Here is a 72,089-nt window from a genome sequence, read left to right as displayed (position 1 = left end):
CCAGGATGGGAGACCCTACCAATCCTGGAACAGAATTTACTTCGAGAGAAGACATATCGTCCCGCGAACCAGACAAGTTGAGGGAATGACAGGAACTTTATTTTTTGCATACAAAAACAGTACTGTGGCTAGAGTGAAACAAGAGGCGATTGGAAGTCTATAACAAAGCCAATAAAGTAGCGGTGTAGTCAATACCGTGACACAGCAAACACGATGAAAGGAACTAGGCCTGGCCCGGCCTCATTCGGCCCCGGACGGCCACAGACGGTCCCGCCCTTGTCCTGGGCTTCTCCCGGCGCTCTCCCACGCAGCGGGATCTGCGCCACCTTTAAATAACTACCTGGCTGATTGGACGGCTAGCGGGTGGGCGGGCCGGCAGGGAGAGCAGCCCAACTGATCTTAAGGGCGCGCAGGGACTCCTGGTCCTCGGAGTCCCTGCTAATGTTCGCAGCCCTGCCGGTTGTCCAATTAATGCCCCAGGTGGTCTATATGCTACTGCCGGTGTCAGGGGGCGATGCGGGACCCGCGTAGCGGGTCCGGCGAGGTCCTGTCGATATTATTAAAAAATCGATAATTTTAATAACCTATATTATATACTTTGCTATTTTAACTTTGTATATTTTTAACATTCGATATTACATTACTTACCTTAAAAACTGTATTTTTGATCTCTATATTCTGTCCATTCTATATTTTGTCCATTCTATATTTAAAACTCAATATTATGTCCATTCGATATTTTGGACTCGATATTTTGACTGTTTGCCTAAATTGATACTTTTATAGCACACTACTCACCTGCAAGGGTCTCAAGGCGCTTGTACGAATACCGCTGTGGAACCCATCCTGGCTTTCCCTGTGAGGCGTCCACTCCTGGGCACCCCCAAGGTGGAAACCAGGCATCCTTAGAGTTGTGGGGGCCGTTGTGGAGATTAAGCAAGCTATTGCCCAGAGTTGTAGAGTGGGACTCCATGATTGGAATAGGCACCGAGGCGAGAATTATCAGGTCCGTGGAATTTTTGAGCCCAAGACCGGCCGAGGCGGGGAATTGAACCCTGGTCCCAGGTTAGATCTCTGCATCAGGGTCTGCCGCTCTAACCATTGAGCCACACTTCTCTGTGTGTGTAATTGAACCTTCAAATTTGTTTTGTTCTGCCAGAAGGAGCTTAGGTCTATGGTTCTCTCTGAGGGAACCATTGTTTCATGTTATGAATTAATTGAGCATCAACATATAATAAGAAAACATGATTCAGCTTAAAGTTTAATCTCTATGCAGGAGTTTGAAATGTCAGCATTTATTATATATGAAAAAACATGTATCATCTATATAGAGGTCAACAGACCAATTCTCGGAGTCAACTCTTTTAACCATAGTTTGGCAACTGTCAAACTGTCCAATCACCAGGTGAGATAGGCTTCAACCTATTTAGGGAACAGGCAGACAATTACAAGAATGTATTTATGGCCATTGTGGACTGCCATTTCAATAAAATCTGCTTACAGTCCTGAAAATAGGCCCTCTGATTTGCCAATATGGTTCATAAGGACCATATTGCCTTGATTATTTTGCTGACAAATTCATTTTGTGGTGTCCAATATTCACACCATTGAATATCTCCCTGCATAAGACTGATTATGACAATGTCTGTCCATGCAATTCCACATTGCATCTGGCACTACATATTTATACACAGGAGTAATGTAGATGTCCTGGTAATTGTTTTTGTAACCCAGCATTTCCCATTTTCTTTTCTCATCCTCTTGGGCTTCCTCCTAGAGGTCTCTCAATTCACTTAAAGGAGTCTGAATTGGATTTAATAGGAAATAAACCATAACGTCTGTGTTTATCACAGGATTTTCTCTTGATCCATCTAGTTCTGTTCCTTGAATCACAGTTCTATTCTCAAGTGCACAGTATCCAGCCACCTGATCTGTATGTTTATTACCAAGCATGACCGTATTGTTTCCAGCCTTATGAGCCACACACTTGACCACAACAATCAGTTTTGCCTGTTTTATTGCTTTCAATTTATCAAGAATATAGAGACTGTTCCTGAATGGAGTTCCAGAGGATGTCATAAACCCCCTTTGAGACCACGGTTGACAGGGGCCCACTCCAAACCACACCAGCTGTCTGTATCAATTGTCACATTAAAAAACTATGAACACAATAGGCTTTTGTCACTGCAATAAACTCTGCCACTTGTGCTGAAGGTACATTCAGCAGGTGTGAAGCAGGACTTCAGAAATGGAACATACTGCATAAGCAACCCCCAGTGCTTCATATTGATCTCTTATACAGAAGCTATCAGTCAGATCAGCCTTGTCAAGAGGAATGTCCTTCATATCTGGTCTTGGTTTGGTACATAACTCAGTAACACTGATGCAGTCATGTTTGGTTTATTAGCATCATCATCATCACTCCTGTCTCTCTTTTCACAATTGCTGCTTGGAACAGGAAGTAATTTTGCAGGATTTATGAAATTACACTTTTTAATTGAAGTATTCTGAAATGTGGCTTGTTCATATCTGGTCAGTTGACTGGTTGTCACGTGCTGAGTAAAAGTCAGCAAAATCTCACTAGAATGTGGAACAAACACAATCAATGAATGTCCCATCATGATCCTTTCACTTTGCTCAACTGTAATCCAAACAGCTGCAACCACTTTCAAACAACCAGGGAGACTTACAGAAACTCGTTCCCGCTGATGGATATGCCACTGGTCTCATGATTTCTCCATTCTCTGTTCATGTACAGAAACGGCATACCGCCTATCTCACTGCAACAGAGAATAAATTCAAGATTATAATTAGGCATTCCAAGAGTGGATGCATTACACAAATGTTCCCTCAACACCCATAAGGCCTCTAAGCATTCATAATTGAATGGTACTGGATCTTTGATATCACTGTGGGTCAATCCTACAAAATACTTTACAATAAAGGAAAAGTTTGGAATCAGCTGACAACAGCAACCAACAATTCCCAGGAACTTGGTAGCAGCATTCATTTTTAGAGTTCCAGAACCACTTTCTTTTGAGTCTTTCCCTGCTCCTTTTTAAACGTGATCATCAAGATAAACAACTAACTTTTTACAAAACTGAACTTTGTAACCATTGTCAACTAAATGATTCAACAGTGCATCTGTGGCAAGTTTACAATCTTCTTTCACCTTTGACATGAGCAGTAGATCATCTATATTATTATACCAAGACTAAGTTACAGGGCTACTGTACATTTTCTAGATATTTCGTTAAGATTTGACTAAAAATCTAAATACTTTCACCATACCCTTGTGGGATTCGACACCAAATGATAACTTTATTTTGGAATTGAAATACAAATAAGTACTGACTATCTTCATGTAAAGGAATGGAGAAGAATTCTTGGCATCGGTAAATGAGTGTATACCATTCTGCATCTAATGGAATCTTGAATAAGATAACAGCAGGATTCGGTACCACCGGACAACATGGAATCACTATTTTATTTATTTTACTTAGGTCCTGCATTATTATTCTTTTAGCACTGTTGTCTTTAACTCTCATCAAGGTAGAGATGCAAGGACTGGCAAGCACTTCCGAAAGAACTCCGAGCTAAATAATTTTTTCAAAGACAAATTTAATTTCTTCTTCTCTTTCTCTTAATAGCTTTTATTTTTAGTTTTGTAGAAATGTTTAGATTCATGTTTAAACTAACAGGCTTTGCACTTTTTTTATTAATCACATATCTCGTCTTTGACAGTATAGCTTAAATCCAGAAGCAAATCATCTTTGGTCAGGACTGGGAACAGCTGAACTCTTGAGTCATGTTATTTAATTTTAAACACAGAATCTCTATCTTGGGTTTTTTCAATTGTGACAACGTCTGGTACACAGTAAATCACACAGTTCAAAATGCAAAGCAAGTCTCTGCCCAACAAATTTACAGGACTCAAATCACACAGAATGAACTGATGACTTTTTCCATTGATCCTATTTTAACAGGGATATCTGCTGTAACCTGATTAACTACCATTTTATTGCTGATGTCAACTGCTTGAAAATACTTTACAATAAAGGAAAAGTTTGGAATCAGCTGACAACAGCAACCAACAATTCCCAGGAACTTTGTAGCAGCATTCATTTTTAGAGTTCCAGAACCACTTTCTTTTGAGACTTTCCCTGCTCCTTTTTCAACGTGATCATCAAGATAAACAACTTCCTTTTTACAAAACTGAACTTTTGTTAGGAAAACTTTGTAACCATTGTCAACTAAATGATTCAACAGTGCATCTGTGGCAAGTTTACAATCTTCTTTCACCTTTGACATGAGCAGTAGATCATCTATATTATTATACCAAGACTAAGTTACAGGGCTACTGTACATTTTCTAGATATTTCTTTAAGATTTGACTAAAAATCTAAATACTTTCACCATACCCTTGTGGGATTCGACACCAAATGATAACTTTATTTTGGAATTGAAATACAAATAAGTACTGACTATCTTCATGTAAAGGAATGGAGAAGAATTCTTGGCATAGGTAAATGAGTGTATACCATTCTGCATCTAATGGAATCTTGAATAAGACAACAGCAGGATTCGGTACCACCGGACAACATGGAATCACTATTTTATTTATTTTACTTAGGCCCTGCATTATTATTCTTTTAGCACTGTTGTCTTTAACTCTCATCAAGGTAGAGATTCAAGGACTGGCAAGCACTTCCCAAAGAACTCCGAGCTAAATAATTTTTTCAAAGACAAATTTAATTTCTTCTTCTCTTTCTCTTAATAGCTTTTATTTTTAGTTTTGTAGAAATGTTTAGATTCATGTTTAAACTAACAGGCTTTGCACTTTTTTATTAATCACATATCTCGTCTTTGACAGTATAGCTTAAATCCAGAAGCAAATCATCTTTGGTCAGGACTGGGAACAGCTGAACTCTTGAGTCATGTTATTTAATTTTAAACACAGAATCTCTATCTTGGGTTTTTTCAATTGTGACAACGTCTGGTACACAGTAAATCACACAGCTCAAATTGCAAAGCAAGTCTCTGCCCAACAAATTTACAGGACTCAAATCACACAGAATGAACTGATGATTTTTTCCATTGATCCTATTTTAACAGGGATATCTGCTGTAACCTGATTAACAACCATTTTATTGCTGATGTCAACTGCTTGAACTTCTGGTCCAAGAGGGGTAGGTTCGGAACCTCCCCAGAATGAACAATAGAGTGAGTAGCCCCCATATCTATAAAGAAAGAAATGGGGTGGCAATGACTTCACCATCATGTATGGGATACTCTTGTCTACCTCCAGGACTGCTCCAGGACACACCCCAGGCACCGTCATTGAGAATTGTTTTCTGGAGAAAACTGGAGAAAATCCCTACACAGAATCAATTGATTCTGTTGATACCCTGGATTATATTGCATTTTGTTTTTCATATTCTGCCGCAACACTGGAGCTATGGGCATATTCATGTGAACGTGTCTCTGATCTTGCATACTCTGCACAGGAGCTGGTTGGGCTGTGACTAATGATTGGGTCTGTATCTGATTCACATTACTCTGAATCAAGGCAACAAAAACATTTATTTTTCGATCTGGAGTTTGTCAACAATCCCATTTGCAGTGTCCCATTTCACTGCAGAAATGTCAAGCAGTGCTCTTCATTAGCATATCACTATTTGCATTAATTCCAGAATTGTTTATTACCTGTCTTCCAGCTCCTTGCATCTGCATCATCCCATTTCTCATCTTCACACCTTGCATTGAAGATATCACATTCATTCCAACATTGTCAGATGGCACGAAACTCAGATTGGAACCCATCACCTGATTCCTACCATTCTCTCAAACTCCTTTGTCTGGGCAACCATCAGCTTCTCTTTGATCCTTTTCTGCTTTGCATCAAACCAATTACCCATAGTACTTGGAAAATGTCAAGATTTCGACTATACTATTTGTCTTCCAGCACATCACACTCTGCTAAATATGAGAACTGAGCTTAGGATGCAATGCCGTAACAAAAACAGAAACAACCCCACTAGCACCATCTCTCTCAGGATGTTTTACTCCACTGTGTTTCTTAAAAATCTGCATGAGTCACTCATAATAGGCAATCACTAACTCTTTCGGCTCTTCTGAAGATCTTAAAACCTTTGTCCAGTTAACGTCTTTCTTTGGCACCCTATTTTTTTTTAATGTTCTATCACTTCTTTGTATTTGTCAGCAACTACTTAAGAAGAAGCATTATTTGGCACAGCCCTTGCTGGTTCTTCAGATGTCCAAGCAACAGACACCTTACTCCCAGAACCCAAGTCACTAAGAAATACAATCTCAAATGGAGAATTCAAATCAGTCTAAAGCATTTTCGAAATCGCTGTCAGTCTCTAAACCTCTTTGTATAACTTCTTAGGTTCCTTTTGTAATTTTGGAAAATGTGTTATAAAAATCACCTCTCGTCCAAAGTACATGCACATAATTCCCTCAATGTATCTCTCTTAAGGGAAATTCTGAAACTGTCCCCATTTCCCAAACACTAATTGAACCCTTTGTTTCTTTCCTGTCTCTGAAGCTTTCTTTTTATTAATAACCATCTCTCTCTGCATTTCTTCAAATCTGATGGGAGATGCAGTTCAGCCTTCTTTTGGCTGATGTGCAGTAGTTGCCTTTAACGAGTGAGTCGCTCACCTCAGCCAGTCCAACTTACAGAAGCAGGCAGGTCCGGGCTCACTTCACCTCTGTGAGGAAACAACACTATCTCTGGAGCCCCCTCTGACGAAGCCCTGTCTCCCTCCCAGGGCAAAGAGCTGGCCATCCTCAGAACGGTGAGTACAGTATCATGCTCAGGTGCACGGAGCTCGCCTGTAGCTCAAACGTCTCTCTCCTTTCCCAGTGCTTTTAGGGATGGGGGTGCGTGTGTAGTGCCGTTCACAGTGAGAGCGCGCGGCTCAGTTGAAAATGCCTTCTTGAAGTTAAAAGTTTCTCAAGTCACTCACTTTGAAAGGTGAAGCACCTTTCTCAGCATTGCATATAACTTGCTTAGACTCATTACTGTATTTTGTGCTGGTAAAACACACACAAAGAGCTTGATTATTTAAATGTGGTAGCACTTTTTGCAAATGTCTCACGAGTTTTGGGTGTTTGCTCAGGAATTTGGTGTCTGCATTTATCTTCTCCGTGGTGTCCTTCCATTTGTTTGGGCCAGACCATAATTATTGCCACCATCTTCACTCCTTACAGATAAGCAATGTTTGCCCAGCGCATGCTGAATACTCAAGGAGGACAGGGTCAGCTAGGGTAAGTATGCTAGCAGGCCATTAAGTGATGCTGATCAGGTTTCTGTTTCAGTATCGCACGCCTCAGTATGTTTTAGCCTCTTTGCACACTTCATTTGTCACCAGGGTGAGAGAACCACCAAGCGACATTATCTCTTGTTGAACCAAAGTGCATATTTAACATTCTCCCTGGACAATGAGCACATACACGTGCCCGCCTGAGAAAACGGAGGAATGTACACAATGGACCTTTCAGATGTGTGTGCATCGACACAGCTCAAGAGGTCTCTTATCTAACAATATCATATGGAATATCTATAATATCGGCAATAAAATGAAGGGATTCTTTCTTACATGCGCTTTACCATTTTGGCTTGGAGTTAAACTTCACGTGCTCCGCCTACCCCTACTCCACACCCTTGTCCGTTCAAGCAGATCCTTGATGTGAGCTCTTAAGGTTATTACACCTAATTCTTTTATTTTGCCATTCATCATATCCATTTTGTAATTTCTCCTCACATTATTCATTTTGCTGATGTCTACCTCACACTCATCAGCCAGTTCCTAAAATGTGTACTGTGCTTCATTTGCACAAGTTGCTGCTTCTTTTACCTCATTTAATCAACATGATATGACAATAATCTGTTCAGGTTAATTGCTCCTTTAGGATATTCTTCAATATCAACAGTCAGCTCAATTGGACCTGGAACCACAAATGTAGTATCTCCACTAGAACTCTGCAAATATATCATTGCAATCTCAAGTGGGGCACTCACTGATGCACCCACAATTCTAGGTGAAATTGCAGTTGATTCCTGTGTTTGTACACCTGTGGAAACTCCAGCTGCACCTGTATTGAGTACTACAGGACAGGGCTTCTGTATCCCATCTGTAAATGGATGAGATCTGGAATTCCAAAGATCATGTAAAACATTATCCTCCTCATCTGCATCTCAAGTTTGTTTCTTTCTGTCTCGCTCATTGGTTTTCTTTTTATCTTTCATCTCTTTGACTCTTGCAGGGAAAACTCCTTCTCCCTCTATCATATCCTCTTTCAATGGAACCCCTGGATCTGCGGCGATGCCCAAATGTGGAGGAGAGAGGCAGCGGAGCTGGAACCTGCTTGGAGATCGCTGGTGGTTGTCGCGGCAGAGGGGGGATGCCCTCTCAGGCCTGTCATTTTGGTCACAGTGTGGCCCACACTTTGAGGTTCTCTGGCAGGAGCTGCCGCCTAGGGGAGTGAACACATGGGATCTGCAGGCTGCGGTGGCTTCATAAGGTGAGACATTGTGAGGTGAGGTTCAGGACTATGATGTGGAATGCAGAATAGACCCGTTGAGGTCGGGGAGGCCCTGCTGAATCAAGCTTCCTGATAATGGTCATATACTGAAGGGCTGAGTGGACCCTGACAGAACATTAGAAAGCAGAATGTATGACACTAGTTGGGACCTTCTCTAAGTGGTAATTTCTTGGAAGCCGGACGGCTGGGCTGTAGCCTGAAAAATGGGGATGGCCTAGGCTGGCTGTGGTCACATTTATGGTGAAAGGTGGGAACTGAACTATTGCAACAAACCCCCCATTCTTTAATGTTTCTCCTCCTCATTCATGTTCCAGCTTTTGTATGCACATGGTGCTAAAAGGGACAAGAACACAGGAAGAAGCAGTCGTTGTATGGCAAACTGACCACACATCTGGACAGAGGTGAGAACCACTACCCTGATCGCTGCCTCTGGAGCAACTGTGAGGGGGCAGAGGCACAGCTGAGATAGTCACGCTACTGTGGAGTAGATATCATGAAAGAAGATAGGATGGGACGCACGAGGGGGCGGGCCCCGGAGCCTCCTCATGAGCATCTTCTGTGACAGAGACAGATGTATGTGAGTCCCCGGTCTCACACAACATACCACAAGATGACAGGTTTGAGACTATTCTTCAAGTTATTGAATGCTCAAGGCTATCCATGGAGGCAAAAATGAACAATGTGGTGACACAGCTGATGTTTCTTCATGCAGATCATCGAAAACTGTCCGAACGCGTCACTACTGTTGATCATACTTTGGCTGAGTTTCAGCCGGCCACGAACACTGTGACTCAGCAGATGAAGGATTATGAACAAAGGATTTCTCACCTGGAGAGCAGGATGGAGGACGCAGAGGACCATTCTCTCCGCAGTAACGTCTCCCTGATAGGCCTACTGGAAGGGGCGGAGGGTCAGGATGCTTTGACATTTATAGAGACCTGGATGAAAGGTTTGGTGCCGGCGGCGTCTCTCCGCCCACTTTTCAATTGAGAGGGCCCAAGTGTCCCCTTTAGAAGGCCTGCACCGGGTGCAGGTCCCCGCCATTCCTCTTTAAGTTGTTGCACTACTGGGACAGAGATTCTGTTCTACAAGAAATGCAGATGTTAAAAGAGGTCAAAATAGGAAATGCAGAGATGATGATGTTTCCGGATTACACCATCGGGGTGCAACGTCAGCGGAGTTCCTACCTCGTGGTGAAGAGACAGCTTAGGCAACTGACTATCCAGTACTCCCTTCTCTTTCCCGTGAAATTAGGTGTCATAGTTGATGGTAAAACATGATTTTTTGAAACACCGGAGGAAACCTAGGACTGACTGGAATCAACTGGGAAATTTTCTGGCCCCAGATCAACTGGCCGAGGTAAAGCACGAGGAGACGCAACCCCCACCGCTGCCGAACGAAGACAACGGGAACGCACCAATAAACTGTTGGCAGTACCGAACCTGGAGCAAATAATTAGGGAGAGAGGATGTTGAACTTAGCCAAAGAGTCAGATAAAAAGAGACTGTCTATAAGGTCCTCGGATGATGAGGCCTTGCTGGGGTCTTGTATATCAGAAAGTGTTTCTTTGTCGCTGTCAGAGGTCACTCCATAGACGGTGGATGGAATTATCTGAGATGTAATGTATTGATTGTTCACGTTGTGTCTCCCTGGATATGGGTGGCACTGGTGTGGGAGCAGTGGCTGCGGGGTGTATGGGAGAGGGGGTATGCAGGCTATCTTGGCGGTAAAAACTGGAATGAGGACCACTTATTAGCCACACAACTGAGAGAACACGAGTGACTAGGACTCATCCTTGGTATTGGGCGGGCATGTTGTGCTACAGGTCACGCTCCCACACTCTTATGCACTCTAAGGGATTGCTTTGAGTTTAAGTGCTATGGCACTTGGTTTGGGAAGTTCCTCACGGTTGGCAGGGGTGATCTTTTGTCATTTTATATCAGAGTTGTTGCTGTTTTTAGTTGAAAGAAGTTCAATTGGATGGATTCGTGTTTGGCTACTGCTACCTCCGAATGACTCCATACACCATAATCCACTGCATGACATTTGTTCTGTATCATTTATGCACCCGATTCTGCCTATAACATGACAACACAACACATTATAACATGGAATGTGCAATGATTATGCACTCCCTCTGGTAGATATGTGTTATACACATATCTTAAATGGCATAACGTGCAACTAACTGGCACAAATCACAATGCAAGTGGAGGGGACACATTTACACCACAAACTACTCCACATTTACCCAAGGGGTGCTGGTCTGGGTCCGCCCGGGTACCCCCTTCTAGTGGGGTAGATGGTAGTGGACGCAGAAGGGAGATACCTCTTCCTCAAAGCAGATTGGATGGAAGGTATCTCTTACTGGGCAATATCTATGCACCCAACACAGATCAGGGGCGGTTTTGGAATAATGTATCCACAATACTATCTAAGTGGTGTGACATACACTGGATAAAAGGGGGTGACTCAGTGATGGGCTTGATATGTCACTGGATCAATCATTTCTACCACTCAGGGGAACTTAGGCATGTACAACGGCCTCACTACTAGGGTGCTGGGTTGATGGATGGGGGATGGTGGATATCTGGAGATAATGTCATCCTGACACAGGGGAATATTCTTTCTATTCCTCACCACACGGATTACATGTCCATCTTGACAGATTTTTAAGTACACCTCGGGCGCACACATTCAGACCACAATCCACACTGTGTATCAACATGGGACACACAGCCCTCCCCTGGTCCCAACACGGAGATTACAACCCACCCCACTATAAGATCCAACCTTCAGGGAATCCCTTCGCACAGCTACAACAGACTACTTTGGGCATAACACAGACATGGCATTGACTGGTTTGCAGGAATGACGCATTCAAGGTGTTGCTACGGGGTGAATGCTTGAGAAAGGGGACTGGAATGTGGAGGCAGATAGAAAAGGAGCTCCAGGAAGTGGAGCGTACCTTAATGTTACTGGGGACACTGATGGTTTCTGACCCTGCGTGCTCTACACAATATACGACTGCGAAGACAACACATGCAACATTAATGGAAAGGCTGCAGTGCCTCAATTATGAGACGTGCTTCGCTAAGACACATGCAATGGCAGATCGCTCTTGTACTTTACTGGCATGGTTGATGCGGCAAGAACAACTGTGCACTTCCATTACGGCATTGCAATCCCCTGAGCGTTCACAAAAGTATACACAGCATGAAATGCACAGGAAAATTGTCCGACATTTCTCCTCATGATATCAGTCATTTCTGATGGCATCGAAGTCGGACACACAGGAATTTCTTAACTGCCTTCCCCTTCACATACTTACATCTGACCAGCGCGCAGACTTAATTGAGCCAATTTGATTGACCGAAATACAGGGAGCAATTCACTCCTTAGCATCGGGCAAGGTACTGGGCCCAGATGCTTTCCCGGTGGAGATGTACAAGGCGTATTCCGATCTTTTAGCACCCTGGGAACTGAACTACACACAATCTCATTATACGCAGATGGTTTACTACTGTGCATTAAGAATGTTTGAGCGGTGCCGGATACCATACCTGATAGGCTCAATCGCTTTGCACATCTTTCGATACTGCGAGTTAATTTGGATAAGACTTGCTTGTTTCCATTTAATCCTACCCTGCCAAATCCGATGTTCACCATTAATGGGACACCAATTGTATGGACGGTATCCATGTTTAGATACCTGGGTATAAGAATATACCACGCAGAACAAGATCCACTTGATGGAAATCTCACAAAGGCGATTACCTCAATATCATCGCAGATGATATTCTGGAAAATGCTGGCTCTGTCAGTGGCTGGAAGGGTGTCCCTCATAAATATGCTAGTGCTTCCGCGGTTACTATATTATTTTACGAACTTACCGTTGTATTTACCACTCTCCTTTTTTGACCCATTGAACACATGTTCCGAGAACTAATATGGAGCAACACAAGATGTAGAGTGGCGCTCATAAAACTGTGTCTGCCGTTAGATCGGGGAGGACTTGCAGTCCACATCCCGGAGCAATGCTACCTAGCATCCCATCTTCAATGGGTGGCATGTTGGGTGGTGCGAAGCTACCTAGCAGATACAATGGGCGACGAAATGGCATATAATGAAAACAACACCTTTGCGTTGTTTCACCCACGCGGCAAGAGGACTATCCCTCGCCCCCTGCTGCTGCACGTAGCATACAGGTGTTATTACCGCTCATTATCTCTCACAAAACATATTTGACCTATGCACCAGCAATACCATTGCACGGGACCCCGAGGGGTAAGAGACTAACTGTGCGGGCCTACACACCTTGGGTGACCTTTATTTAGACGGAACACTCACCCCATACACTGATATTACACAGGAAGGTGAAATACCTGCAGGACACTTTCTCATGCATGACTCATGGATAAGCGTATTGAAACTTAGCAGGGGAGACATTATGCAAGAACTGCCAAATAATCTAGTACTCCAATATATACAAGTTATGGGAAATGGCAGGCACCACACCCGGTGGTTCGCAGATGCGCTCCGTTTACACATAACATTAGATCTTGCACCACTGCTGGCAAAGTGGGTACTGGACTTAGGTCATCCATGTACAGATACAGAATGGAAGGCGATTTTGGCAAGTCCCACCTTGGTCCCCGCAATGCCAAATTCAAATTAATACAATATTATATAATACATTGGGCATATATTAACCCCAGAGAAAATCAATTGCTACATTAATGGAAATGAGGCACAGTGTCCTCGATAGATATCGTGCATATGTAGTGATCCTGTGGCAAATTAATTCAATATTGGGAGGGAGTAGTACACCATTTAGCTGTTTGCACTGACAGAAGACTCTCGAAAACATGGAAAATGTGTCTTTTAGGATTGTTCACATGAGAAAAAAAAAGTATAGAGCCACCAACCGATTTCTAGATCTGGGGCAGGTCGTGGCGAAAAGACTAATAACGAAGAGATAGAAGTCTAAAGATCCCCCAATGCTAGTGGCCTGGACTCACTCTGTACTTAACTGGGCTAGAGCTGAGGCAGCATCCGTCCGGAGGGAGGACACCCTCGGGCTGCACAAATGTCTCATTGCAGATAGCTGGAACTCAATACTAGTGGCGTTGCAAATGAACATGCTTCCTGATCCGATAGAGGATCTTTCACAGAATGAGGAATTACTGGCGACTTGAGGAGCCCATATAAGGTCTATCCAGATAGGGTGGGTTGCTATGTACATGTAGGCATGATTCACGGGGAACTTAATGGATTTATTTTTGTCTGGAATCTGGAGCTATGGAGAGGGTGTCTTGGGGTGGTGCGTAGCGTGAAAATACTAGCGTGAAAATACCTAAAGTTTGGTAATGTTAGTTTCTGTTAATAGGTTAAAAGTTGTATGTTCATACATAATATGTTTGAGGCTGGTGATAATAGCTTCCGGCCTTTGCTTTTTTTTCCTCTTTACTCTCCTGTACGGGACCGCTACGGTTGGTGGGGTGAACCTGTAGTCCGATCAAGGTACTTCTGGGGTGAACATGATTACAACAGGTCTGCAATTGAGTTTTATGCTGCAATAACAAAATTGGCAATTCAAAAAGTGCAGGTGGGCTGTACGGGGGGGATTACTGCATGTACATGGCCACATGTGCATATAATTGATGATATGGAGGACAACTAGGGAAATCCCTTGGTGGTGACACTGGGATTGTGGGACATTTATGTAAGATACAAACAAAATGTATTTTTACAAAACTTAATAAACAGATCAAACAAAAAAATCATATCCTCTTTCCAATATATCACCTTTCGATCCCACTTGAAATCAAGCCACTTTCTCAATAAACCCTTCATCTGCTTATTCATTTTCTTTCTCTCTCGTTTGTATCCATCCAATCGCATTTGCTTAATAACTCAAAGTGTGTAGGTCTAGGCAACAGCTTTATTTCAATCATAGTTTGTCTCCCAAATTCTAGTTTCTAATATTGAAAGGACCTTATAAAGGAAACTGCAAGTCCTTGACAGAAGAGATTAATTTTATTACATCTAGAAATCCAGGTACACATATCAAACCTGGTGTCTGTCATCATCTCCTATGCAGGAGTGCCTTCAGCTGGTAATCTCTGGCCCTCAGTAGCACATATACTAGGGGTTTTTAGGCATTTTCAACACGGTACCCATAATTTTCACTTAATGCAATAAAAATCTACACAAAATAAGCTAGTGAACAACAACCAATCCCAGTGCAGCTATACCTAAGCTGAGCCAATGACATTAAGGCTCTGTCAACAAACAGCCAATGACACCAATACTCTTTGGTGACAGCTCACTATTACCAGTTTAACTCCTCAGCTGACTAACAGATCACAGTTTGCCTTCTCCATGAATGAGACAATTGCAGAGCTTTTCTCAATGAATTGACACTAATTAAATGAAAATACGGTCTTCTCAACCTAAATAGAATGATAAATTTAGCATGCTAGAATATGACGACCCTCACAAACAACAGACACAAGATTAGCACCTTCAAGGCACTGGTCAAAGTCTATTCACACTAAGCTGACCTTTGCATAGCCAAAAGCCATACATACATCATAGAAATCCTTTATTCAGACAAGACTCGACAACTTAATAATACACCAAAATCATTCCCAATCTCCAAAATCTTTGAGCCCTATTCATACTAAAGATCCAAATAGTTCAAGAACAGCACTGCAAGTCAGGTTCTCTGCAAAAGTAGACACTGGAAAATCCATTAAAACTAAGGGCTGGGCAAGGAGGGGATTCTAAAGCAGAAAGGAGGTGCTCTTTCACATGTAATCACCCTAGGCTACCAAAATCTGTGTGCTTGGGGTAACCTGACATGTTAGCCACACCAAAATTATACCTCAATCAGTATGCCACATTCAGTGGATGGAAGATGGTGTTAAACTTCAATTTTATGAGGTAATGTGTCATTATGTTCAGACTCCTCCCAATGCATCAAAAATCAGAAATACAATTTACTAAGTAATTGGACCCACTTGATAACTGAGTTTTAGTTCAATAGAAAGTTAAAGGGTGTTAATACACAATTCAACAGTAAGACGGTACAGAGTCAATGTTATGAAGGATTTCAATAAAATTGGTAATACAGCATTAAAATGGCAGTGGAAAAAAACAAGCACGTTTTAGCTTGACTGTGTGCTTCAGAAATTGCAAGGAGAGGCGTGGGCAGCTAGGGAAGACATTAGTGACAATTATGAGATTCCATCTTTGACAAGATGGCTTCCATACCTAAATTGTGGCCTAGTTAACAACCATCAGAAAAAAACACACTTCTACACATCATGGAGAATTTGTTTCACAAGCAGCAATACTATGTCAGTGTATACATGTATAATCAAGTGAGACAATGCATTGTGCATGTTGCTAATGATGCACACAAATATAAACACATAAACTTCTTTAACAGGTACAGGACTTGTACAAAGGAAATAAACTGTTGAATTGCTCATGATTGTGCTCTCAATCGCTATGTTTTAAGTTAAAAAAATTCAGGCCAAATGTGCAATCAGTTTTCGCATGCACAAAGGGGTTTGCGTCCCGTTTGCACAAGCAAAAACCTACATGGCCATGTAAAAACACTATTTTGCGAGTCGCAAAAAAATTGCGACTCATAAAATAGTGTTTTGCAGCTTGCTATTAGGAAGGGGAGTTCCCTTCCTAATAGCTACTCCCTAGCCATGTATGAATATTTTGCAACCACAATTGCGGTTGCATAACTCTTACAATTTACTGCCCTCTTCAAGAGGGTGGTAATGGATTCGTAAAGGGGAAGGGGCCCACGGGAGACCCCTTCCCCTTTGGGACTGGCTCTAAAAATATTTTTTAAGGGCTGGCGGTGGTTCAAGGGACCACTACCTGACCTTAAAAAATGAAATGAAAACGTTTCATTTTTTTTTATGCAACCCTTTTTTCTGCCTTAATAACTGCTTTATTGACAAGCAGTCTCAGACATGGAGGTCTCCAGAGCCCTGCATCCACCATCCATGCGAGGGCCAGCCATTCCCAATGGGGTCGCAAATTGCGAGTGGCTCATTAATATTCATTAACCTCGCATTTTGAGACCCCATTGGGAATCGCAATCAGTGTCTGACACTGTTGTACATTCCAAATTGCGAGTTGCAATTTGGAATGGTGGTACATCTGGCCCTTCATGTTTTCTGTCATTATTTAAACTAACAAAGTTGAAAAGGAAAGGAACATTTTCCAGTTTTCTCATGCATGTCTTCTAACCGCAGTTGCTAGGAAAGGTTATTTTGCTAACATTTATCTTGGGAGGAAGAAGGAAAACGTGATGTTAGATCCATAGATTACATAAACTTTAGCAATCGGCATTGTTTGCACATTTTATTGACGAAGAAGGAGCCAAGCACAAAGAATTCTCCTTGCGCCATATGACATCATCTGTGATAAAGGTTTATATGGGTCCGGTGCAGGAGTGGGGTTTAACACAATGACCGTTTGTTGAGAGCTGGAAATTCCATCTGCTGACCCAATGACATCATAAGGAATGTGAAATAACTATATGGCTAGGGATAATTGGGATTTGATAAATTAATTCAGCCCTCAAAGCTAGATGGCTAACACTATCTAGACACTTTGATTAGCAAATAGATTAAAAGACTGGAGATGTGAGACAAAATATGATTGAGGTTTATCTAATATTTGTCTTAATCTAGATATTATCTGCTGAGTACTGCAAAATAATCACATGGTTTTATAATACCAATCATTGTGTGTGTACTGCTTTTGGGTACAAGTCAGTTCTAGTTATCCTCACCTGCAGATAAAACATTCTCTGACAGGTTTGTAGAGCATAGCTTTCTAGAGAAGGATTGAGAGACACCAGTCTATTCTCATTTTTTCAAGTAAGTTTGAAATTCCTTTTGGTGATAGAGGGATATTCTAGGTGCGACTCCACTAATATTGAGGGAAACATGAAAGAATCATTACCAGACAGCAGTAGCGGCTAGCATTTGCGGCGACAGAGGGGGGCAGGGGTGTGCTCAAAAGAAAAAAAATATAAATAAAAAAAAACTTACCGGGCGAACGTGACATCCTCCGCTCCGGACCTCCACTGGAACTGTAAGCTGGTGCATGTGAGAGCAGCGCCCTGATTGGAGGGAGCAGCCTCACTGGGTGCTCCACAGCACCCTGGAGGCCTCCACTGCCCTCAACCCAGCTGTCTTTAGGTAGCTGGGTTAGAGATGTTTAAAGTGGGCATGTGTGGCTGGCCGGTTCAAGACGACTGGCCAAAAAGACATGCACACTTTCAACATAAGTGCATAGAAAGCCCACAATCTCCCTGCTGCTGTCACTCAGCAGTGACCCAGCCCCTGTACTGACGCTTGGCTCAGGCTGAAGATGAGAAATAAAATGGTAATAAATTACCATTATATTTTTTATGGGGTTTTATGGGGATTTTAAGTGGGGCAAGGCACCTCTGTCCCCAACAGTGGTGCTACCCATGCAGGCACCTTGTGGTAAGACTTTAACCTAACTCTGCATCTACTGTCCTGGAATGGCTACATGCTCTTTCCCATTCTGATGTTGCTAGTTCAGTGTCACTGATTAGCCTGACAGTGGCATTATTTGCCCTTTCTTAGCATGTCTATATTCTCCATTGCCCTGTTCTCCACCGTAGCCAAGTCTGATGTTGTCATGGTATATATTTTTTGCAAGTGTGTCTGGTGACCTCAAAAAGCTGTTAAGGAGAAAATGATGATGAATATTTTCTCTCTTGTCTCTTTTTAAACAGGTGGTGTAAACTCTCTTCTACCTCTGTTCTTAGAGCGAAAGAGCATTTGAGGAGCTGCTGACTTCTGTGATGCTTTTGTATAACATTCTTCCAATAGCAGGTTACTGTGGGGTAAAATAATGGCCTTTTCCACCAGACCAGAGAAGATACCATTACACCTTCAAAGGAAACATCAGTAAGAAACTGTAGCTCTCTTTCAAAATCTTCCAAAAGTGCAGATTACTCAGGGCTAGGTGTACAAAGCATTTTAATGGTTGCAAAAGGCCCATTGGGCTGTTTGTGACCAGTAAAATGATTTTTGAAATGTACGGAAGGCAAAATGCGGCTCAGTAAATTGTTACTGAATCGCATTCTGCTTTTGCGATTCAGTATTAAAAAGCTGCATGTTTAGGGAGTCCCTTCCTAACACAGAATAGCACTGGTATGTATGAATAATTTGGGTTCTGGAATGCAGTTGCAAAGCATACTCAGTTACCACCAACTTCAAGCTGGTGGTAACCCATTTGCAAGCGGGAAAGGGTCCCCAAGGGATCCCTTTCCTTTTGTGAATGTGGACGCCAACACTTTTTAGGAGCAGACAGTGGTGCCACGGACCACTGCCTATTCTTAAAAAATGAAAAGGTAGCTTTTCATTTTATTTTTTTAAAGGCATTCCATTTTCCTTTAAGGAAAACGGGCTGCATTACAAAAAAAAATATTGCTTTATTTAAAAAGCAATCACGAACATGGTGGTCTGCTGAATGACCCCAGCAGGCTATCATCCCTGTGAGTGTAGCCATTCACAATGGGTCGCAAATTGCAAACTGCCTCATGAATATTGATGAGGCAGGTCCATCTGTGACCCACTGCGAATCACTAACATGTTGTACATCACAGTTTGCTAATCGGAAATCGCAAACACGCAATTTTGGCCCTCAGCCTTCTCCTCAATTGCTTTGAAGTGAGTTTTAAAATCCATAAACAAAGACTGAGCAGCATAGGCTTCATACATTCCAACACTGTTCAACAAATGAGAACCTAAATATGCCTTTTTAATGATGAGTCCTCCTTCTTCTCTATCAAGTCATTGATAATAACATCATCTGCAATTGACTGGATTGGATTGGCCTATAGGGCAATCTATAGTGCCAGAAGGCTTGGTCTAGCACATCAGTACCTGGGCTGTTTTGTTGTTGTTTGTGGATCTATTTTATGGTCTGGTGTGCTTTTGTAGAGTGGATTTCTCTATTAGCACAAACATTTTCTGCAGCAAGCACAAATGCACAGAGTCTTCCTTACTTTGCCGAACATCAATACAGCGTGTTAAGTTCAAAACTGCCCTGGCAAAGGTGGACCGCTTTTTTACCTATCTGGTTCTCTAGAAGGGACCACTTTTATTTTGGCTTCAGGGGCTAATTCAAGTACGAGCCGGCCCTGGCTATGATGTTCTGCCCACCAGGCTTCCCAGTAGGAGATCAATGGCAGCTGAATCTTGCAACTTCTCTTCTATTCCCTCCAACAGTTAAAGTATTGTCATAAATCTTAGAAAATTAATCTTGTTTAGAGTACCATCCATGACACAAGGATGGATTGGGAGACTCGAGACAATTTCTAAAGCTGTCTCAACAAAGTCTTTGCAGAAATACCTGGAAGCTCTGGTTTTGAGAGACCCATATTTTGGGAGGCAAGTCATAATCTCTGGAAGCATATCTTTACCAATATATTTGCCTCTCTGTCCTACTAAAAAAACACCTCCAACTCTTCATCTGAACCGGACTATTTTTAGAAATAAATTCATCATTGGGCTCATCATAGGGTTCATCATAGTGTTCACAGAGGGGTGCATAAATAGTTAGGATGGGTTTTTTAGGGTTCTGGGAACGTAGCACCAAGGGTTAGTAAGGGGTTAGTAAAGTGCACCTGCATGAATAAGAGGAATGTACATAATGTATTTGGTGGCAGACAATGGCATTATAGATGGAATGGGCAAGAGGCTGATTGGCTGATAGATTGAGGTGAACAACAGTGTTTAAGGACATGAGAATGTGCTAGTATTTGTGTATGTGAGGCCCTGGCAAGTGAAGAAGTACCATCTAACTAGAATTGACATTTAGTTTCCAATAAAGATGTTCGGAAAACCCTGCAACTGATGAACTTGTGAACTAGTGAGGAACAGTTTGTCCCAGCGCTATATCAAGAGGATCAAGTATCTCTATGACTCTCTCTTTATGACTTGTACTGAGATGGCCTAACTATGATTCACATTGTCATTTGGTATCTTAGGACTGAAAGAACGATGGAGGTGGTAAGGTTTACAAGAGAGAAAGGGAGACTTTTCGTGATAGCTGAGATATGAAGATCTACCAGTTGGAAGGAAGGAACAGAGGAGAGATGGGAGGTGGGGTGAGGAATTCAGGAAAATAATGACTGCTTCATTGACACCACATTTGCCAACTCAGGCAGTACATCACATGGTATTCACACTCTTCATATCGCCACACTGTGAACATTCTTTATCACCAGTCCATTAAGCAAGGTTTTGGTCAAAAAAAGTGGACAAAGTGAAGCAGAAAGTTATTAATAGTCAACTGTTAGAATACTTGAAGCAACGTCAATTACACCATCCTTCTCAGCATTGAGTCAGTGCAGCTTGTGGACACAGAAGGTTTCTGTCAAATTGAGATAATGGAGACCCTGAAGCATTAATTCTGCTGGACTTGAGTGCATCATTCGATACGGTCTCCCAAATAGTACTAATAAAAGGATTGAATGACTATGGGATCTGTGATAACCCACTAGTTTATAGCTCGGTTCACGATTTTTTTGGAAGGGAGTTGCTTCCAAGTGGTATCATCTCCAATTTCTTCTATGAACCTTCAGCTAGCATTTGGGATTCTTCAGGGATCTTCCTTGAGCCCCACTGTTTTCAACATTTATGTCCCCCCTTTAGCAGATATTGTTGAGTCCTATACGTTGACTCTTGTATCATAGGCAGATTACATGCAACTGAACTGTTTTGCTTACTGCTAGTAAAACTGAATTCTTAATAGTGGACATGCAGCCACAAGCCTGGGGCCCTCACTGGTGGCCTGATGTGTTGGAAAAGGCTCCTACTCCGAAACAGGCAGTGAAGAGTATGGGTGTCTGGTTAGATAATAAGCTATCCTTTGATATTCAATTTAAGACTGTGACATCCTGCTGCTTTGAAAAAGATTGAAGCTTGAAAAAAAATGTTTGGAACTTTTTTCCATCTATTCAGAGGAGGATTATTCAGGCTCTCGGTATTTCGCACATAGGTTGTGGATACATCTTGTTCCTTGGTACCGCGAGGAGATTTCAAATCATCTAAAATGCTGCTGCAAGATTGCTGGGACATCTACCCAAATATATGAGTAGCTACAGAGTCTGCATTAGCACCCTATAGAGAGACACATACAATAAGGGCACTATGCATTGCTCATTGTGTCATGAACAATACTGGCCCTCCTGTCCTTAATTCTTTTCTGCAGGTTTACCCCATCACAGGATCTCTTAAATCGTCATTATTATTAGTGGTCCGCGCCTCCCGCTGCGCGGGAGATGCTTCATCCACCCGGCGTTTGCTTTTGGCAGCAGCAGGACAGCGGGGACAAGTCCAGGGACTACACGCCCCACAACACCACGAGAGCAGCAGCCCCTCCCCCCCGACATCGGCGGGGTCGTTAAACAGGAGGACCTATCACGCATCGCGGGACGCGTGCGGGACACGCCGGGCTAAGCCCGGGCAAAGGGAGGGTCGTCTGTGGCCGTCAGGGGCTGCAGGAGGCTGGGCTGGGCTGGGCCACCCCTCTAAGCCCTCCTGGAATAGACTTCCTGAGGCATGTTACTTTTATTGATGTGGTAACTTCTTTACCTTTAACAGTCTAAGCTCGCGCCAACACAATTTTGCTTCTATGAGAAGCTTCGGTAGAGGGGCTGACTTGTATATTATCTTTTACCTTTTTTTTTTAAATGCATAGTTTAAATTGTTTTAAAAATATGTGTATAGTGGGGATACGTTTATCTAGCTTTCAAGATGAGCAGTATGGGGAAAAATAATAAGCTAACTACCTCCCGTCCCATGACCAGGCATCTAGCAGCCACAACCCAACCACTCCCGAGCCTTACAGCCATCGATAAACTGCTCCAAAAAACAATAGGAGCAGTGGCAACGGCTATTGAAAACACTGAAAGGCGATTCTCACTTACCCCTGCTATGCCCCCCTCTCAGTCTGCAGGGGATTCCTCTGCAGCTACAGTTAACCCCTCCGAATTCACTTCATTTTTTACGTCCTCCTTCGCTGAGCTACCCTGTGCTCAGATGGTGCCGGAAGTGATTGTCTCTCCAGAAGTCCCCTTGCCCTCTCCACAACCAGTATGTACAAAGGCTCCTAAACCCCATCCAAGACGTAAAAAGTTGAAACCTGCAAAAAAACAAGCTAAAAGAATAGCTCCTATACCTGATTGCCCACAGACCGAGCCAGGTCCCCCCATTCCCCCATTGGTCCACCCGTGTGGGCTACTCATTTATTAATCGATCTCTAGGCTCATATGGAACAGCTCATCACCACTCACTTTAAATACTTGCCCTCCAGGATTGATAGATTAGCCTCACTGATTAATAATAAAGGCCCAGCCAACTATCCCACTGGGGAACTCTGTCATTAAAGCGGGTTCTGGTTCCACCTCGACTGCCCCTATAGGCATACACCTAGGAGAAAGTACTTGCCCCGCTAAACCTACACATGCCCTGGCCCCTGCAATTATGCAGAAACCTACTATAGCCTCAACTAGGTCTGGTCTATTTAATTGCCCTAATGTGCTATCAGCTGTACCTGGCCGGACATCGGGCAGTTCCCTTCCCACCCCAATAATATCTGGAAATCAGCATCCAGACTTGAGTAGATCTCAACTTATTTCTCCTCCGAAACCCCACGAAAATGGTCCTAAAAAATCTCCTCCCTGGCCTCAGCTACCCCCAGAAGCATCGCCGTATGTGGTGGTGCTTACGGAAGTACCATCTCTGGTCAGTGCTCGTGGTGAAACCTTTCCTGAGCTAAAGAATAAAATCATCTTCTGGCCAAACAGGTACAGACCCCTAATGGGATACGGCCATGGGGAGATTTTATTCGTGCAAAGAGTCAGCTGTTTAGGGACCAGACCCAAAGATACCGGTGGCGATTGTGTAATTATCAATTTTAGGAATCCTGGAGTGGTTAAACATATACTAGGTAGTGGAGGGCCTGCGTCTGAGGGTGCAATCAACACTTGCCACCTGGGGTACCTCTATCCATGAATTTTAGCACCATCCAGGCCGGAACAAATGTACTCCTTTTATGGTGGTCATGAACTTGAGTATAACATCCCAGTGGGTAATAGATATAGGGTCCTGAGCAATGTGGATTGACTACCATCGCCCCTGGACGCAGTTAGAATGGTCCCGAACTTACCTAGGACCCATGTTGTGGGGGGTTTAAGGGATAAGGCAGGGCTCCCGGAAAGGGTTCTCAGTTCGAAGGCGCCCAACACACTGACCCTACAATGATCCCACAATTCTGGCTTCATAGGAGGTGTACTGGAGGCGGATATACACACACGTTTAGCACCTACATCCCACAGCACGTTGCAACCCATTGAGGACCCCCAGCCCGAGTGGCGCCTCGTAGTTCCTTGATTGGGTCCTGGAATGTAGCCGGGCTGGGGACGAAGCTGCATAACCCGGAGTGGGGAGAGCTGATGGACGGATACGATCTATGTCTGTTTTAAGAGACTTGGCTCCTGTCTGCTCCTGTTAGGGTTGGATTTGCGTCCTATCACATACCGGCTGTGCAGGGACCTAGGGGTAGACCTTCGGGGGGGTTGAGTACCTGAGTTTCAGTGCACCTGGGGTGCTCGGTCAAGGTAATGGACTCCCTCTGCCCGGACATCCTTTGTATTGTGCAACAAACCAACAAACTGTGAGAACTGTGTGTGAAGCGAGTAACACTGAACCACATCGACCATGATGCATGAGGTAATTCAGCTGTGACGTGTCAGCAGGGTGCTCCAAATCCCTTTGAATCCTTTGTATTATACTCACATTTGAGGATGGTATGGTACTGGCAGTGATTAACATCTATCTACTCCCCGTCCTCACCAACTGGGATTATCTATCCTAGAGGCTCTGGAGGCATTCCTCCTTTCTTTCCCCTCGTCTTATCACAACATTATTGGAGCGGACCTCACACTCTTCTCCCTCTTCCTTAATGGGTTGATTGCACACTTACTGGGAGCACGAGATCTGGACTCCCCTAGTCTAGCTGGGCATGAAATACCGCCCCCAATGTTCGCTGACGATACCCTCTTATTGTTGGTGAAGTAGTGTGGCTCACTGGTTAGAGGCAGCAGACCCGAGAGCAGAGGACGGCCCGGGACCAGGGTTCGATTCCCGGCGCGGCAGGTTTCTGGACCAGGGTCAGCGGACTCGATAATTCTCTCGCCTCGGTGCCCACTCTGATCAGCGATCACACTCGGCAACTCTGGGCATTAGCTTGCCTCATCTTCACTAACGGCCCCACCAGACCGCCGGGGATGCCTGGTCTCACCCTGGAGATACCCATTAAGGGACCATCTCTCAGGGAAGCCAGGAAGGGTTTCGCAGCGGTCGAAGCGCCTTGGGACCCTCCGGGTAAGTAGTGCGCTATATAAATGCCTATACATACATACATACGTCAAAGTCATCTGGGGGTATTCAGCGCACATTAGTGGCTTTCTGCCACTTTTGCAATCTGAGGAGTCTAGAGATCAACCTCTCTAAAACCAAGTACATGGTTCATAACACCAAACAACCTAACTGTCCTCATCCCCATCTGGAAGGAATGGCGCTGGATCGAGTGTCTACTTCCGATAATTTGGGGTTACCCTAAATGATAGAATGGACTGGGGATCTCACTTGGCTAAGGCCAACTTGAAGTTGGCCCAGTCCTCTGGCGGTATCCTAAAGGTTTTTAACAAGACCTCTCTTAAACTGTTGAGTCCGCATGTGGAAATCTATAAAGTCCAGGCGAGGGGGGGGGGGGGGGTTGTATGGTGTGGACTTATGGGGTCATGTCAGTCCTGCCCCGCTATCCCTCACTGAGAATAGGTTCAACAGGCTTCTTTTGAAACTTCCCCGGAGTTCCCCCCTAACTCCACTAAGGTTGGATCTAGGTCTGGTGCCGATCCAGGAGATTGCTTCGAATCGTCCGTTATTGTACTGGAGACGACTCTGGTCTACTCCTGAGCTTGCAAGCTATAGGGAGGACCTGGGGGATCTTCTGTCCAGAGGGGGCGTGGGGAAGATCCCATGGTCCAAGCACATAAAGCACCTCTCCCAGGCTCTCGGCATGGGGGACTTGTGGTCGTCCCCCGAGGAGGCTTGTGTTTTGCTCTCCAAGAAATCTTTGAGTTTGGCACTAAAGCGCCACCGTATGGATCTTATATTATCACATTCTTCCATGGGTAGGCTGACTAACACTTTCCTTGACATTAAGGCTCATCCTAACTTTGAGAAATTTTTGGGTGATATTCAGCCCCCCCCTAGCCAAGAAACCATACATCCAGTTTAGACATGGCTAATTGCCCCTGGGGGGAGTTACACATAAGTGGTCAAATGCCCCACACCCAGCAAGTTCTTGCCCAGGGTGTGCAGGAAGCAGAGAGACAGATCTGCACGTTCTGCTCTTCTGCCCCTTGTACACAAGGGCAAGGGCCAAATGGATCATTCAATTCTGCAAGTCCAGGTGGATAAGGGACTACAGGGAGGTTTTTAGAATTCTTAAATATGATACTACCCCCCGACAGTGTTTGCTATCACAAGCTTTCTCCTGTCCATGTGGTTCTCAAGGTGTGCAATATTAAAATCTTCAAGACTATTATCCACCGTTTCTGTAGTATTATGAACATTGGAGCTCATGAGGTGCCTCTTCTTTAGCAAACTATGTGGGATCTTTCATTGCGAGTATGTACTGTTTGTAGAGCTTATTATCTCTGTATCTCCCTAATCTTTTTAACTTTTCTATAAATGTAGTATTTTTTTTAAGACTATTGTATTTTTTTAATATTTTCACTTTCACTCGCAAATGTGTAAATATGTCTTTTTATGGTTCTTAACCGATAATAAAAGCTTTTGACTGACTGACTGACTGACTGTTAAGTAGACAGAGAGGCAGCTCCTTCATTTGTCTTGGGCCTAAACTTTGGAGCAAATAGGCTCCTGGCGGCCTACAGCGAAACAGTAATCTTTTGACCTTCTGAGCACTCCTTAACCCCTTCCATGCTGGTGACGAACCCCAGCCGTCATGCACTACGGTGCTCGTGTGCTGATGACGGCTGGGGTTCGTCATGGCCCGCCCGTGTTCGGCCGGCGGCCGCACACGGGAAAAAAAAAAGGCCGCATCGAAGGGGTTAAAACCTCTTTTTTCCCTATCTTTTATTACCTTCTGTTTAGGCTCACTGGGAGGCCCTCTCTAGAGAACCCTGCTCATTATAAATCCCTTTAAGATAACATAACACGTTGAATTCTTGGGACTGCTGGAAACACTTGCAGGTGTATACAAGTTTTTTGTCGTGCAGACTCTGAGCTCCTATGTTCCTCTCCATGTTTTCCAACCCTTCCAAAAGGTGGGAGTTTTTATCAGAAAGCTTTGTCTGTGATTTTCCATTTCTAACATTAAGGGCCCGATTCTGATCCGGTTAGGAAATCTTCCTGATTGAATCGGTTTGGAAATGGTTTCCGACTCACTCGGATCAGGAGAGTCCGGCTGACCAAGTACGGTGCATCCGGATGCTTCCAGATACAATATGGTTGGACTCCCATGGACTTCAATGGGAGCCTATGTTCCTAACTGCATTGTAATCGGGCTCTCGTTCGGGAGGACACGTTCCCGATCCAATTCGGAAGGAGCAAATGCTATTAGGAAGCCTTCCTAACCGCATCATAATCAGGCCCTAGGTGGGAATGCTTTCCTAATCGCATCGGAATCGGTCCATTAGTGTTGCTCAATGACCCAGGCAATGCCAGTGTTCTAAAGGTGCACCCTCTTTTCCAGGACTCCACCTCCTCCAAGGCCCCTTCTCCTGCTCCCACAATGGTAGGTGTCAAACTATGGACATTTTCCCTAGGTTCACATGTCTGTGACTCACTGCGTGAACATTTCAAACTGAACATATCTAATGCACTCAAAAGTCTCCTAGGGATTCCAGGAATCAAAAAAACTCTTTGTCATGCGATTTTGTTTCTTATAATGCCACAAAACGTCAAGAACATTTGCCAGACTGAATAAATTCAGTAGGGCGTACTCGGTGGGAACTTTATACTGTTCAAGAAAATATCGTGTACAAAAGAGCTTTCACAATAATTTTATTGCAGTCTTTGGAATAAAGTAATACTGTACTGAACGCTCTTATTTTAACATCTAATGCACCAGGTTAGCAGCACCTTTTTATAGTTAGAAAATAGCTATTTCATGTTCTGTGGTATGAACAATCCCAAGACTTATTTCGCCATGTTTGTAAACAAAACAAAAAAATGTACACGTCAGATATATATTTCTTAGACTGCTGGTGCTACGCATGTATTTTCAATAATAAATGAAAATCTACCTATGCCGAATTGTTGCAGAGGTGTCAGCGGTGTATTGCGGGCTGGAGTGTCTGTCTGTTTCCCGTCCTGGCTTTCATCATATTTCTCTGTTGATTGGTGTCACCTCGCGCGCTTAGGCTGGCGGCCTGTCTGCACGGGGTGCGAACGCATTCCTCGGAATGCTGATTTGCTCGTTTCACACCAGTGTCAAAATGACTTATTAAATTTGGCACCTCCTGGTGCTCAATGGGTGATGTGTTGCTGTCCCAACACTAAATGACAATAAGCATATGCAGCTGGTGGGCCGGGCACACTCATTTGGTTTGACGAAAATGTCGCGGCAGCGCGCATTAAATGGCTGTCCTTTTCATCATCTTTAATTGCCAGCCATAGACCTTAGCGCCCGCTCGGTGTAAGTGTTAGAATAGCGCTCCTTCTAGCCTGATTAATGGTGATAATAATAAACCTGTGTTCGTTCCTCCCAGTGGCAGCCTTATTCCATCAAGGGATGGATTCTCCTCTTAATTAGCCACAGGGCCACTAGGGAGGCTTCAAAGTCGCCAGTGTGAAACAGCCTGAAGCGGAAACAGATCAATGCGAGGGGTGAATTTGTAACTTGGGAGTAATTGGGAGCTGGAGCTACCAAGGGCTGTCTCCCAGTACAATCACAGAACCGGATTAATCCTCTCCACTCCTATCTACCCGCCCTGGCATTGTTTGTCTGCACCTTCGCTTTTGAGTGATGGTGTTTTCTACGCATGTTGTGCGGGTTTTATTCTGTATTAACTACAGAAAACAAGCTTTTAGCGTTAATAGGGATGATTCACAGACCAGTCAGTAGTCTCGCCAGGCGCATGCTTCGTTTGTCTAGCATTTCCTTCCTTTTCTTTTCTTTGTTTAGAAAGGCAACTGTCTGAAGCCTTGGAGTCTGACTGTCCTATGCATCTGCCACCAAGGGATCTACTGGCTTGTTTGGGGTTCTTGCAGTTTTCTGACCGATTGCCCTGATATGCAAAAGCCCCACCCGTAAAAAATGGATATTAGAGCCCCGAGTCTCAAAAACTAGCACAGATCAACACTCTTGGATTTACGCCTGTGTTTGTAGTATGTTTATACATTTTTGGGAATTCATAAAAAAAATCAAGGACTATTCCACAAAAGCTAATATGGTTGCAGTTTTTCAGCCATACTGGAATTCATGATCATTAACACAAGCTCAGTTGTACATGTGTGCATATGTATATGTAAATCATTTGTAAATGTTAATTTGCACTTGCTAACTTTTTCATTGCTTCCAAAACCTACTATTTTTTGGGATATTTTGTATCTATTCCTATCAGCGAACGTGCCCCCCCCCCAAATGCCCCCCCCGCAAACCCCCACAACATACATAACTCTCAGATCATATTAAAGGAGAGGTGGGCTGTAAAAATGAATACCAACAAGTTTCAGTGTGCTCACCCACTTTGGCGCTGTCCACCCCTTTGGGTAGAACTACTCTTGCATAATATTACGCTCCTCTTACATTACAGTGATAATTTGTAACTTATTTTGTGTAAATTCTCAGTGTTTAATTTGTTAAAAGTATAAGGTCCAGGGCCAAAGTTTTGCTCAGAAGCCACTGGTCGGTGCTTACGAAGTTTGAGGTGCTGAGTACCCAGACTATGAAGTCTTGATTCCATATCATGCTTCTTTAAATCACCACTGGACACTCCCTGCAACTTTATCTAACTCTTGCAGGTTCTTTTTAAGTCGAGCCTAAAAGACAGTGCATGCACTATCATTTGCAAGGTATATTGTTGTTTACCATTAGCAAGAGGGGCTTGGAGTCTGCCCTCTGCTTACCACTGGTCTTGTCACTCTCATTTGCCTGCTCCTTTTTCATGCCCCAGCGTGTCAATCTTGTTTTTGTACCTCCCAGGAAGCATTGACTCTTTACCATCACTTTGATTGGCTGGCACCTTTACTTCCATTGCTTGCTTTTCAAGCACTAATTTTTTCTTTTGTATTGAGCACTCCATGAGAGTGTATGTGTTTTTCATCTGTCTCCCCCATGTTGCTCTCTGTCTCTCACGCCCTCCCAGTTGTGCTCACCTGTGTGTTTCTTTCCATTACCTTCCCCACTCATGCCCTCCTTGTTATTTTCCCATCTCTCCCGCCCCTATATTGCTATTGCAGACGTCCGTGTTGCTTTATGCGTCCATCCCACCACTTTCCACTGTGTTGCTTCCAAGTCCGTTAACCGTGTTGCTTTTGCATCTGTTCCCCCCACCATCCCTGTGTTGCTTTTACATCTGTTTCCCCTATAGCCTCCCTCCTTTTGCTTTGTCCTCATTTTTGCTTTTATTCTCCCCCTCCTTACTTGAAGAAAATCCCCCAAAAATGCTTTTACAACTTATTCTCTTTAGTTACTGATCCAACTAGGTAACCAAAAAGAAAAAAGTGCCAGTGTAATTTTTTGGCGCCCCCATACATTTTCTTTAGCCATGCTGCACGGCATTGGGGATGCTGTGCATCATTCGAAAACCCATTTGCAAAGCTGATAGGGCACAATGGAGAGATCTATTGGCTATGCCAATTCTCGCTTGTCCCTGCTTTCTCCCTCTGTTACTGTTTTCCCATCTTTATCTTCCTTCTTTAATCCCCCTTTGTAATTTTGTCTCTCTTGCTCTGGATCAAAGTCTGTTGTGGAAAAACGAGTGTCAGTTCCCAAAAATGAGAGCGGGTGGGCCTGTAACCAGCAATCTGTTGTAATAGTACATTAATTACACATTGAAAAATTAGATGCAGATATTACCAAGGCTAATTGTGTTTCCCAATGTTTAGAAGAACTAAAAAGGATATTAGTAAATATTGTTTTAACAATTTGTTCTATAAATTAATGACTGAAGGGGATCAACGTTTTCCAGGTAGAGGTAAATACATATGTTAATGATTGTCGAAAACGTGAGTTGCAGCGGGTTATAATTTGTTTGTTTATTATGTACAATACTGGCTGTTTAGACATATCCGCATGTGAGGACCCTAGACCCATACTAAGGACCATGCACCCTATATCTTTTATGGAATGTTGAATACATTTGTGCCAATGTGTCAAAGTTAGTATCCAAGTCACACCACAGCATGTACGTCAGTTTGCATTTGTTGTCATTCCCACCTATCAGTAGTCCATGGACTTATATTAGTCTTCCTCTCATTCTCAGCACCTTTTGACAATGTGCAGGAGAATAACTTCCCACTCATGGTTAGGAACCCCCATGGTTGGCTGTGATTTGTTGCCTCTCTTGCTCAACTGGTAGTCCTGCCCAGAGTTTGTCCCTACTCTTCCTGATCACAAGCCTCTAGGCTTCCAGGCCTGTGACGCAGTAGGTTTTTATGCCAATGAGACTGTCATACCCTAGTGGCTATCCTCAGGGACCCTTCCCAGCCTGCTAGCCCCAGAACAGCAATTCACACTCAGGAAGTAAATGTACAGCTAAACTGGCTGGGTGTCTCTGTGCACAAGAGTAAGTTCTTGAAAGATCACTTCCAAAGCAGGAACTCACAATAAGTGGACTCCAGTGGCCACCCTGGATGTGGTTTCTATAATCCTCACCATTCACTGAGATATTTGATGTACCACTATCTGTATAACTTTTCCTGACACCTTCAACTCCAGACTGGATTTGCACAACAACCTGCACCAAAAAAGAAGAACACAAAGGTTAGTGACAACAATCTCAGAAGCACACCCCAGGGATCCACCTAGACTTCTAGCATGCTAGGTTATCCAAAGTTGCGAACCCTGAAATTAGAGTTTGAGACTTGTGAGAACTATTGATGGTTGAAAGTGAGACCTGGAACCAGAGAATTACAGAACACTACACAATCTAGAACTCCGTAACTCTTAGCGCTAATCACATTTGACTCAATTCAGACCCTAGATTGGACTTGGGATACAAGCTTGGGGAAGCTCATCGCAACATCTCTGAGTAGTATCAGAACATATGTTTATGTGGACAAGTCAATACCAAAAGCAGCATCTAGGTGGCACTTTGTTTAGTTGAACTGGAAGGGGCACAAACATCAATAGTGTTAAGTAGGAATCCCTGTAACTTACTGTGTTTCTGCTGATCACCTATTGCTTTTACCTCTTAGTCATTCTTACCAAATCCTCTAGCTAGTAGCGAAGGCTGTGTAAACTTTCCGCAAAAACCGGCCATGAAGGGGAGATAACAAGAGTGGCCCTGAATAAGTATAATATCTGGGGCCAGGGGTTCGAAGACAGTTGTGGGAAAAGGTGATTTAGACAAAGGCAACTTGGAGTGTTTGATATATTTTGCAGAATAATCACTCGTAAAGTGTATTAAGCGCAACACCATTAAAATACAGAGTACTCTAGAGACGCAGTGAGGCCTCAAATGGACCGTTACCTGATTTCCCGCCCTTCTCCATCATACCTCACCATGCTCTTTGCACTACCCAAGTAGAGGTAAGAGAGGATAGGAAGGTGGAGTAGAGATCCATGTCTCTCTTGCAAGATGTCAGTGCAGGCAAAAGTAAGTAGTTGTTCCAGAACTAGATTGACACCCATGAGTAGAGGCCACACTGTAGTTCTGGGAGGGACCCCTGTTCCTGCAGGCCACCATCTCGGTGGCCCACAATATCTCAGAAGCTGAGGAGACTGTTGGCTGTAGTCAGGTTGACTTAGCTACCACCATGCCACTGCTATTCACCAAAATGGGCTAAGGACAAAAGCTATGAAAGTCTGTCCTTGCTATACAGAACTTACCTGAACCCACCAACCCAGGCACCCAAGATGACTCACTGCCAGACCACTTTAGTGGACCACAGCACAGAAGGGGCCCGCTTAGCCCCAAACGTGGCAGTTGAGGCCATTTGGGCTGGTATCTTGGAGTCTATCCTGTATGGCTCTGCAAACTGGCCCATGTACACCGTTTTCACACTTTATGCTTATGATAGTTATTACTTCTCATGGAGGTAGTATGGCAGGGCAAGAAATCAGAGCTGAACAGTCAACCAACAGACACAATAATGTATTTTCCAGCCTAGTGCTCATCTTTTGAATTACAAGAAGGCACTTTAAACATGTAGCACAATACACAGAGCAAATGCGGAAATCAAACACAGTTGTAATACTGATGATGTTTTTTCTTAGTAAGGTACACCCTTCAGTAATCTTTCGCCTGCTAATAGAGTTTCCCAGAGTCTACAAGCCCTGGCATGTAACTGGAGAAAAAGCATTGATATGGCACAGGTGCAGTTCACTCAGTCATCCCCAAGATGTAGATGTAGTTCAGCTCACTTTCACCTCATAGAGGTTACTCGGGAAAAAAGTATTTTCATTCCGCAAACCCCAGTTTGGTACTCAGTCTCTTGTTACACTCACAGTCATTAAGTCCCTTGTTTACCTTTGTTCACTTGTTGCAATTCAGAGTGGTGCAGGACAGACAAGTACAGCACTCTGGTGGTAGCAGCTCCTGTGCTGTAGAGCCCTTGGCTCTAGCCTCACTCAGAAACTGGCAATTTGGAGAGTTCAGCGAAGCAGCTTCCCCACCAGTTGGTGTCTTCGGCAGTAAGTCCTCCCTAGGCCGGGTGCAGAAGAGGTATGGGAGTGGGAGAGGTGGCACCTGGGAAGATCTTGGTTTTGTGAATGTCTTAGTTAGTTGTGACCGCTGAGCCAATCAGGGTGCTCACGAGAGTGGCAATGGAGCATTCTGACTGTCATCTGTAGGGCAACATCAGGTCCTCAGTCACGGTGGGCTGCAAAACACACACAATGCTCAGTATTTGTAGAAGTCTTGATGTGATGAGATGCTTTCAGGGAGGCCTGGATCACCTTCCACACTTGAGTTGCCACTATCTTTGCTCCCTTGTAGTCGCTCACTTTTCTTAGCTATCATCCACATCACAAACAATCTGGGCTTCTCCCCCTCAAGCGTCCCTTCTCCTGTAGGGCCAGACAGCCAGACACACCTCTTTACTTTCTCAGCAGGGAGCTGGGCAGACATTTACGTGGTATTTGGACAAAACATCAGATTAGAAATATCGAGTTGTGGAACTATCAGAAAAAGATCTTGTGATGCAGGAATATCACTGACAAGAATGTTGATTTTTCAGGTCAGTAATATTGTTTTCAATCATATCCTTCTTGTCAATATCGTTTTCAATAATATAGTTGTATAAAAATATTTTTTATTTTTCTGTCTGTGTTTTAGTTCATATATTAATTTTATGTAATTATTGTTTGCATGGTTGTTAATAATATTTTGAAATATAGTTTGTAATTTTAAGTCACTTATACGTTTAAAATGTAATTGCAAATAGTTATTTATGTTGTTGTAGCTTGTTGCTAAGTTAGTAGGGATTTAGGATGGGACGTTAATTATACTTAAACAATTATGAATTAATTATTAATTATTTAATTCATTAATAATTCTGTAAATTGTGTAATAATTTTATTAATTAAGTTATATATTACGTGTGGGCTGCTGTATGTGTAGGGGATAGGGTGGGAAGTTAATTTAGTAATAACCATCTAACGATTTAATATTAATTATTTAATTCATTAATATATATGATGTACATTGTCTAATAACTATACTTTTTCAGTTATATATTAGGTGTGGGCTGTTATGTTTCTAGGGGTATAGGGTGGAAAGGTCATTAAATAATAATTAATGATTCCTTAATTAACAATTTAATATCAAGTATTCAATGGATTAACAAATATGTACATTGTGTAACAATTATATATTTAGGTAATATATTACGTGTGGGCTGTTGGGTTTGTAGGGGTAGGGGTGGGAAGTTAATTGAATAACAACTAATTAACGATTATTTAACAATTTGTTATTAATTATTCAGTTGATTATTCATTATGCAAATTGTATAATACTTGTATTTCTTAAGTTCTATATTAGGTGCGGGCCGCTGAGTTTGTAGGGGTATAGGGTGGAAAATTATCTTTGAATTAATTATGAATGAATTATTAAATTATTAATTAATATTTAAATGCTTATTATTTATGTTCATTGTATTTTAGTTATATTTTAAGTGTGGGTTGGTAAGTTTGTGGGGGTATAGTGTGGTAAGTCAATTAAGTAAAACATTTTTTTGTTTTTTTAATGTATTAATTAATCATTAATTAGATCAGTAATCCTGTTATTTGTTTAATTGTTTTTTATTGTTATATATTTATGGGGTTAGTTAATAAAGTTCATATTAACAGTTTTAGGTTTGTTTTAATCGAATAGGGTTATGTTTTACATATGCTATGTGTTTGAAGTGAAGTACATTCCCTAATGGTGCACAGACCGGGATGGGAATAGTAAATCTTACCCCTCTGAAGTGCAATGCTTTCCCTACTGTTGCAAAGGCTGGAGTGGGCATAGTAAATTTATTCCCTCAGAAGTCGAATGGTTTCACTCCTGTTGCACAGACTGGAGCGGAAATAGTAGATGTAATGAAGCAAACACAAGGAGATGATGGACGCAGCGCTGAAACTTTTAAGACACTCACCCCCAGTCACAGATCTGGACTGAATCCATCACCGTTCTTTTGCTCACTTGGCCACCCCAGTTTAGACCCAGACAAATGCAAATCAGTCTTGACCCCTGTTCCACGTGGGAACAGTCCAGCCTGAACTGCCAAGCCAGGTCTTCCCTGGACCTGAAACAAGCATCCTTGGACCAGTTTTAGGGGACCACACCTCATCAACCAGTCTAGATTGAATCCAGTGGCAAAGTGAGCAAGGGACTCACGTCTGAGCATACCCTGTCAAATTAGGGCAAACAAAGCAAACACAAGGAGATGATGGACGGAGCGCTGAAACTTTTAAGCCACTCACTCCCAGCCACAGATCTGGGTTGAATCCATCATCGTCATGTCTGAAAAGATTCAGCGCTCTGTCCATCACCTCCTTGTGATAGCATAGTAGATGTAGTCTCTCAAAAGTCCAACACTTTCTCCACTGTTGCATTGACTTGAGTAGGAATAGTAAATCTCACCCCTCCGATGTCCAACACTTTGTCTACTGTTGCACAGACTGGAGTAGTAATAGCAAAACTTGGCCCTCCGAAGTTCAACATTTCCCTACTATTGCACAGACTGGAGTGGGAATGCGTAATCTAACCTCTCTGAAGTCCAACACTTTTCCTACTGCTGTGCCATTTGGAGTGGGAATAGTAAATTCAAACACTGCGAAGTCCAACACTTTCCCTACTGTTCCACAGACTGGAGGTTGAATAGTAAATTTTAGCCCTCCTAAGTCCAATACTTTCCCTACTGTTGAACTGTTTGGTGTGGAAGTAGTAAATATAACCCCTCTGAAATCCTATGCTTTCCCTACTGTTGCATAAAATGGAGTGGGAATAGTATATTTATTCCAAGACGCCAATAATTTTCTTAATATTATTTAAATGTATCTAGTAGTATTATTTGTTTATCTTTTTTGATTTTATATAATTTATCTATCTATCTATCTATCTATATATCTATCTATCTATCTATCTATCTATCTATCTATCTATCTATCTATCTATCTATCTATCTATCTATCTATCTATCTATCTATCTATCTATCTATCTATCTATCTATCTATCCATCTATCTATCTATTCACTGAAAAAACCAAAGGTTGCAGGGATGTTATAGTTAGGCTCAGATTTCACTCATACAAAAGCATTGAAATTCAGCAGTTATAGTTACCTGAACTAACTATACTTGAGCCCCCGCAATGCACTGCTTATGACCTCACATATTGCATCACTCATGGCATGGTCAGTGACATCACTGATGGCATCACTGATGACATCACTGATGGCATCATCCAGTGAGTGTGAATGTTTTGTAAAGTTTTTTCAATTTAAATATATATACTAAGCTACTACATAAGGTAAATTAGTATACAATCTGTAGTACTGATGAGTGATACTATTTGTAATATATTTTATCTGACTAGATGTATTACTGTCTGTATGAGCACGTGAGAGGGAGTTTTGTTGGCTATATAGGTATGTGAGTGTGTGTGCACGAGTGGCTGTATGTATCTGTCAGTGGATATGTGAACGCATCTGTTGCTTTCTCAGGGGGATGTGAGTGGCTCCATGGGTCAGTGAATGGATTTGTGTGTGATTTTCTGTGCGTAAGCATTTTCTGAGATGTTTTACTTGTTAAAGATATGTACTAAGCTACTACAAAATTTAAATTAGTGAACTAAGTGAATTAGCAATGAGTGATACTACTTCTAACATATATTATGTGACTAACTGTGTATCCGTGTGTAAGTGGGTGTCTGAATTGCTGTATTGGTGTATGAGGGAGTGTGTGAGTGACTGTATGGGTGTATAACATTGGTGTGTGAGTAGCTGTGTGGGTGAATGCGTGGCTGTGTGAATGGCAGTATAGGTAAGTTAGTGGGCGTATGTGTGGCTGTAAAGGTGAGTGAGTGGTTATGTAGGTGGCTGTATAGGTGAGTGAGAGGCTGTTTGAGTGAGTGTTTGGTTAAGTGAGTTGGCGTGTGAGTTACTGTATTGGATACTGAGTGTCTGTGTGAATGGCTATATGGGTGAGTGAAGGGATGTGAGAGTGCTTGTATGGATGTGTGAATAGGTATGTAAGTGGTTGTATCAGTGTGTGAGTGCTTTTATGGGCGAGAGAGTGGCTGTGTTGAGAGGCTGTAGGGGTGAGTGAGTGGGTGTGTGAGTGGCTGTGTAGATGAGTAAGCATGTATATGAGAAGCTGTATGGGTGAGTGTGTGGCTGTGTGAGTAGCTGTATGGGTATTGACTGGTTATATGAGTAGCTTTATGAGTGAGTGTGTGGTTGTGTGAGTGTGTGTATGAATGGGTGAGTGGGTGTGTGAGTGGCTCTATGGATGAGTGAGTGGTTATACATCAGTCATCAGTTATGTCACCGACCAAGTCATGAGTGGTGTAATATATATATGTATATATATATACACATGAATATGTATATATATATGTGAAAAAAAAATAAATATATATATATATATATATATATATATATATATATATATATATATATATATATATATATATATATATATATATATATATATATATATATATATATATATATCCCTGCTCCACAGGTGGTGGTCCAGCCGTGGAAGCGCACCGCTGCCCGCAAAGGAAGGGCGGTTCTGGGACATTATTACATGATGTTCGGCAGAGCATAAGATGTGTTATTTGCGATTCTCGCACCATGCTGACTTTTCCCACTTATCAAGGTGAAAGTATATTATATTGAACTGAGTGTTTTTTGGAAATCAGTAAAGATGTGAAACTACCGCTCCCAACATGCATTATGCTTCATCATTTTTACTCACCTGTGCTGCATGTTATGACAATGGGTGTACTTAAGGGTGTTTCCTTGGAAAGAATGCTGTTTCCAAATATCGCTGCCCGTGAACAAGGATAATGAGGAATCCGAAACGCGTTGGGCATTTGTAAATATGAGAGGCGGCATGCTGGCTTGAATCTGCTTCACAAAATTGTTTCCTATGCGAGTGAGCTTCGTGTGAGGACAAGGTGGAACTTGATAAATACACGGTGGTCCAGCCGTGGAAGCGCACCGCTGCCCGCAAAGGAAGGGCGGTTCTGGGACATTATTACATGATGTTCGGCAGAGCATAAGATGTGTTATTTGCGATTCTCGCACCATGCTGACTTTTCCCACTTATCAAGGTGAAAGTATATTATATTGAACTGAGCGTTTTTTGGAAATCAGTAAAGATGTGAAACTACCGCTCCCAACATGCATTATGCTTCATCATTTTTACTCACCTGTGCTGCATGTTATGACAATGGGTGTACTTAAGGGTGTTTCCTTGGAAAGAATGCTGTTTCCAAATATCGCTGCCCGTGAACAAGGATAATGAGGAATTCGAAACGCGTTGGGCATTTGTAAATATGAGAGGCGGCATGCTGGCTTGAATCTGCTTCACAAAATTGTTTCCTATCCGAGTGAGCTTCGTGTGAGGACAAGGTGGAACTTGATATATATATATATATATATATATATATCCCTGCTCCACAGTTCTCCTCACAATCCTATCTAGGTGGAAGAAAACGGCAGCACTCACGGGTTCTTACAGCTTTTCAACAAACTTTATTGCAAGACAGACGCGTTTCGGGAACCTGTAAGGCGTGGTAACAACAGACAAGGGACTATGCTATACATTTATCAATGAGCGCCATCTTTATAGTTATAGTTAGCTCAGATTACTATAACTGCTGAATTTCTCTGGTTTTGTATGAGTAAAATATCAGCCTAAATATAACGTCCGTGTAACCATAGTTTTTTTCAGTGATTTTTTTTTTTTAAATTCCATTTCCTAAGTATAACGTCCCTGTAACCTTTGTTTTTTTTCTTGTTTTTCTATTTTATTTATTTCTGCGTAATACATGAGACAATCGGTATGAGTCATTTATACAAATATAAGTATGGAATTGCAGTCATTCATTTCACTGTACAGAGTCAATATCTGAACCATCAGATCAAATATAAAATAGCAAAAAACCTTTATAATACATAACGCAAATTATATGATCTGACTAAGTAAGAAAAACCATCATAAATTATAATTGTGATTGTCGTGTGGAGCCAAAGAAAAAGAAGCATAGTCTTAAGAAAAAAAAGGAAAAAAACATGAGAAATGAGAGCATTTTAGAATACATAATACATAAATAAAACAATAAAAATTTAGATTTCAAGCTCTAAGTGCCGTCTCACATATCCCCATATTTGTTTACCTAGCTTTCTCTTACGATGACCCTTCAGGGCGTATAAACTATACTCCATGTTAAATATTGTGAAAAAACGTGCCCTCCACATTTCAAAGGAGGGGGGGTTTCTGCTGCAGCCATAAAGATGCAATACTAAGTCTATATACAGCAGTAGCTAAAAATATTAGATACACATGTTGTCTGGGTATGAGAGTCTCAACTGCTCCCATTTCTACCCCTAAAAGAATTTGCGTGGCTGTCAATTGAAGTGGGGTCTCAGTAATGTCTGATAAGCATTTCTCCACCTGCAGTAATAACTGTGCTAACTTTGAACAACTAAAAAAAACATGTAAATCATCTGTAGATTGATATCCACACCGAAAATATTTACCAATTGCATCTCTCGGCCATTTTGAGATCTTGTCAGGTGTGTAGTATAAATTGAAAAGTGACTTAAAATGCTGTGCTGATAACTTTGCAGAGAGGAACAAGTTTTTGGCCATTTTCAACAAAGTTTTAATCTGAATATCATGTCTACCTAATTTTGTCCCCCATTTAACGTTTTGTTGCTCAATGTCATTCGCCTTCATACTTAACAAATGACCATATAATACACCAATCCTTGCATTTTTCCCAATATCTTCTATCAAATCGTTAGCTTGATAAATACCACCACACTTCTCCAAATGTTTCCTGATTGGTAAATACTTACCTTTGTTTTTTTTTCAGTGTATTTCAAAGGTTTTTAAAATTATTTTTCAACAATTATAACGTCCTTGTATTGTTTTTTCTATATTTAGATATTGAACATTACATATTCATGGTGCACGGCTTATTGTTTTATTTGTCCTTTATTAGTTTAAAAAGTACATTAATCATCTTATTTGAAAATATATATTTTTGGTTTTTGTGACAACATCGCGATTGCTGAGGACACACAGCAAATACCTCGTGTTTTTGACAAAGTGTAAAACATATATATATATATGAACATATTTTACAGAAAGTTTGAGTCTAGCTTTTAAGTAAGATATTGATTTAACTTTCCCCATTGTATACATTTGTTAAAAAAAGTGCCCCTTAAATGCATTTTTCTTGTTCACAGCGACACCTAGCAATCACATTGATGTTGGTTGTCGCGAATACTTTGTGTTTTTGAAGAAGTGTTAAACACATATATAGACATGTTTTACATAACGTTAGAGTCTAGCTGTTTAATAAGATATTGATTTAACTTTCCCCCTTTGTCTACATCGATCAAGAATAGTGCATCTGAAATACATTTTCCTTGTTCAAGGTGACATGTTTGTACACATATTTCTTTAGTAAGTTTTATGAAAATCTGCATTTTAACCCTATGTTCTGTCTTCGCGGTGACGCCGATAGTCGCAATGCCTTCGGTAGTCTCAAAAATTGTGCATTTTTTAAAAGGTGTAAAACACATTTATGCACGCATTTTACAGTATTTTAGACACTAGAGGTTTATTACTGTACTTTTTAAAGTCAATTTTTTGTAGGGAGATTTTATAATAACAATCTTTTAAAGCAATTTCATATTTTTGCGATGATCCTGGGTGCCACAGTGAGATTGGTAGCTGATATCACTGCAAATACGTCATGAAATGACAAAACAAAAGCAGACCTTCAATAGCCACCACCACATATAAAACATATAACTGCAAAATAGATTATAACCAACACACTAAACACATCACTATCTAAAGACTCTTTAATATCATGTATAACTCCCTTAATATCTCTATAACACAGTGCATAACTCTTTCAGTGGAACCTGTGACTGCACACTGTATCAGTAAGTCTCTCATTAGCTGTATAAGTATTTCAGTGGATCTGTGAGACAGTCATCATTTTATCAATGGTTCTGTAACAAACTGCGGGACTGTCTCAGTGTATCCATGACTGGGTGCATCATTGTCTCAATTGGTCTGTGACTGGTTGCATGAGTCTCTCAGTCGATATGTAAGAAGGTGCATAAGTGCATTTGTGTAATTGATAGTATGTATGTGACTGTCTGACTGAATCTGTGAGTGGATACATGAGTGTCTAAGTGGGTGTCTGAGCGAGTCGGTGGATGGCTTTCTCAGTAGGTCTGTGAGTGAGTGCATGAGTCTGAGTGGATCAATGACTGGGAGCGTGAGTGTCTGAGGGGTTCTGTGAGTAGGTGCATGGGTCTCTGAGTGGGACTGTGAGTGGGTTCATCAGTCTCTGAGTGTAACATTCACTGGGTGCCTAAGTCTCTGAGTGGTTCTGTGTGTGGTTGTGTGAGTGACTGTATGGGTGTGTGAGTATCTGTGTGTGTCTGTGAGTGGGTGAATGAGCATCTGTGTGGCTATATGACTGTGTGTATGAGTGTCTCAATGGGTCTGTGAGTGAGAGCATAAGCCTCTGAGTGGGTGAGTGAATGGGTGCATGCATGAGTGTCTGAGTGGTCTGTGACTAAGGAGGGCGAGTGTCTGGGTGGGTCTGTGAGTGGGTGCATGTATATATGAGTGAATATGTGTGTGAGTCTCTGAGTGTTTGAGTGAGTGACTGACTGACAACATAAGACTCTAAAAGGGCCTGTGACTAAGTGTGTGAGTGACTATATGGGTGTGTGATTGGGTGCATGAGTGTCTGAGTAGATCTATGAGTGAGTGCATGAGTGCCTCAGTGGGTCTGTCACTGGGTGTATGAATGTCTCTGTTTGTCTCTGAATACACATAAGTGTGAGTGGGTCTCTCAATGGGTATCTGAGTGTCAGAGTGGGTCTATACATGGGTGCGTGACTCTCCAAACATCTCTGTAAGTCAGTGCATGAGTATCCAAGTGGGTCTGTGAGTATATGTAAGAGTGTCTAAGTGGGCATGAGACTGTGTACATAAGTCTATGAGTGGGTCTCTAAGTAGGTACGTGAGTCTCTGAGTAGGTCTATACATGAATGCATCACTCTCTGAGTGAGTCTGTAAGTGGGTGCATGAATACCTGAATGAGTATGTGAGTGGGGCTTGTGGGCGTGAGCATCTGACTGGGTATTTGACTGGATGGATATGTGTATGAGTGGGTATGTAAATGGGCGTATAAGTCATTGAGTGAGTTTGTGAGTGCATACATGAACCTGAGCCTTTGACAGTGACCGGGGAGTGTGTACAAACATATATATTTCTATATTTTCCCCAATATTTGCGGTGTCGCTGTTATAGTCACGGTATCCCGGCAATGGTACATGGGAGGCAACGCTGGCGAACGTGCCGCCATCAAGAAAATCGCGCGCCATTCAAAAAAAATCATTTTGTACACATAACTTGTGGCACTAACACCCCCAATCATTAAAACTTGGGGCCAAAGTACCTCCACCCTGACAGGTTATCATAGCTTTCACAGAAATGTTCAGCCCCGGGAACCTTTTACCAATTGATAAATTGGCAGCCACAACTTTCCGTTCAGGTTGAGCCCAACTAATCTAACTATTCCCGTTGGCATGCACATTTCCGATTGACCGTGAAATCATCACAAAATATCTGCAACCATTATGAAATGGCTGTAAAATATCCACAGTCAGAGATATCACTATCAACTTTGGTTTTAATTTCTTATAAACTACTGAACGGATTTGCACCAAACAACAAAAATCACAATCCAATCTGCATACCAACATCTACCTTTCTGCCAAAGTTGCTGTATTTCCATCCAGTGGTTCAGGATGTGGTTCGGCAACATGTTCTTATGGAACTTAATAATCCAAACGCACCCTTATTTCATGCCCCTATTTCTTGATCCCCACTACATGGATCACCCCCAAACTTTTCATGACACACAGAACCTACTTTGACACTTTGGGGCTGATTAAGATTGCGGTGAATCCGCATCCTCCGGGCCGGCGGAAGCCACGCCGTCCCGGAGGATGTGGATTCACTGCTGCAGTGATTGAAAAGACCCCCTGCCAGATTAGGATGGCAGGGGGGTCAGGAAGACCGTCCGCAGCTTTTCCGCTGCAGTCCCGTGGCGGATAAGCTCTAATATGGTGGCAGTGTCTATCAGACACCACCAGCCATATTAGGATGCATGCGGAAACATGCTTTTCCACAGCGGGTTTCCCGCCGTGGAAAAGCATGTGGTGTTTGGTGTTTGGGGGCCCGTTGCGGGCCCCCAGGGTGTCGGGGGTGGGGGGTGCACACGGGGGGGTACCTATGGTACCCCCCAGCATTTACATGCACAAAGCGGCAGGCACCGCACGGTGCCTACCGCTTTGTGCATGTAAATACAATACATGCATTTTTAACCTTGCAGCGGGTGCTGCTTCAAGCAGCACCCACCGCAAAGTTAAAGGTACAGGATGTGACCGCCAGGGTGGCGGTCACATCCTAATTTGCATGGAGGGACCGCCGCTGCCCATGCAGATGATCCCTCTACCTTGGGGTGGTGGACGGACGCAGGTCCGTCCGCCATCCTAATGACCCCCTTTGTTTGGAAAATTTCATTCAGATTGGTCAAACGACGCCAAAAAGGCAAGTCAAAAATGCTTTTCCTATGGAAGCTATGTCCTAACTATATACATATAAACATATATATAGAGCTAGTGAGAGCGAAAGAGAGATTAATATAGATATACAGATATATGTATGGAATTTGGTCTGGGGGCGAGGAAATCAACTTAACAGGAAATGAATCACTTCCGTATCCATATTGGATTAGGATGGAAGTTCAAAGATAAGTTTAAAAATTATAAGTAATCCCAAGGTAATTCCTGAAATGGAAATCAGCAGATATAAAAGGAAAGGAAAGAGAAGGATTAGTATTCAGCTTCCCAGAACCCTGGAAAGTCTACAATGGCCATAAAAAAAGAATGCCTTCCAGCAATGATGCTCAACCACACCTTAGAAGACACATGATGAACAAATTCAGATGATACTCGCACACCCAGAGACATTGGTGCTGCTCAGATATAGCTACCAGCCCTATCCTGATGGAGAACTCAGATTTCTGAAAAACTTAGAAGATCAGGGTGAGATACCTAAACTACCCGACCCACAAAGCAACATTGACAGCTATGAAATCCAAGTTTGTCCCATTTGGAGCTTTTGATACCAAAAACAATGGCTTATATGACAGCTCAACGATGACTTAGCTGACTTGGAAGGAGCTTCGCCAGCCACAGCCTTGGACCATACCCCATTTCAAAATCTTGACTTCCATTTTAGAGAATAAGGACCAGATTTATCAATATTTCATGCAACACAGCGAGACAATTTGCTGCTCTGTGTGAAAGGGACAGTACAAGAATGTGCCATATTTATAAATATAGGGCACATTCCTGCTCTCTGCCTGCTCTGGTGCACCATCTGCTGCCTAGAGCCAATGGAGGTACCCTTTCACGGTGGTGCAAGCGTGCCTGTGTTGGAGGCAGGATTGTTTTTGTGCAGTATGAGACACCTTCCTGCACAAAATAGATTCTTTGAGGCCTTTTCTTCCTCTGAAGTGGGCTTGGAAAATGCAACTCACTTAGAAAGAGGGAACAATGAGGAGAAATAAGGATATTTCTCATTGTTATGCTTCCCCTGGGAAGGCCTAGCTTTTTGACACATTCTCAGGTCTAACACTCTTGGCTACTCTGGGAAGTACCCGGTTTTAATGAGTGAGAACTATATAAACATTTCTTTTTTTAGTTTTCACTGGGGTTCATTGAACACTTATTCTTTTCAAATAGTGTGCACATTGGTTGTGTCTACTATTTCTTCACTACATGACTTTTCTTTGTAAAGGGAGCACATCTTTTTCTTTTTTACACATAACAAAGAGAGAGTGGCCAATGATGAGAAGTGGGTAAACTGGCAATCATCAGCCAGTAACCCCCTCGGGTGCAGCTACAGTGAGGTACTCTCTCTTTGCTCACTAAATTTTTTCACTAGTGAGAACAGACCTGTTTTGACGTTTTTTTAAGTAGTGAAAGAGCACCGTGACCAATCATAGTAGTGTTAGGTAACACACTAGGAGGACGAAGAGAAGAATTACTATAAAATCCTTTGATTGTGTTGGTTAAGAGAGGTGCTATCAAGGTGAGGCCCCATATTGTTGTAATTTGCTTGAGTGGGGGGCGGCTTCCCCTGTATTCCCCTATACCTCCTATTGAATGTTTACTCTGGGAATGCGCCAAAATCCATGGGTGGAACACCCACGGCCCACACATGGAAAGCAATACCAGGGCAGAAAATGCATGACAGTGACTTGAGCTGCCTTGCATTACTCTAGATATACCAAGCAAAGCAGGTCCATGCAACATGGTTTTCTTGGTAAATCTGACTTTAGAAATGTGTTGCCCTTGTGATGCCATGAGTTAAACAAAAGCAACACAGTGCTATGATAAATCTGGCCCTAAGTAAAAAGTTTCACTGGTACAATCCGCTTGCTTTATCTGACATTTGCTCTACCGTACCGTAGTCAGCTTGCAATTCCACCTAGGTCCCATTCGACTGTGAACAGTAACTTTTGATTGGAGCTGTATGTTTGCTTGGTGGTTGTTGCCTTAAAATTTATAAAATGTATATGTCCAGTTCTCCTTAACCTATTATAATGATCTTGAATTCTTTTTGCTCATGAACATTTTCTCTACTTTTCCAAATTGGTGTGGGAATTGTATATTTGGTTGAGTTCTTTATTTTAGAATTGTTGTTGCTGCTTGAACTTAACACCCACTTCTCTGGGAATTGCCTTCTTCTTGTGGAGTAGCTACCTGGAGTTTATCAGAGTTTCTCTCAGAACCATTTTAGACTTAAACTGAGTAGATTTATTAAGTTGGCAGCAGTACTGCTCTCCCAATTTAATAACCTGATTTCTGACAGGTATAAAAATGTGATGATTATTAAGGGAATTACCACAATTTCTGGCAGGAGCAAAAAACTGTGGAAACTTCCCTTTTGAGATGAGTACTGGTGCTGGTGTAAAAGTGTTCCTATTACATACAGCGGGGAAGCCACAGTTTGACCCAAACTGTGCGTAATATGTATGGCACACATTACTGTTGCAGGTTTTATGCTCTAAATTCTTTTACACTACATGCTCCTGTGATAAAGAGAAATAAAGAACAATTGAATAGCCAAAGCAATGCTAAACCTTACTAAACTTTATCATAACTGTTTAACTTGAACAGGCAAATTATCAGGAAAGCCTGGCAACAATACATACAAGCATACATACTGACTGGTCCATGCATGAAGAAATTAGTCCAGTGCTAAACCCATTATTGACATAACATTGTTCTATTTTTGCTGTTCATTTCGATAATGGTTCTACATTTCTATGTGATTTCAAAAACAAAACATATTTGTATGGTTTTAAAACTATATGTTAACAATCAGTGGCAATGTTTTCCATTTTTGAATCCATCTTCAACTATTGAAACCTGAAGAGTTGTTAGCAAGTGGTGATGATCGCTCGTTAATGCCAGAGCTCCTGACCCTGAAGTAAGGGCAATTCATTTCTGTACTGTTAGACCTGTTAGTCTTAGGATGGTCCTCCCTCAACCTTTTTGCCTATTCCTTGCTATTTAGCTGAATTCATTTTTGTTGGCCATAGGCTTCTGTGCATTTAACCATGACTAACCAGTGCTAAAGTGCTTGTGCTCACTACCTAATTATGGTAAAATTGGCTTACACCTGATTGACATATTTAATTTACTTATAAACACCTAGTAAATTGGTATACTGTATACTCAGGGCTGGTAAATTCAATGCTATTAGTAGGCCTGCAGCATTTATAGTGCCACCCACGTAAGTAGCTCCTTAAAACTCGTCCCAGGCTTGCCATTGCAGCCTGTATGTAGTTTTTTGCAGTTTTAAACTGCTTATTTGACTTGGCAAAATAAACCCTTTGCCAAGCAATAAGCTCTGTTTTTACTACATTTACTTCACCACTAAGGTAGGCCCTAAACAGCCCATAGGGCTGTGTGCAGCGCATTTAAAAAGTCGGACATGTACTTTTAAGTTTTACGTGTCCTGTTAGTGACAAAATCACAAATTAGTTTTTCAGTACTGTGAAGCATCTCTCTCATACATTGGGTTACCTTATTACATTTAACAAGTGATAGCTTTTGTTTGGGAACAGGTAGAAATGTAATGTTTGATGCATAAGGAATTATAATTTAAAATCCTCTTTAATAGTAAAGTCAGATTTTAAATCACAGTTCTGGAAATGACGCTTTTTTAAAGTTAGCATTTTCTTGCCTTTGCAATTTGGTGCTTGCTGCCTCTTCCTGGGTCACATGACTAGCTGTAGTTTTCAGTTGACCTTTATGCATTACCCCAGGCAGCCACACAACAGAGGGACTGGTTGTTGGCAGAATGTGCCATCCTGGCAGGATGAGGGGGCATAGCTGTCCACAGCCCCATTTGCACATCAAAGACCCTGCTTCAGCTCACACACAAAGAACTTCAAATTATTCTATTGTGACTGCAGATGCCTGGGACCAGGGCAAGGAGGCAAAAAACACTGACCATTTATGTGGGGGGATAAGGGGGACTCCAGAAGTGCCTTCCACTTCAAAGCAGGCACCAGTAAAAAAATTAGGACCCTCGGACCTACTCATCGGTTCTCTTCTGGACCTGTGGAAGGAATGTCAGGGAACGTTCCTGCTGCCTTAGGTCTGCTGTGTACTTCAGGACTTCCCTGCTGCAGCAAGAGGACTGCCCTGCTTCCTGAAGCCTGTCCTGTGCCCTCAAAGGACTGCACTGCTGGTAGAGACCTGTTCTTCTGCTTGTACCCAAGACTTGCAGAGAAACTGCAAGGGCTAGTTGGCTGGACTCCAGATCAGAGCCTCAGGGACAGAAGAGGCTCCAACCTTCTTCAACCCGCATTTGGACCCAGTCTAAGTGAGTCCGACCCTTCAAGTGGCACCCATCCACTCCTGGACCCTTGAACATGGTACTAAAGAAGCCCGCATAGCCCAAATACAAAACCTGGGAATTTTCAACCAAACATTGCTCTGATAACGGAGAGGAGAGCAGGAACTACCTGCTCGCCAAGGTTCATTGCCAGTCAGCCTAACTTTGTGGTAGCACCCACTGCATTCTTTTCTGCAGCAGCAAATCCTGTTCAGTACTTCCTCACAGAAGGGGCATCCGGTTCGAGGAGCTCTTGTCGGCTACAGCCTGAGCTTCATCCCACTGGGGATTTTTTACCAAAAAAGAAACTAAGGGCCTTATTACAACTACACGCAGTAGTCATCGTGCCGGTCAGACGACCGCCGCACTGCGGGACCGTCAGCAGTATTAAAACTGCAGAAGTTGGACATCCACTGGACCAATGCAACCACCGGGAACCCGTGATCCCTCGGCAGTGGTGCAGCAGTCTGCGATAGCAATAGGCTGGTGGTGCCGCTGCGTCATTGCCCAGTATATATTACGAGTTACCTTAGCTTGACCCTTTCAACAGCAGTGAGACTGCTGTTGAAAGAGTGGTCGTGATGCAACACAGAGGGCCCCCTGTTGCCTCTATGCAGGGGGGTGCATGCAGGGGGGCACATGTTGTGCCCCCTGAATGTCTGCACCACCAGGTCCATCATGGATAGCAATCAATAAGAGCCCTCAAAAATAAATCACTTGGAATAGAGCACAATGGCATCAAAAGCTTCCAGTAGCCAGGATGGAGGAAGAGAACAAGGAATTCCCAATTACCTGGGAAGAAAGAGAAAAAGTCCAGCAAAGAAATATGGAGGAGGAGCAAACTTGGACAAACTCCTGGAGGCAGAAAATGAGACATCAAGCAACAGATCCACTGGTAAAAAGGAAACCAAAAGCATTGTGACACATGGTTTCCTAATTCTCATCCCCATAAATACTTGAAGTGGACCTGCAAGAGGAATGATAAAGGGAGGAAGTAAAATCAGCCATCCTGCTTATAAATTTGCATTTATTTTTAAAACATTTTAATGAATCCATTTATGTTAAAATTATGCCCTTTGGAATTTTATTTTAAGTACCTACCTCCATTCTTTTCTATGGGACGGTGTTGCAGTACCTGTGATAAGCAATGGACAGTGCTGTACTTGCTCTAACTCTGAGCTGGAGTACATTTACAATTGTTTTGTATTATTTTGGCTGCAGTTATTATAGAGGTGCTGTTTGTGAATATCAATGGCCTTACTCTTTTGCAAGTGGGTGCATATCCCTCAACACCCTCTTTATCCCTTCTTTAACCACTCCTTACTGCCTTTTTACCCTTTCCTTTCAGTAGAAAATATTCCTAATTTCCCTGCCACTTGCATGACCTTGCTACAGTTACAAGTAAAATGTATATTACGTATGTAGAGTTCTCCACAGTCGGGGCAGAGATCTCTACACATTAAGGATAGGAGAGACAGAGACCTCCACATGTAAGTTTTTGATTAGCGTTTTGCAGTATGTTAGTAGTTCTATTGCAGTACTAATAAATATACTATCAAATGAAGTTTGTGAGCAGAACCCTTAATTTGTAATTTATTTTCAGAATGCAGCCAGCACCTATGAATAATATAGCGCAAGATGTAACACATATATAACCGTATTACACTTTAAAAAAATAATTAAATGGGAAGGTGTAATCTGTTATCTGGGAGTTAGAATCTTTCAGACAGTGCGGGTCCTCCTAGGAGTCAACTTGGCCAAGGCGGTATCAATTTGAAGTCACGTATACATTTTTGAAGACCCTCCCACTACCAGAATTGGGCTGAGTATTACTTTCTAAAATGGTAGTGCAGCCCTGTATTTCTTCTCCAATAGCCTAGTGCTACTTCTAAGAAAGTTCCTCGGACATAGATGCACTGCTAGGGGACCTAATATGTAAACATAGCCTATGCAGAGTAGCATTAATCAAGTTGAGACTTTGAGTGGAGCACGGTGACCTCGGTGCCCCAAATAGTTCTTTGCAGTAGAGCACTGATAAGTCTGCCATTGCTCTTGAGTCTTTCATTAGAAGAAACTTGAACCACTCAAGAAACTGAACTCTTACGCAAATTTCTTCTACCGAGTGTAAAGTTGAGGTTAGGCCTGTCTAGGTTGATATTCATAACTCTAGCTGTTATCAGAGAAGCATAGCTATCAGGAGACACTTAGGGCAAAAGGTACAAAGTCTTTTTGTGGTCTCACTGGGTACGATTCACAAGATCAGGCGATTTGCAAATGCAAAATGACTTGTTTGTATACACCACACTCAAAAAGTAATTCAGAAACATATTACCAAAATCACAATTTAGGTTAGCGACTACCTATCGAATCAATATTTGGAAAGGGTGTGTTTAGGGCAGGCCTTCCAAATAGCAATTCGGAATGGGATATATTAATCTTTTGTGACCGAAATCCAGTCGCAAAACAGATATATTTTTCTCACTACTAAAAGGTAGTGGTAAACCATTTGAAAATAGAAAGGGGTCCCCAAGTTATAAACAATTCTCATTAAACTTTACATTTTTCAAACCAAAAACACATCCCGTTTTCCTTGAAAGAAAATTTGCTGCATTTAAAAAAATGATTGCTTTCTTTAAAAGCAGTCACAGACATGGTGGTCTGATAACCCTGGCATGCCACCATCCCTATGATGGAAGCGAATCATAGTGGGTTGCAATTTGTGACCTACCTCAATAAATTTTATTAGGCAGGTCAAAATGAGCCCAACTATGATTCAGTATTTTGTGAACTGAACCACATAGTACAGAGGTCAGTTTGCAAAATACCATACCGATTGCAAAAATGCTGGTCACAAATTGCAAATAGTATTCTCTGACCTGTATTTAGTACATATGGCTCAGAGGCTCTTCTCCCCTATTATCCCCCTACTTTCCATACTTAACATCAAAGCCACCCCAGAGCAAGCTATCAGAGATACTGGGATAAAGCAGCTCTTTCAACGTTGGGTGACTCCTGTTGAGGATTTCTAGGGCATTTATATTTTAATGCATCATTAGTATGTGGAAATATTTTCATGCATGATTGCACATATACATGCTGATATTGTGTTGTTGTTTTTAAACAAATTCTTAATGAAGTGTAGAAGTGCATTTTTCTTATCCTTCTTCACCAGGCCTCAATTTTAACCTAATCGCCATCTTTTTCAAAATAGTAATGTCACTCTTGTCTTCCTCCTGCACACCTTACTGCCTGTCATTTCTGTAGCACGTAGTCAAGTAAATTATTATTTGTTTATTTCCATTGTCATTATGCATGGTATTTTTGATTAATTCCCCTGCTCAGTCTCAAAACTGCAAATATTTCTTCAAGGTATTTTCCCTAGACCACTGTGCCCTATTCATTCATATAACACACTGTTGCTTATGTATATAGTTTGTTCTAGCATCAGTATAGAAAGGGTCCGAATAATTGTAATTATTCATGTAGGGGGATAGTGATTCGGTGCTAGAGCAATATGACATTTTATAAGTCTGTACTCTGATTTGATGCCGAAGCTATACATTTGCTCACACCACAGTGATTCTGCAGCTTTGTTAATTTCACATGGGAAAATAATATATAAAACCCTTCAATTTTAAGGGTGAGCTAACGACTTTCCTGTTCTACTATGGATGTTGTTTTTTGCTTCCCGATTTTGCTGCCATCTTAGAACATACATTAATTTTGCATTTCTCTGTATTGCCCTATTCATTGAGAGCCTTCATGGCATTGGCTCTGTGTCACCTTACTTTAGAATGTTGTAGTAAAACCATTAAAAAATTCAGCTGATCTAGAATTCAGTTATTGAGTGGGTCTGTTTACTTAATGGACTGTATGTTCTGATATTTTTGATGCATTGGAAGGTGCCTTAACACTGGGACACATTGTCTAACAAAATTGAGGTTTAACACTGTCTCCAATTCCTCGAATTGTGGGCATACTGTTTTAGAAAAATGTGGGGGTGTCTGAAATTGTGGATTTCAAGCTAACACCTATTTTAAGGTGGCCACTTGCTTACATTTGGAACACTAATCAAACGGTTTGATATGCACTGAAGTCAAGTCTAGTTTACTATTAGAAGTCGGGGTGTTTCTAAGGAGACCATATGGTACTCTAGAGGGAAAGTTAAAGGCTCTTGCAGGGTGATGAAAACACCCACTAAAAGACTATTGAGAAAGTTCAATTTCCTGCTAAGCAATGAGTTAATCAGTGATTGCGCTGTGCAGAAGGGATATGAGGATAGATTTTGCATTGATACAAGGATGCAGTGGCTGATGTGTTAAGACATTTATGTATATTGCAGGGTATTTTATTCCTTGTACGACCTTGCTGCCCCTGAATCATCATTAAATACTTGAAGCCTGATTACGAGTTTGGGATTTTATTAGACCGCCAAAGCTGTGGTGGAGGTGCAGTGGTGGTCGGGGACCGCTGCCTCAGTGGTCCAACCGCCGTATTACAAGTACGACGGTTGGACTGTTTTGGGACTGCCGCAACCACCAGGCGCAGAAGTCAGGGGCAGCAATATGCTTGGCAGTGCAGCTGCGGCACCACCAAGCATATTTTGATTTTCCCCACCACCAGCTTTTTCATGGTGGTGAGCCCATCATGAAAAGGCTGGTGGTGGGGAAATAAAGGGGCCCCTACAGCGCCCCCTGTTGCCCCTGTACACGGGGATGCATGCAAGGGGGCACATTGGGTGCCTTCCTCTGTGCATGCACGCCCAGTTCCTGCATGGCATGGGCTAAACCATCCATGCTGTGCAGGAACTTGCACCACTGTGGGAAAGCCAAAGGTCCACTCGCAAGAACCCGGGGAGAGGAGTTGGCCTAACGGCTAAGGCGGTCGATCTCGAATCTGTGGAACTGGGTTCGAATGTCGGCAATGACGCAAAACATCCTGTAATTCTGGGCCAATCACTTAATCTCCCTGTGCCTAACAATAATGAATGTGTCCTCATGTAATGCAACTGGTGCTATGTAAAGCACTCTGATACCCGATTTGGGTCAAGTTCGCGCTATATAAAACTCTGTAAAAAAAAAGAAAGAACAGGAGCAAACTCCTAATCTGATGGGCGGCTGACCGGCCGACTTTGGCAGAGTGGGGTGGTGGTGTACGTCCTCGCTCCTGCAGCGCCAAGGTTGTAATCAATCGCTAAGTCTTTGGTACTATACAATCAGGGAGATCTCCTCGTTGCAGACAAAGTATAATAAATATGGAATATATGCCAAGAAAATAAACACATCAGAAAATAGCTTGTCATATCTTGCAAACACCAGCTCTTAAGTCATTATCAAAGCAAGTTTTTTGCTTTAGCATATGTTAGTAACATATAAATGCACCCCATTGCTCTCAATAGACATCAGCAATGAATAGCATTAATGACTGGGGTTTTTAAAAGCTGGTCTTGTCTTCAATTGTTTACACGACACTTATGTGTTCTGTCCAGGAAAATTGCTTTTCATAGTGTCTGTTGTCTCTGGCAGCAGTATTGTGATGCCACAGTTCAATCACGATATGGTTTAACAGTAGATTAATGTAATTTTCTTGTACAGGTGACTAGTGAAAGCACAACTAAAGCCTAAAAAGACAAATTATAGGCAGGTTTTCATACAGGCGTGTAGGCTTCTATGTATTTATGAAGTCTATCCCAAGGGTCATCTAAATACGCCTAGTGTGGCAGGTGGGCTGGACTGGGGCATGCAGATGGCTTACTAGAATGGGTCTTTTTTGTGCTTGCTAACTGAGTGTGAGGCCTATATAGAGGCTGTTGCAGAATGACACACAACTGTTAAGGTATGATGAAATGGAGCACTTATGGCGCACAAAGAAGGTTTTTAGCATTATTTACCACAAAACCAATTTTTTTCATTTTGTAATGCAATGCAAGGTATTTTTTCTCTTAGTCACATGGAAGTGTAGGCACTTGCTAGGAAGATGCTACAGTTGCGTGTAAGTGATAATCATAAGCTAAACTTTTACACTGAAGATTATTAGTGGTGCACAGTGGGGAGAAGTGTTTCGTATCTGCCAGTGGTGCGGAAGACGATAGGTTTCAGGGGCCTCATTTATGAGAAATGACGCATCGCTGCGTGAAAGCAGCAATGTGTCACTTCTCAGTGCGCACTCCTTGTGACATTCCTGATGCGTCATATTTAATGTATGACGCATCATGTCGCAAGGAGTTACAGATATGTCAGTATTTCCGACGTATCTGTAAGCGCAAAAGTGACACATTGCTGGAGTGTGTCACAAAAGTGACGCAACTCCAGCAATGCGTCCTTTCACATGGGGCTTGTTCCTTTCACATGGGGCAAGCCCCGTGTGAAAGGGCCTGCGTCAGTCTTACGCCTGCTGTGAGGCAGGCGCAAGATTTTAACGCAACGGCATCCTAAAAGTGACGTAGTGAAATCTCATAGATTTCACTGCGTCACTTCTACGACCCTTCCTTGCGTCCATACGCCCCCCTTGCATACATTATACCTGGCACAGGTATAATGTGGCGCAGTGGTTTACAAAGTGACGCATCTACCTAGATGCGTCACTTTGTAAATATGGCGCAACAAGGCGCATTTTTTACGCCACTGGTGCGTCACAAAGAGTGACGCACCGGCGGCGTAAAAGTGACGCACTTCCTCATAAATGAGGCCCCAGGTGTTTTTAAACGTCAGTATCTTGAAAAGCACACCAAATCAACCTATATGCTCATATATAATTACAGAAGCACTGAAAGGCAAAGGAATCCGCTGAATTGCACAGCTGTATCAAAAGATTCACTAATGCTTTGCAAGTGGAACACGTAAAGACGAGGCCGTTTCACACAAGCATTTATGAGTATGAGAAGTAATACTACAGGAGTACTCTTTTCCGTACTCTTGCATGCCATTGTGTATCTCCCTGAAACATCAAACTCGTTGTTGGTAAAAGTGCCAATAAGTCACAGTCCTTTCTACTGTACTAATTGCACATGACTAATTCTCGAATACTCCAGTTTTTTCCATATTTGATCTTTTGCGGCCAATTCATGAAGGCGAGTAATGATTCGTAAAATAGTATTACTTTACATACTTAAAAAGGACCTTGTGAAGAAGCCCTGTTACTTTTAGAGGTTGCTGCATATTATGAAGGAGCTTGACATAGGTAGTTTTTCTTTCTTAATTCAATGGACCTCCTGCTACGGGTTTAATCCATTTACTACATTGGATTAATTAGGGAAAAGTATGGGATTAGAAAGGCTTTAAGTTCTTTCATCTTTAAGAAGAATCCATTTGCTCAAGGTTTTAATTTTCATCACTAAAATATCTCGGGGGAACATCGCATCAAAGAGCAAAAGAATTTAACACGAGCGTATGTTTTGCTGCCTTTTAATGAAAAACAATTTACTTTGTTTGTTTATATCTCTTCCTCGCACATCTCACATTTGTACACACATCTGTAGCACATGTTCAGATACTTCCATACTTCTTGATGTCCAGAAATACTTGTTTTGTCAAAAGGCAGTTTTAAACAATTTACACAAGGAAAAGCAGATGTAAGCACAGTAGTTTACTCAATCATCTGATATAGAGAACTGACCGAGTCTGAAAGTGTCTGAGGCCCACAAACATACAGACACACATACTCCATACCCCCTTCTGTTTGTCGTGAAGATATATATATATATATATATACATATATATATATATATATATATATATCATATATATATATATATATATATATATATATATATATATATATATATGATATATATATATATATATATATATATATATATTCCAAACAGCTTGGCGAAGTTCTTGCCTGCGCCTCTCAGTGTGGCGGGCCTCGACGGGGTTTCGCCTCGCCCCGTTATATCCAAAAGTTTACCGTCTTAGATTGTTGACAGAGAGTCGAGGCCCAGGTTAGCTTGATTCAAGTGCTTTTATTCGGCAACAACAACACTCAACGCGTTTCGCAGCCTCCGCCTCGTGAGAAAGCGGCGGAGGCTGCGAAACGCGTTGAGTGTTGTTGTTGCCGAATAAATGCACTTGAATCAAGCTAACCTGGGCCTCGACTCTCTGTCAACAATCTTAGACGGTAAACTTTTGGAGATATATATATATATATATATATATATATATATATATATATATATATATATATATATATATATATATATATATATATATATATATATATATATATATATATATATGTATATATATTATTTTTTTGGCCAGGAAGGGTCCTTCCGGGATCATCTTCCTAGTCAGGTGGCGCGTTGTTCGGCGAACCCCATTGCCGATAAAGTTTAATTCCAGTACGAAAGTTGCTCGTCAGCAGATGCGCACTCAGAAGTAGGTTTTGCTGAGGTGTTTATTCTCTGGTAACGCTATACGTTTCGACACTAACGTGTGTGATCAAGACACAAGTAATACTATTTTACGAACCATTACACGCCTTCATGAATTGTTTTTGGGGCCAAAAGCTCAACAAATCATCATGACCACTTGGCTGACAGATATGAAGATTGTAAGAGTGAAGCAGAGTGTTGACATACGAGATCCTGCTTCAGACACTCTCTAACTTTTCATTTCGAGAAACAAACAATCTAGATATCTCCAGAATTTTCCTCATTGAGTTTAAAAAACATTGTACACGGATTTACACCAAAGTTTTGAGGTAAATCTGCCAAGCAGTTTCGGCAGTGCACTTGAGCAAGAACTCTATTGGGTGGTCCAATGGAAAACACATTTAATGACCTCCCTATAGCTTTTGTCCCTTTGATTTACATATATTAATGCTGTTACAATTTATGTTGTTCATATACATTTGGAAATAGGCTTAGCTCAGATTATTCGTGATCAAAATATGTTTATGTAATGGTCTGACAAAACCATTCATCAATATACAGAGTAGGAACAGTTATAGAAGATAAATACAAAAGTATATGTATAAGGAGCTTTACAATAGAGGGCCTCACCCCTCCCCCGTCGTGTGTCTCAGCCCAGGTTGCTGCAACTTCAGCTGCTGTGGGCTTAGCTGGGCAGTGTCTGGAGTCTTATCTCCGCCACACCTGAGTTTTTTGCAGGTCTTTAACAGACCATTTGCATGTCTTTGTTAACTGGTTAACGAGGCTTTGTCTTTTTTGACTGGTTCCAGTGTCCCCTGCCTATCCCTTAGATTTGTATTTTATTTTTACTGCCACAGTGGGAAAAGGCATTCCTTGAAAAGGTATCTCACGAGTATGGATGCCATATTTCCTAGGGAGAAATATCGCCAATTGTTGTTGTTTAAGGAGTCTGCAAAAGACTTGACACTAAATAACGCGGTAAATAAAATGGGATGTATTCATTTGTAACATGACTTTTCTGTCTTTGTTTTCTTTAATTATTAACCATGGATCATTAATGCAGCCGTAGAACACATTTAAACGTGCTATTTATATTTGCTGTTCGAAGTATGCACAATAAGTGCTAAACTAAAAATACTGGCTTTAGGTGATTTTGCTGATTTTGGTAGTGGCTTGGGCATCAAAATGCCAGTTGTGCAGGTGTAAATCAGCTGGCAAGCCTAATTAGGAGAATGGAAGTTTGTTTTGGGGGGTAGCACATTATTTATTGCCCCCCACCCTCCATCCCTGATTGATGCCAGAATAGTTTAGCTAAACCCTTCGCCAGCAGTCAATACAATGCTGAGTTACTTCATGTGTCTGGGAATACACCCTGAATTCAGACAACTCCCTCCTCATTCTCACCACTCACCCTTCACTTTCATGTTCACTCTGCACTCATAGCGATCACACTGCACTCACAGCGATCATTATGCACTCATGCTATTCACCCTCCTCCTACCCTGCACTCACACGAGGACACACTTACCCTGAATGCACATCACACTCCACTCACTTCTCACTTTCACCGCTCACCCTACACTCACGGCGATCACACTGCACTGCTGCTGTTACCCTGCACTCACACCATTTATCCTCTTCTAAACCTGTGCACACACGAGCACACCACTATCCCTGCACTTACACCAGCCACACTGCACTTATGCTCCTTGCCATGAACTCACACCATTCTCTCTCCACTTACCCTGCAGTCACCTGAGCACACCATTCACCTTGCACTCAAAGTGATCACGCTGCACTCACACCACTCATAATGCACTCACGCTTTTCACCCTGCACTTACACGAGCACCCTACTCACCCGGCACGCATATGACACTTCACTCACCTGTCACTCTCCTCACTCTGCAATCTCACTCAAACAAGCACATCACTCACCATGCATTCATTCTTCCCAGCCAGCACTTTAACCCACACCCAAACCCATATGTCACACCACTCACTCAGCAGTCACTCCTCTCACCCTACTCTCACACTGTCACATAGCTCATTGTGCCCTCATGTAGGCACTCCTGTCACTCACACAGCTCACCCTTCACTCACATGGTCACAGCACTCACCCTGAACTCACACCACACGATCGAGCACAGCACTCTCTCTGGAGTCACACTACTCACTCTGCAATTCCTCCTCTCACCCTGCACTCCCACAGACAAACCTTTCAGACAGCATTCATGCAGGCACTCTGTTCACCCTGCCTGCACACTGGGACAATAGTCTGCTAGAACTCATTGGGACACACCACTCACTCAGCATTAACTCCTCTCACCATGCACCCACCAGTCACTATCACAGATCACCCGTTACTCTTGCCACTCAACTTGCACCACACACAGGCACACCATTCACCCTGCATGTACACCACTCACACCACCCTGTACTCACTTCTCTCACTCTGCATGCACTCATCTCACCCGACATTCACATGGGTCCTCTTCTCACATTGCAATCCTGCAGCTCACCCGACACTCACATCAGTACATTGTTCACCCCACACTCACACCACTCATGCTGCACTCATTCACACTATTCACCTGCACTTACATGAACACACCTCCTACTCTATAAGTATACCAATTACATAACTTTCATGAATATACAGATATTTCTGCAAAGGTACCCACTAAATAAATGCTCTTTCCATGGTTCTAGATGCCTACTTAATTCCTTTTGCAACAACGGGGCTTGTATAAGAGGGTATAGTGGACTGGGTATTTGGGATGGAGGAAGTCTAGGGCTGAGGCTTTGGGGTATGGTGATGGATTGAGGATCCTGTGACACCTTCAGCCATTCCTGGCTTAACATTCACCTCAATGCTTCAGTCTGTTTGTTTTTTACATTGTAAGTTGGGTCTCAAGAACCCCAAAACGCAAAGTGTTACTGGATAAAATCCATGGCTGCCGAAGAAGTCAAACACTTCATAAGATCAGTTCGATGCTGTGATGTTACATATTAGAATGTGTTTTGGTTCTCCTCCAATGCTGTAACTGCTTAATCAACACGTGAAACCAAATATAAGCCCTGTACTTTTCATTCACATCATACTTGTAACAAACATTGACAAGGTAATATAATATTATTTTTGAATAGCGTATAGAGAATATGTTTTTATTAAGCATTACTAAAAGGCAGGGCAGGTATAGCAGAAGAAGCATGGCAAGCTTTTCTAACTCAATAAAAGTAGATTGAATAATAGAAGTGTGAGTGACAATGTTTCTGTGTGTGAGTGTGACAGAGTACAAATGTATAAAAGAGTGCAAGAGATATAGTGATAATGTGTGTGAGAGAGAATGTGTGTGTGCCTTTTGTGTTATGCGTACAAGTGTGATGCAGGTCTGGAGATTATTCTTGCCTTATGGAAAAGGGCACTAATAGGATAAGGATGAGAGGTGTTACCTATGGCAAACTGCAGGCCCTGATATGCTTTTATTAAGACACCATCATTGGCTGTGGAGGCTCGATCTGCATAACTGAGAAAGCTGCTAACGCAATCATAACCAGTACAGGGAAAAGGAACACGGGCCACCACACCTGGCCGAAGGCCCTGACATGATGCTCTTAATTCTTAGCATATTGGGTGGATCCATAGCAACATGTTGGAGCAGATATTTAAGTTAACTCTTGTCATAAAATGTTTGGTACTCATTTCATAGGGGGTGTCAATGGAAAAATGCTGAGCCATGTATATTGGAGTGAATCTTTAGAGGCACCCATGGGTGTGGCTGAAGTATTCCTGGTACATTTCTGGCACTCTCATATTGAATGTACTCCTTGGCATAAGGGGCTCACCCATGACAAAATCATGGCCTTGGTATAGTGGAAGTAATTCCTGACTTAAGACATTAGAGAAAAAAACGAGATCTACTCCTAGAAAAGGCCAGTCATTCTTGGTACACCATGAATTACTGGAATGTTTCATTAATGCCCGTAAGGGTCTGCGGCATTTTAGCAAATTTGATCCCAAAAGTTTCGAAACATTCTCATGGGAGTGGTCTAATCTCCCTGAAATCATCTACAAGAAATATGTTAACTTATTTTTCTTGCTGGAATTTGTGGGAAGTATCACACCCCACCACTTACATAGATCTTTTTCCTCATATAATGGGTATCAGGCTAGCTCGCACCATATTTCTATAAATGCTTCTCCGGCCCCTTTGCTGGAAGCAGGACTGGATTTAAGGCAGTGTGACTGGAGCAGATGCACCTGGAATTGACTTCGGTGGCGGGTGTTGTGTTTAAAAAAATTATTTTTGGTCTAAAAGCACATGAACTTCCTTGTGCATCCGTGCGTCAGGTAGCTTCAGGCAACAATAGAAATATCAACATAACTCTGGTGATTAATGTTCCTACTAGTGAGAGTTCAGAATTTTGTCTAACTGCAGTTTTGGCTCATCATAAAGAATTTATGCACAAAATGGAGCCCCAGAGGGTCAAAGAACCAGGATGCCCCCTCTCACAAATTCCAAAACAACAACAGACCTGTTCTGATAGGTGAATAAACTACTCAGTGCATCCACCATACATTTAAAGTCACACAGCTTTGTGTGACAAGACAGCGGTTATATTTATACTGTCTGTTCTAAGGGGACCTGAATCACCTGCTGCTCATTAAAATCTACTGTATATGCAAGCTCTATCTCCCAAGGTTTGTTCCACCCTATAGTGTGAGTGATAAACTAAAGAAGAAAAATAGTGAAGGAAATAGCCAGTGCCTCACGGGAGTAACACCATGGGAGTTTGCAGACTGGTTCTCGCCTGCATCCTCAGGTTCTCATCATTAGCAACAGCCAACTTATAACCAAAATAGTGATAGAGAGAAAATAAAAAGCCAAATGCTAAGTGTGGTATGTGTGAACACTATAAGGTGTACCGGGATCTGAGTTAGAACCTACTCCTAAATCTAAAAACGAGCTAGACAACCACTGTCTTTATTACTTTATTCCTTGCTGTGTGTCTGCTCACATAAAAACCAACATGTTTCATTACCAATGTGATCTTATGGCAATTTCATCAGGACAAGTATCAATTTTCCACACTGCACCAAATTTTTGTCTGTTTTTTATATCTGCGGGAGACAGAGACAACACCACACATCCTGTCAACAGAGGCATCAAAAATAAAATGTAGTTTACAACATTAGGGAGCCACCGACATATCGTAAGTATATTTACCGGGTGGTTGCCCTACATGGGCATACCTGTAACCACTTTTAATTGTGAGTGTGTACTAGTCCACATAAGCAATATTCATCACACGTTGCTGCTGTACGTCAGGCTGTGAAGAAATGGGGAAATAAGTCAAGTATTAAAATCATATAATACCCCTTAATTGTGATGGAAATAAGGGCCCCTCCTATTACTGGACTAGCAGACTTCGGGTATTGAAGTAACACCCTGCCAAATCATTGGGCTATTGCGTATAAATCACCAATGTCCCTGCAACATGTCTAACCCCTACCCACTTCAGGGGTGTGTCGGTCACTTGTTTGTGCCCAAATCCGTCACGGAGTTTATGTATGGTGGACGCACTGAGTAGTTTATTCACCTATAAGAACAGGTATGTTGTTCATCATTAAGAAGCACAGAGGGTTAATGTGCCTGCTGCAAAGAACTTATGCCAGGCAGATCACAGAATTGAGTGTGAGTGAATTATCAGTAGCACAATAAAAAACGAAATGTTTGTCAGAGAGAGGCTATGGAGAGATGAGGTGGACTTTTGAAGAGTGGTAGCAGGGGAATTCATGAGAAGGAAGCTATGGGGGAGGACAGTACCAAAAAATCTGTCGTCTCGGCCGCCACCGGTGCTGAAGCAAACCCTGGCTGGGAGTCTTAGCCCCCTTCAAGTTCGGGTCTAGTTGTGGTAATGGCCAGGTATATAATTGGCTAGAAATGTTGAATAAAGAGTAGTGGCTTCTGTCTTTTTAAATAAGGCAGTGACTGAGGAATACAATTGAACCTTGGGAATAGTGAAATACACATATTATGGGGGTGCAGACTCAGAAGGACAGAGTCAAGGTTTTCTGCTTTTTAAAATCTGCAATTGTCTGTTTCAGTAATACAGTTCTAGGAAGAGATATCTGACTGAAAGAGATGGGCAACTTCTGAGTTAGGTAATGAGGGTAGATTATGTGTAGGGTCCTCTGAACCAGGTGCATAGACCTACATATGCATTTGACTTCAGTGGGAAGTTGTAGGCAGATAAGGACTAAGGTGAAATGGTTAAATCAATGCATATCAAGAATGAGATATACTGCTCTATGGAGACTTGCCATTGAGGGCATACCACATCCTGTTGCAATGCCTGTGAGCAAATCAAGGGTTGGTCTCTTTAGCAACCCAGAGGTAGGTATTTTTTTAAAGTTGAGATAAGGCCTGTTGCTTCCCAATGCTATTCTCTCATCCAGTGTGGGATAGGATACGGACTAGCCTAAGAACCAGGCTAAATCTGTTCCAAGAAGAGTTCAAAACAACTGGAAACCCAGAAACAAATTGAAAACAAAGAGGCCAAACAGAAGGAGAAGTTCCAAGTGGCAGAAGAAGAGCAGCATAATCCTGAAGGCTAGGGAGTGCAGGCTAGAAGTTGTAACACACCTGAAATGTACACAACCTCCTTTTATAGTGAAGAGAAAGGATTAACCAAGAAGTGATCAAAAGCACGAAGGACATCCATCTTCCTCCACCTTGGAATGAGAATATTCTTAATTATGAACAGCTTAAAGAAATGAAATCCTCAAAGGAAAAAAGGCATAGAACCTATGCATTCTCCTCTACTTGGAAAAAAGTGCAACTAGGAATAAAGAGATCCACCTTCCTCACTCAAGGCCCACTATAATATCATTTTATCATATGTTTTTTTCAGTGAATAGCTGTGTTTTTGTGACATATGGTAAGTTGAGCATACTCCCAATATCTAGTGCAACCTGTGCTAACCCTTCCAGCAGTGGCCAACTCCCATCGGTGTGCACAGCCTTTCACCATCCACAGTAGGGGGCTGGCCCCAGGACCTGGCCTTTGGCCAGGTATTTTCCAAAGCCCCCAAAGACTGACTTTCTGCCACTGTGACTGACATTTGGCCATGCACAATGGGGTTGGCCGCAGAGTTGGGCATCTGGTCAGGCCATGTGCTCAACCACCCTTGTCTCAACATCTAACCTCACTGCAGGCAACCAAACCCCACTGTGCTCATCCTACAACCTGCACAATGGCAGTTAGCCACAAGGTCTGGTCTATGACCAATCCCTTTTGACTTATTTAATGTTTTTCTTGTTTGGTACGGCAATACCGGATTGGAGCCGCAGTACCACACATGAGGGCCTTGCTTGGTACAGCGGTTCCAGCCGCAGGAACCACTGTTCGAGACCAAAATAATTTGTTTCCTTTACATTTTAACCTAAGAGGGACCTTTTGGGAAACCCCCCACATAGACCTGGTTGTCAGGGTGTGCTAACCCTGCCTTTATATGAGCCCTTCTTCACTTGTTTTTTTTATTCCGGGGCCAAGTCCCATAGTTCTGTAAATGCTGCCAAAATATTTTATTGAATGTTGCAGCCAGCCAATTAGATCATTTCAATACCTCCGGTCCTTCTCTGGATCCATGGTACTAAAATAACCGATTAAAGTGAAAGCTCATGCATTCAGTAAGAAGAAGCTATATTTGTAATTCTTTGTTCCACTGGAGCACCACTGTACTCCTGTGATACCCAAAGGTACAAATATCTTTAACTTTTTCCAAGGATTAGCTCCTTCGTGCCCTACCCCAGCCCATCTTGAAATGATCATTTCACAAAAATAGCCCTAAAGATTTACACTATATCCCCCAAAACATGCATTCTGAGTGAAGTTCTACCTGTATGACAAATTTAGTGTAATTCTGTTCTCCATATTTGGAAGTATGGAAAATATTTCATGGATTCTTGCAAAATAAAGATTTCATCAAAATGAGAGGTTACAAAATCTGCAGAGCTTTGCCATTATCAGTGCTACTATGATTGTGTGGTATGGAGGACCAAATTTTGTGGCAAGTTTATCTAAAATAGGCAGCAAAAATTAAAATTATGTGACACATCTCTGTCAGTATCACTTTCATGTGTTTGGTCTAAAAACAGCTGCGCAATCTGGGAATTATTTCAAAGGGGTGCCTAACCTATAATAATGAGATATTGAAGACTGAGTACAGGTTAGGTAAAGTTGAAGGTTTGTCAGGCAGGGACAAGGTGACATATTAAAATGTTCTTTTCCGTGCTAGTTATTTAAAATCTGACTTGACAATTGAGTTGGATTTTTGATAACTATTAAAAATAGTGGTATAATTATTTTGATAGCTCGTCCCTTTCCAAGTTATTTAGAAATATTCTTAATTTTAATCTACACACAGGTTTTCTACATGGGACAGGTAGGCCTCCCACACAGCGAAAAAGCCTTTTGGGCCTGGCCACTATAGGGACAATGTAACGTAAATTTTCTGCATTTCCAAATTTGAAATAGCATGCACTCTACCTTGTGGGCTAAAAGGCCTACCTATGGATGACTTCATATATATTTAGAATTGTGTTATTTATCTCTTAAAAATAGTTTGTTTAACAAGTCGCATTTAAGCTACATGGTAGGCCAAAAGCTATGTTTTATTTTGTCACACAAGTGGGTGGAACAAAAAATGCTGTAGTCCACATGACAGTTAACTTTTCATGCTATCGGTGTATTATGGGTCAGAGCACATATACTTGTCAATAGAAGAAATGCCTCAGTGTACAAAGTCTAGAATCACGCAATAAAATAGGGTCCACGTAGTAGCTTAGTCTTATTCAGTTTAAGTGTTTTGTATTAGAAAGTTAGACGGTCAACCATCAAGTGGCTCCAGATAACAAATGGGAATACCAATATTCAATTTCCCCATGCAATTTCCATAGGGAAGGGCAAACAGCGCTACAGCCCAAACAACTGAACAGAATTACACCAAATTTAGCAGAATTCTAAGTGTTAATCCAGAAAGTGAGCCTTTGTTATTTGGTATGAATCTGTTCAATTGTTTTGGAGGAATTATGGTTCAAAATGTATGGATATCTGAATGGTTGAATTGATGGGCCTCCCATTTGAGTCCTACAAGCAGGCAACTTAAAAAAATAGAGCAGTTTGATTGGCGAAGGGTCACTTTCTCCAGTTAGCTGCCTCACCCCAGTGGGAGCGAAAGGCTCAAAGGAGCTTGTGCTCTGATTGGCTGGCTGCAACCTGAAGAGATATGTTACAGCCACCATTTAGGACTTGAGGACTCAGCCCCATGTCCTGGAAATAAAACAGTTTTGAAGGTATAAGAGAACACGGTAGGGATACCCTGACCTGTCCCCGGGGTCGAACGCAAAAATAGATAGTGAAAGAAAAATATTTTGGGGAGGTTGGCGATTCCGCAGGACTCTAACAGCAGCCAGTCCAGAACCTTTGGTCCTACGGGGGTCCTTTGGGAGCCAGCATGACCCCATGTGTTCCCGCAGGAGTTACAAATGATAGAACAATTAAAAAAAGATGTGCCAGGTGTGTCTCAGTGGAGTTGGACGCCAGTGAGGGGTTGGAAGCAGGACCTGGCCACAGGTCAGGACCTGCGGACAACCCCACACCACATACAACCAACGGCTATACATGGCAGGGGGTTGGTTGCCCATGGATGTGTTAGAATGCTAATTATACTAATTTACAATAAATAAAATAAAAAAAATAAAAAAAAACAAAGGTTAAAGTGAGATTATGGTTTGGTTTAGTAATATTATCTTACTTTACAATAAAACAAAGCACTGAAACAACAAAGGTTAAAGTGTTATTATGGTTTGGTGATAATATCTGTCAAAATATAAAATTTTAAACCGAACCACTAAAAATCCCCAGTTATAGTTACTATTTTGCACATATTTTATCAATGTGCAAAACCTTAGTACAGGCCAGGCTTCCCCCGCTCCCTGAGCTTCAGTGAGGCCCTGGAGACCCCATCCCCTGGAGCCAATTTCCAATTAAACGGGAGGTGCCATGCGGCCCGCATTATCAAGCCTGTAAATGGTGTGGGACCCTATTCCCTGGAGTTGACTCAATTATTGTGTCCCAGAGAGACCAACCCAATGAACACAGTTGTTTTCCTGTCCACCAATGCGCAGGCAGGGAAACATATGGTTGCTCATACCTAGTGGGAGCATTTGAAAAGATCCTGCTTATTGGGAGCAAACATGCTTTCCCTGCTCAAAGGAACGTAGGCAGGGAAAGCATGTCTTATCTCACTCGGGGGGATATTTAAAAATTCTCCCGCTGGGTGGGTGTAAACATTTGTTTCCCTGCCCACACTCTTGCAGGCAAGGAAACTCAGATTGCTCCTGCCCGGTGGGAGCAAACTTAAACAGCTGCTCCCACCAGGCAGGAGCAATGCAGACTCATGCAACACCCAAGATGGGTGCATGCGGGGAGCTGGAGGGGGCTGCAGGAGCTCCGGGGATCCTCTTAAAGCTTCCACTGTACTATTTGGTGGGTGTCCCAGGTAGGCATCGGGGCACCTACTCAGAAGCAACTGATGCAGAGGGATGGGGTCCCCAGGGTCTCTACAGGCATTGCATGCTTCCTCACTTTACAATAAAAACAAGACCCCAGGGAATGGGGTTCTCGTAGCCTACAGTGGCTCGGGGAGGGAGGCTGTGCACCCCCTCCCCCTTTAAAATATGTTTTGATCCTGGGGGAATAGGACCTGGAGGCCACTCTTGGCTCTGGCAGGGGGTCTGCTTCTTTCTAAAGGTCTGGGGGATAAGTTCCTCTGGGCTATTTGTGGCTCAGGGAGCGAGACCATGTCTACCTCCTCCTCTTTAGACATATCTTCTGACCCAGGGGGATAGGGTCCCTGGAGTCACTATTGGGTTGAAGAATTGAGCCATGTTCCTCCTCCCCTTAATTAAAAAAAAACCCTACTGGATGGGGTGTCCGGGGCCCGAAGTGGCATGGGGAGGAAGCTGCCTGTCCCTATTCTTAATGAAAAAAGTCCCTGGGGAAGAGGACCTTAGGATTCTTGGTGGTTTGGGTAGGGAAGTTGAGTGCCCCTCCCTTTGATAAAAATGCAAAGGCTGTGGAGATGGGGATCCCTGGGGCCTATAGTGGCTCATGAAGAGGAGTTGAGTGCCCACTCCCCCTAAAAAAACAAAGACCCTGGGCAATGAAGTCCCAGGGGGCCTGAAGTTGCTTGGGACGGGGGGCTGCGCTAATGGGTTGGACTGGAAGGGAAGGGAGTTGGCATTATGCATGGTACTAAAATACGTAAAAGTGAAAGAGAGGGGCTCGTAATAACCCGTAGGGAAATAGAGCACCAATATACTGTAAAGTAAAGCAAAAAGTTTTCCCTATGGGAGATATTATTTCCTGCTCCTAAACCAGGACTCAGAACGACAAACTCAATCCTCAACATTCATTCATCTTGCATTTTGTTGGCTAGGAAAACACTCGCCAGAGAGAAACAAAAACAGTCTATTTATAAAAGTATACAATTTATTTTAAATAAAAAACATATGAATTCCTATGTATAGTCGGTTAAAAACATTAAATACACAAATAAAACCACCTAATGTGGGTATGGAGAAAGTTTTTCAAAAAAGACACTGCTATCTGTCTTAGTTATGTCATTTCGGGCCCTCGTTTGACAACAATGGGGGAATGATATTCCTTTGAACCAGGTTATTTGTTGACAACACCGAATATGACTTGATGTAAGTGCGTCGACGCGTTTCGGAAGCTTAAGTTGATAATGGCTTCCTTCTTCAGGACAGTCTCTATATGACAGATAGCAGTGTCTTTTTTGAAAAACTTTCTCCATACCCACGTTAGGTGGTTTTATTTGTGTATTTCATGTTTTTAACCGACTATACATAGGAATTCATATGTTTTTTATTTAAAATAAATTGTATACTTTTATAAATAGACTGTTTTTGTTCCTCTCTGGCGAGTGTTTTCCTAGCCAACAAAATGCAAGATGAATGAATGTTGTGGATTGAGTTTGTCGTTCTGAGTCCTGGTTTAGGAGCAGGAAATAATATCTCCCATAGGGAAAACTTTTTGCTTTACTTTATGGTACTAAAATACTACACACTAGAATTTCACTGAAAAACTGAAAGATTAAAAGTAAAGTTATAGTTATGTGAAAATTTCAGTGACAACACAACTTTTTTAACTCAAACAACCACTGAAATTCGCCAGTTATAATCATCACTTGTTACTAAAACTCATGCCCAAAGGTAACCATAACTCATGCGCTTCCAATCCCTGTGGTCAGACAACATCCACCGCGTATGGCCTTTGGTCATGTGCGACGAGGGGTTGGCCAGAGGGCATGGCCCACGGCCTGGTCCTGAGTCCAACCCCATGCACACAGCCAACCCCCCACCAAGCATGGCCGTCTACAACACCAAACTATAACAAGCATTTGCAATGCAATAGGTCTCGCATTTGCGAGTTTTGAGCTATTGGCATTGACAATGCCTTTCATTTATATGTTTTAAAAAACCTGCAATAATAAAAGGCATGGTCATTTACAACACCAATAGGTCAAAGTTTCGAAAATGCGATGAAAAGGTATTTTGCAATGTGGTAAAACTGTTTCTGCATGTTATCCCTAATTACTGCATGCCCCACTTAAAATTGGGAGGTAAAACAGCAGGAGAAGGTATGGTTTTTTGGGAGGGAAGTATTACTTTTTGAAACTCGCACCCTTAATTACCGAATGCTACACTTAAAATTGGGAGGTAAAACAGCAGAAGGTGGTATGGTTTTATTTAGTGGCAAAATGTGTCCTCTTTTGGGAACTGTGAGTCTTACATGACTATGAAAAGTCTCAATTATGCAAAATAACAGTGCTATATTCGATCTTTACAATGGAATGCTCTCTGATATTCATAAATGGGAGAGTTTCTACGCTCTTGTGCAAGATCTTGTAACAGAAACAACGTTTTGTAAAATGTCCATGTTTTGAGGTCAAAGTACATAAAAAGAAATCATGGGCAATTAGCAAAATTAATGGATTTATTTTTTTAGCAATTTGCCGGAAACACTGTACTTAGAGTAAAAGAAACAAGAGCTTTATCTGCTAGCAACTTTGGGTAGCTACAGTGCAAAGTTTAACACAGGACCCTTTGCAAATTTGGTAAATAATCATTCAGTGGCAATATTTGTCCTTATTTGGCTGTATGATGAGCAAAACAAATCATACACAACATGAAGGTTGCACATACCTGTATTCACGAACCCACCAGCATTAGGGATGAGTCAACATGACCCACGGCTGATCCTTCACAGTAATGCTAAGTAACTCCGATCAGCACGACACCGCCATCTGTTCTACTTCTGCATGCTTCACACCAGGGCTCACAGTTCTGTAGAGCATAACTGATGAAAGACGGCATTGATATCACGTCTACTTTAGCATGTAACTTACTCTGATTAGCACAGTTGAGCAGAGCAACTTTGATAAAACACAGCACTGATACTATGCCCGCTTTAGCATCTTCTTGTGCAGCCGTGACATGTGTTGCAAGTTTACAACATTGCGATGTAGAAAGGTGGTGCGCAAGCACATGGCACTATTTGAAAAACACGTTGCAACATATTTTAGATACATCGACGATGTGTTTATAATATTGCGAGGAGATATATCTGAGGCGAAAGAGTTCATTACAGAAATAAACAATAACTCTATGAACCTGTCCTTTACCTCACATATTCACAAAACTCAGATAGAATTTCTGGATGTGAGGCTTCATGTTAGAGATGGTAGGCTTGTAAGTACAATGTTTAGAAAGCCTACCGCTGGGAACATTACGCTACATGCTAATAGTTCCCACCCAAGGCATTTAATTGCAAGCATACCATACGGAGAAGTTCTAAGATTGAAACATATCTGTAGCAACGAAGAGGATTTCATCAGGTGCCAGGAAGACATGCAAAAAAGATTAAGTATGAGGGGGTATAGTGATAAAATCATTGAAGAGACCATCACGAAAGCAAACAAACGTCCAAGAGATAGTCTCTTTAGAAACGATGAAACAGAAAAAACAATTGACACCAATTGCAAATATAACCCTAGACTCCTCATTACTTACTCTAGACAGGAAAGAAAGATTAGGTCCATTAATAAAAAACACTGGCCTATAGTTTTGACGGACAATACCCTTCAAGATCGGCTAACTACATCACCCACTATAACCTTCAGGAAAGGCAGATCGTTTGGTATAGATCTTGACAAAAATTCCCCAGAAACTAGAAAAGCTACAACATGATTGCAACCTACCAGGGGGTTTAAAAGATGCACCACGTGCCGGGCTTGTAAATTTGGCTGTAACAAGACATCTTATTGCACTCCTTTTGATGTATTCCCAGTTCCCATCAAGGGCAATTTTAATTGTAAAACGGAATATGCTGTTTATGTCCTGACGTGCACCGGTGGCTTGAACTATGTTAGGAGTACGAAGCTACAGGTGCACGACAGGAAATTGCAGATTTTAAGAGCAATCCTAGATAATGATCCAGCATACCCTGTGGCAGGTCATTTTTGTAAAGGTCATTAAAAGGATATCAATTGCCTTTCCTATTTTGTCATCAGTGCCGTACCCAAATCTAAAAGGGGGGGCAACAGAGAACGACAATTAAGACAGCTAGAGACTAAGTTTATCCTTGAACTTGTGAGACACTTATGGATATATTTGTTTACAGCAGTAGGATGGTTCTTGGATGTGTTGTTGCAGTCTGCCACCATATGAATATATGACATTTATCTTCTCTCAAATCAAATTTCTCTATGATCAATGTTGATATTATGTTTTTAGCAAACTTTTAATCTTTTTTATATTGTTTTAATGGTATTTTTTCCGGCTGGAAACATATTTTTGCTGTAGATAATATGGAATGTATGTTTGCTGTTGAATATAATTATATTAACTTTGATCTGATTGTATATAGTACTGCACTTTATATTTAATATTTAATATTTGCTGTTTTATTCACAAAGTATATTGCACTTTAGAATGGTATTTGCACTTAGGAGATTGTTTGGCACTTG

The sequence above is a fragment of the Lissotriton vulgaris genome, chromosome 6, assembly GCF_964263255.1.
Source record: "Lissotriton vulgaris chromosome 6, aLisVul1.2, whole genome shotgun sequence".
Lineage (NCBI taxonomy): Eukaryota > Metazoa > Chordata > Amphibia > Caudata > Salamandridae > Lissotriton > Lissotriton vulgaris.
This window is presented reverse-complemented; position numbering follows the sequence as displayed.